At 42.0% G+C, this 72,089-nt stretch overlaps 1 protein-coding gene across 1 annotated transcript; it reads left to right on the top strand.

Annotated features, from left to right (window-relative positions):
- Positions 1-32,852: 32,852 nt before the first annotated feature.
- ATP1A1 (ATPase Na+/K+ transporting subunit alpha 1) lies at positions 32,853-70,313 on the top strand. Its single transcript, XM_061638705.1, has 23 exons — positions 32,853-33,645; positions 49,697-49,804; positions 54,184-54,243; positions 55,298-55,501; positions 56,250-56,363; positions 56,495-56,629; positions 56,744-56,861; positions 57,667-57,935; positions 58,092-58,290; positions 60,086-60,195; positions 61,180-61,314; positions 61,546-61,738; positions 62,113-62,288; positions 62,622-62,758; positions 63,156-63,306; positions 65,627-65,795; positions 66,154-66,308; positions 66,814-66,937; positions 67,982-68,127; positions 68,253-68,383; positions 68,889-68,990; positions 69,231-69,322; positions 70,014-70,313. The coding sequence occupies exons 1-23, from the start codon at positions 33,634-33,636 to the stop codon at positions 70,040-70,042; spliced, it is 3,069 nt and encodes a 1,022-aa protein (XP_061494689.1). The 5' UTR covers positions 32,853-33,633; the 3' UTR covers positions 70,043-70,313.
- The last annotated feature ends 1,776 nt before the right edge of the window (positions 70,314-72,089 follow it).

Genomic DNA, 72,089 nt, shown 5'->3' with positions numbered 1-72,089 from the left:
TGGAGGCACTATTGTTGTTAAGGTTGCTTAGCTACTTAATCACTGTAGTTATGCTATCAGAAGGTACTTCCTGTATCTTCCCTACTTCCAACAGGGGCAGCTTGCAGTGAGAAGGACAGGTAACAGAATAAAATGAATTGGCATTCTGTCTGTCAGATGTCTTATTGTGTGTGACTCTTTTGGATGCTAAACTTCAGCACAGCAGCTTATAAAATTCTGAATGCTGATTTTTTATTTTTGCCAGGAATGAGAAAGCTCATTTGCATGAACTTGAACTCGGCTAGTTCATTTTTAAAAGGATAAACTTTAACTGGAATTTAGTTCCTTATTGGAAAGGATGAATGTGAGCTAGAGCTATTTCCTTTTTAAAATGAACTTTCCAAGTACTGAGGACAACCCAAAAAGGAAAACTGCTGCAGATGGTAGGTCAACTCCTTAGCCAGTGGGGGCTGTTAGGAGCCAAGGGGGGGGGGCAGATGCCAATCAAAATCCCTCCACTGCTACCCATTCACTGGCAGATAGCAATCTGGTCGGCATTCCACCAAGTACTTCAAGTACTTTGATGAATTTCCTGACATTTCTAAATTAAAAGAATACAACAAATGCTGCATATCTGTCATTGGGAGCCAGACCTGACAGCACATGGCATAGATGACAGGCTAAAAGGCCACAGAGGGATAGCTACAGTGTTTTGCTTCTCCCACAATAGACACTGCTCTGTTCAAAAATATGTGTGATAATGGTAAAACAAGAGCTTTGCTGCTTGTGAGATTACAGACTATCAGATAACAGAATGTGGAAAACAAAACAGAATATATATATGAAAAAGCCAGCAGTCATTTGGAGGTCTGCCCATTCAGTTGGTCACAGAGACACAATAACTGTCTGGTCCCCCTCATCAGCAGTCTCCACACATCCAATTCATTGCTTACTGTGATTATCAGGCTCCTGGCAAGCTGCACTAAACTGTCTAGACCAGCAATGATTTTAATAGGCTGAGTCAGATCCAGCTGCTCAACCCCACTCCTTTGCCTTAGAGGACAATACCAAAGAAGACCAAGGTTGAGGGCAGGAAAAATGGAATTGGCTGCCTTCAAGTCGATCCTGACTTATGGCGACCCTGTGAATAGGGTTTTCATGGTAAGTGGTATTCAGAGGGGGTTTACCATTGCCTTCCTCTGAAATGCCTCCTAAATATTCCTGACGCCACAGGGACATTTCTACTCCTGAAACCAGACTCAGATATAATTTTTATTGTGATAATTTTTGTAAGCCGCTTTGAGAGCCTCTTAGGCTATAAAGCAGAATATAAGCATTATAAATAAATAATAAATAAATATAGTAACATCCGAAAAAATACCCCCAAAGAAAATTATTTAATAATTTAAATATTTTATCTCACTCGACCACACAGAAAAATAATTTGTGGTGGGCAGTTTGCTTGAAAACTTCAGCAAATATGTATGAATGTAAGGGGTGATGTAACGACTGTGAGCTCTCGGAACTAGAGGACTTCATAATCCCACCTTATATGTTAGGCCTTGCTGGTACAGTAGGATTTGCCCATGCCTGGGGTCTTCCATATCCCTAATAACAATATTCCTAACAATATTCCTTACCATTTATATAGTGTTTTTGAGTGTTCAAAGCATTCCAAGTACATTATCTCATAATCTGTACAAAATCCTGTGAAGCAGGTCACTATTATTATTGATGGGAAGGGACAGAGTGAGGGTAAAAGTGACTTGAGTTTAGAGCAGAGGCAGCATCTATACTGAGTTTTCTGGTTTGCAGCTCAGTCTCATAGCTGCTACACATTTACGTGGCATTATGGGGCCGAGTGGAATGGCAGCATGCCAACCTCTCCACTGCCTCACCCCTTTTGCTTACTGGCAGTGACCTCCACACTGGGAAGCTAAGTAAGCAATGCCGCCCCACCCTGCCACATGCTATAGCTACTATAATATTCCAGTTCACACAAATTAATGGAAATTATATCATTTATTTTCAGGTTTTCAAAACATGCATCCCTTCCTCCTGATCATTATGGTTGCAATTGCAAAATTAGCCACAATCCTTGAATATTTAAATTAGAAAACAAAAATTATCTTGAGCAATTTGATTAGTAAAAGAAACTTCAAACTTTTTACTGTGTATCTGTAATATTAACCAAGTGACAGAGTGATAGGCTGTTGACAGCTGTTCCTCTGCAGGGACACAATTGTTCACATGAATGATATTGCAAAATCTATCTTTGTTTGATCATATTTCTACCTCTTATGTGGAAATAGGATAGTGCTAATTGGCTGCAACCCTCCAACTCATGGGATGTTCTTCTTGAGACTCTTGTGGCGTCACAAAGTGACTATCTCTATGATAGAGTTATTAATACTTATACCATCTATGCTATGAAAAGAAACCAATTGTTTCTTCTATGTGATTCCAACCCCCAAGCCCTGCATATGGGAAAATGTCTGCTGGTATGTGTGTGTTTTAAGGTTGCTTTAATAAAGATAAAGCACAGCTCAAGGTTATGATTAGGGTGACACATTAATAACATGAAACCCCCTTCCATTGTTCCAGGAATTGTTTCACTTTACTCTCATGAGCTACTGGCATTCAGATCACTGATAATTTCACTGCTCAAGCACTTGTGCATGTAGATTTGTAATGGAATATTATCTTACACTGGGCTTTAACTAAAAGGAGAGTTGGCTTTACGAAACTATCCAGACAACATAAAATTGGCTGCTGGCCTTATCTGGAAAGGATAGGAGGGTGAGATTCAGTTTTGTAACATTCCTTTTTCCTCTCCCAGAACATTTTTTTTAACATCCCAATACCCTTCCTCCCAACTTTTGTATCTCAAACTAGCGCTGCACAAAATGAGGACAGATAGTTGTTATTTGCATGACAGATGCATCTAGATCATGGTAATATGCAAATACTGTATTCAATACGGCAAACTTTAAAAAATACTAAAAATACTATGTATATTTGTGCTGTGTGGAGATAGAATGCGCTCATCTCACCATGCAGTGGCCAACTGTCTGTCATATAAAAGCCAGTACTCAACCTTCTGTCCAGTCTAGTGTGACCAAGAAACAGAAATGTGAAGGGGGTCAGACTGTTTATTGTGTCTCAGTAAGCTGGATCCCTCAGAAGTAACAAACATCAATGTTTGAAGCTTTTGAAAGTCAAACACTGGAATCTTTTAGTGTCTCCAGTTCCATACAGGCTTACATCACAGTGTACACCTGGTTCTTCTGTGCCCTCTGTCCCACTTGTCCAGTAGACATCCGGGAATGGACTACTAGCCTGCAATCAGCATTACTTGGAATCTTTGCTAGGATTAAGGACATTTATCTATTATTATTTATTAAATTTATATCCCCTCTTTTCTCCCAAAGGACCATAATACACATTAGTTACACTACAATAGGAGTCACGTTGACTCTTAATGCTTAGTGTTACAAGGAGCCAAGAGCACAGTACACACCTCAGTGGTCTTCTCCCTTGTATTCCTTTTCTTTCTCTAGTATAAGGTTTGTATTCATTGTAGCACTAAGTAGATTGTTCCATCAGTGCAAGGATTTTTCCTTAAGCAATGGAACTATCTCCCCCTTTCCTCCCCCCCATGCGCTCCCGAAAACTGTTCTGGGGTTTTCCCCAAGCCTCCAAAACAAATTTGGGGATGGCACAGGGCACATGCAGGGAGAGAAGGGGAAAACTTAAGTTAGTTGAATATCACCCAAAGTTAATAGTTGCCATTGACTCCTGGCAGGTCAAGTTCAGCACTGCTCTTGGGGACGCTATTGCAGCAAAGGCAATATCTGCCCTCCTTCCTCAAAACTGTGTGGCCTAACCCACACTGGCAGGCAGGATCCTGTGTACTTGCATGCTAAGTACACAGAGATGCACAGCACAAACCTCCACAGTGGTCCCTTGAAACACACAGTTCTTCCTTCATAAATGCACTACCCATCATAATGATGGGCATTTTGATATACATGTTGAATACCACTAATGGAAACCATTTCTGTTTGTAATGCTACCAACTTCTGTCAACCCAGAGTAGTTCTTGTCATTGAAAGAAGCCAAAAACAGAGTTTGCCACCCTTTAATGCAAACAATACTTTGAATAGATTGCCTCTGTTTTCAGTAGTTGTGTGGCAGAGCACACAGGGGTGGCTTTTCTTCAGGTAGTCATAGAAGAAGCTACTCTTATGGAGGTAGCTTTTTCCATGACTACCTAAGAACTTTTCTCTCCCATACAGCTTGTAAAGTAGACAAGTATGTGAGGCCAAGAAGTATTTCAAAAGAAGTGGTGGGCAGAGAAACCAGCAAAACAGAGAGGGAGAAGAGAAGATTGATGACGAACAGAGGGACCTCTTTTGTTTCCCCCAATGGATATTTTTGTAAGGACCTTGGCTATGAAACCTTTTAAGGCACCAACTGCTGCTGCAAAGATAATATTAAATAAATAATAGAAAGTAAAATAATACAAAATTATTTCCTCCTCTTTTAAGGATGTGAATACACTTTACAAACAACTATTTAAACTGGCAAGCACGCTACAAGAAAGAGGAGTCCTCCTATCCCCACAGTTCACAAAATTCATCCAGAGGGTGAGCTGAGCACCGTGATTGCTGCATTACTATGGATTTTCACTTGCTAGATCATGCTGCCTTCTTTTCATTCAGAAAGTAATTTCAGGTATTTCAATTTCCTTCTTATAAATTGGTTGATCTGAAAGTGATTAAATTACCAAAATGTCAGGTCATGAGGCCTCCTGTGTTCTTGTGACAACACATGTTTCTGCAGCAACAGTTCACTTTCTTCTGTGACACAAACAAGCCTTCTTTCTATAAAAGAAATGCATACTTTGTAGTCAAATAGTGCATCTACACAGTTGCCCTGTTACTGGGACACCCACATACAGGATGGTTTGCAAACCACATTCAGAAACTTAATAATGAGTGAAATAATTTTATGCAGTTGTATACATACATGGAATTGAAATAAACTTTCCACAACTTTTGAGACTGTTAAAACAGCTTTAAGGGGGATAGGGAGCATTGGTACTTCTCGGTGGTGGCCCCTGAACTGTGGAATAGCCTCCCCGATGAGGTGCGCTTGGCGCCGACTTTGCTATCTTTTCGGCGCCAAGTTAAAACCTTCCTCTTTTCTAAGGCATTTTAATCTAATTTTTAATCTTAATTTAGTTTTAAACTTGTTATAACTGATTTTAGATTTTCATTTTTTTTCGTATGTGTTCTTGTTTTATTATGATGGGGTTTTATTGTATGTATTTGTATTTTTGCTGTACACCGTCCAGAGAGCTATGCTAGTCGGGCGGTATAAAAATCGAATAAATAAATAAATAAATAAATTCTATTTTTTTCTGTCTGACTGTAGGTAAAAATACCAGAGGCAAGAGAGAAAGTGCATGACTCAAAAGTACATGGCAGTAATAAGAACGCTCTCTACTTGGTAGGTTGATTATTTCCCAGTTCTCTCTTTAATCCTACAAAACTCAATCCCAGATTTAATTTGTGCCTTTTAAAAAGTATCATTCTTTTCCCTTTCTCCCAGAGCTGAGAGTATAGAATAGTTTATTATTACAGTCAAAGACCCAAATGTGAAAGAAAAAAAAAAACATAAAGAAGATTATAGCAGAATAGAGGGAATCGACATATAATACAAAACAAAACAGAATTCATAATACAAACATTAGGGGGAAGCACGTATTGATTGGGCGGCAAATACGAATTTGGCTACTTGTATAGTGATGTCTTTATCAGAACCTGAGAGGAGCAAAGCAATCGTTTCATCGGGGGAAGAATTTTTAAATTTCTGGTCCATCAGAATGGGTTTAAGGAATTTAATCCGGATTTGTGAATAAAACGGGCAGTCCAAGATGGAATGGTGGAGGGTTTCAATCTGTTCATATCCACAAGGGCATAAACGATGTTCATAGGGGACTCGTCGAAATCTCCCTTCCATTATCGCTGAATTTAAAACATTGAATCTGGCTTTTGTAAAAGCTAAACGTAATTTGGGGAAAGTAAGAAAATATAGATAGGGGACGAGTTTACCAGATTCAAAAGATAAATTTAGAGACAATGGGGAACATATTTTTGAAGCGTTGGAAATTGAATTTTGATAATCAATATCTATGAGCCGAGAACGAATCTGTGAAAGTGCATCATTAGGGGACTGAGTGGCCAGGTAGTCTTTGGAAAGGCCAATCTTCAGCAGTTTGGCTTCTATATTTGTGAGCCAAGAAGAGGGATAGAAATCATTCCAGAATAAAGCTAGAAGGCCTTTGGGAGGATTAAACGAAATTTTCGCCCAGAAGTTAAGAGTCATGATCCATGCTCGGCAGTCCAAGGAGGTCAGCCCGCACTCGAGTCTTAAGGCCGCTGAGGGGACACATTGAGACACAGCTAAAAGGCAGCGAAGGAAAATGGAAAGTGTGGTTTCAACAGAGGAACCTAGAGAATGGATCCAAATGGGGGCACCGTATAAAAGTTGGGGGATAATCTTATACGAGAATAGTTTAATAAGGACTGGGACAAAGCGGCCACCTTTATGGTGAAAGAAACGAAGTAGATTCTTTATGGAGTACCTTGCTTTCATTACTGCCGTTCGTATGTGGGTAGACCAACTCAGGGAGGCGTGAAAAATTATGCCTAAATATCTATAGTGGGCAACTTGTGCAATATGGTGTCCATTTATAGACCAAACAGGAAGAGATTTGCTATTGGAAAAGACTAAAATTTTAGTCTTTTCAAAATTAATGACTAGTTGGTTGTCATTACAATAGGACATAAACGCCTTTATCATGCGAGTAAGGCCAATCTTCGTGAAAGACAGAAGCACAGCGTCGTCTGCATATAATAGTAATGGACAGCATGCAGAGGCAATTTTGGGAATATGGAAGTCGTTGGAAAGGCACTGTTCTGACAGGTCGTTTAAGTATAAATTAAAAAGGAGAGGAGCTAAAATGCAGCCTTGTCTCACCCCTGTAAACGTATGTATGGGGTTTGACAGGCCACCATCTTTGCCACAGCAGACTCGGAGGGAAGTATTTTGATGTAATTTGTAAATCAAGAAAATAAGTCTTTTATCAATAGTGGTTTTCATTAATTTAAGCCAAAGTTTATCCCGTGGTATGGAGTCAAATGCGGCCTTTAAGTCTATAAAGGCAGCATGAAGACCTGGACTATTATGTTTGTTATATTTTTCAGCAAGATGCTGCAGGATTATACAATGGTTCAAAGTAGAGCAACCCTTTCGAAATCCTGCTTGCTCTAAGCCCAGAATGTTTTGGTCATCAAGCCATGACTGAAGTTTTATTTTCAGATAAGAGGCGTACAGTTTTCCAATAGTGGAAAGGAGACTAATAGGGCGATAGTTGGACAGAGCTGAGAGTATTTTGAGAGGCCTTCTCCCAGGCTAGATCAGGAAAACTGCTACAACGGAGAGACCACCAATTGTTTATAACAGCTCAAGGGATACACTGTTTTTATTTTAATTTAATATCAGCAGGGATCAGTCGGGGCAAATGGCATCCCAGTTGCTGAGAGAATAGTCTTGCAGTTTAGAAGGTAGATATCCTCACCATCACCTCCTCCTCTTCTGCTAGAGCATCTAGGGAAGTAGTGTACCAGGACACTAGAGTTCCACAAGAAAAATGTTAGTGTGCCATCAGAAATTAATTAAACAGTTAAACGCTGTTGTGAGTCCAAACCAAAATAACTACACGGAGATGCTGCCCACTGCAACTCCTCATGAATCACCACTCAGGCTTTTCCCCCCTTCCCAATTCAGAGAATCAGCAGAATTACCCATTGCCAAAGGAGGTTGCTGTTCGGTCTCTGCATGAGTCAGTGCTGTGGGCTATCTAGGGGCCCACCCAGAACAAGCAGAAACACAAAGCTGGGCTTTTTTGGGAGCAGGGGATTCCTACTCTTTCATACTCTAAAAAGTAAAACATTTGAGGTACGAAGAGTGACTTGTGTCTCCAGGTTTAATTTGGGGAAGGGGCACGTCTCAGTTATCTGAAGTTTGGGAAAAGTTAGGTTAGGTCCACAGATGGGAAAAGGTAATGAACTTTCAGCTTTAAAACATTTCTTTCCTCATGATCTGCAGACCATAATAATTTTGCAAATTATAGTGCTGTTGGCACCTTGAATCTATGATTCAGCACAGGACGCTAGTACTTTACTTAATTAGAGATGATCAAGACAGAATTTATTATTATTTAGTCAGAGGGGATTGCACACTAAAATAGAATAAACCTAATCCATAAACACCAGTGGGAGCAACAGATTTGCTCCACCAGTGCGCCTGTACTGCCATGACATCATCCCCATCCCTGCCCCTACACCATCCTGAAAAATGGCAGTGATGCAGTTTCTGGGAAGTTGGCTCTACAGCTGCCCCACCAGCTTTCTTGCCATGACAGCCCAGCTGGCAACAATAATTGTAGAAAAAGGACAAGGACAGTTGCTGCCAGCAGAAGCAGGACAATTGTTACGCATGGCAGGAGCAGATGGCGGACCACCACCACAAAACTGGCCTCCCAGCACTGATATCACTTCCACTTACCAGGGCAGAGTAGGGATTGGCCAGAGCTATGTAGGTGCACAGGTAGGAGCACCTGATTGGCTCCACCAGTGCACCTGTGCCACTAGCCCTCACTGCCAACCTGTCCTACTCCTGTCTTATCCTGGTAAGTAGCAGTGATGTTGCTGCTAGGAAGCTGACTCTATGACAGTGCCCCACTGGCCACTCCTTTCATGAGAGCCCTACTAGCAACAATAATTTTAGAAAAAGAAAAGCAAGCAGGCCTAGAATCAAAATGTCTACAAAGCAAAGCAACAAATGAGCCTTTTGTAGTTTTCCCAGGACCCAGCCTATACCCTTATATTTATTTATTTTATTTTATTTTATTACATTTTTAGACTGCCCTATAGCAACAAGCTCTCAGGGTGGTGTACAACAGGGTAAAAACAGATTAAAATACATGTGGGTATGAGTACAATACAATAGAAAACATTTTTAAAAACAAAATTAAGACAAAAGATTAAAATTAAAATAAATGAAAATTAAATTTAAAATGCCTGGGCAAAGAGGTAGGTCTTTACCTGGCGCCGAAAAGATAACAAAGAAGGCCCCAGGCGTATCTCGTCAGGGAGGGCGTTCCATAATTCAGGGGCCACCACTGACAAGGCCCTAGCTCTAGTTATTGCTCTCCGGGCCTCCCTATGCGTTGGAACCCGGAGAAGGGCCTTCGACGTTGAGCGCAGTGACCGGGTAGGTACATAGCGGAAGAGGCGTTCCGCCAGGTATTGCGGTCCGATGCCGTTAAGGGGTTTATAGGTAAGAACCAACACTTTAAATCTGGCCCGGAAACATATTGGTAGCCAGTGCAGCTGGGCCAGGACAGGTGTTATATGATCAGATTTTTTAGTCCAAGTAAGAACTCTGGCCGCAGCATTCTGCACCAGCTGAAGTTTCCGAACCGTCTTCAAAGGTAACCCCACGTAGAGTGCATTACAGTAGTCCAATCTAGAGGTTACCAGAGAATGGATAACTGTGGCGAGGTTCTCCCTCTCCAGATAGGGTCGTAGTTGGGCTACCAGCCGAAGCTGGTAGAACACATTCCGTGCCACCGAGGCTACTTGAGCCTCCAGTGACAGGAGCGGATCTAGTAAGACCCCCAAACTACGGACCTGCTCCTTTAGGGGGAGTGTAACCCCATCTAGGGCAGGTCGGAAATCACCCATCTGGGCAGAGAGCCCCCCCACCAACAGCATCTCAGTCTTGTCAGGATTGAGTCTCAGTTTATTAGCTCTCATCCAGTCCATTATCGCGGCCAGGCAGCGGTTTAGTACATTAACCGCCTCACCTGAAGAAGATGAAAAGGAGAAGTAGAGCTGTGTATCATCAGCATATTGCTGGAAACGCACTCCAAATCTCCTAATGACCTCACCCAGCGGCTTCATATAGATATTAAAGAGCATGGGGGACAAAACTGAACCCTGTGGGACCCCATATTGGAGTACCCAGGGACTCAAGTAATGCTCCCCAAGCACCAGCTTCTGGAGACGATTCTCGAGGTAGGAGCACAGCCACTGCCAAGCAATGCCTCCAACTCCTAAATCCACAAGTCGCCCCAGAAGGATACCATGGTCAATGGTATCAAAAGCCGCTGAGAGATCAAGGAAAACCAACAGAGTTACACTCCTTCTGTCTTTCTCCCGACAGAGGTCATCATACAGGGTGACCAAGGCTGTTTCTGTACCAAACCCCGGCCGAAAGCCCGATTGAAATGGATCCAGATAATCAGTTTCATCCAATAGAGCCTGGAGCTGGCGAGCGACCACACGCTCTAAAACCTTGCCCAGGAATGGAACATTTGCCACCGGTCTATAGTTGTCAAGGTTTTCAGGGTCTAAGGAGGGGTTTTTAGGAGCGGTCTCACCACTGCCTGTTTCATATCCCCCCTCCACCTTCATTTTAATACCTTAAATTTCAGCAGAGGTATTGCCATTATAATAAAACAGAATGTTAAATGCCTGGCTTCAGTCTGGCTATTTATTTGAATTAATTTCTAACTCTCTTCACACAACAAAGCTTCCTAAGCAATTTAATAAAATATAATGACAATTACAGTATATGCTGCCATACAAAACAGTGACAGCAACCTGGATCCAGCTAGATATGTTGGCAGTGAACAAAAAAGAAAGATGAAAGACACAAAAAATGTGCATTTCCTGACATGCCAGTGTTTGTGAATTGCTTTGAATAGAGAAAATTCAAGTCATGTGAGCCCCCACCTACAGGTTGAAGAAGTATAATCAAACCACAGGTTTACCACTTTAGTGAGTGCAAGACCCAGGCATGCCACTGTGAGAACTAGTGGCTCCATGAGGGTGATGTACACATGGCCATCCTGATTCTTGTGAGCAACAGCAGTTTTGAACTGTTGTCAGAACTGATATATCTCAGGGAAATAGTGATGTCACTGCCAACACTGGTGATTTAAACTAGGCCTTCACTCCCTATCCTGCAATAAAAACAACAAAACATCACTAAAATTTAAAACAAAATGGAACTTAAATAGCACTAAAATTGCTTTTGAACTCTCAAGGGTGCATGAGCAGCATAATGTTCTATGTTAGAGCTCTGTCAACACATGGTGGCAGAGCCGGCCCCAGGCAAGCCAGGGCCCTTGGGCACCACGCTGCCCCAGGCCCCGGCACTCCCCTTCTGTGATTCGCAGCAGGATTGCTGCTGCGGATTGCAGAAGGGGAGCACAGGGGCCCTCGGCCAGTGCCCCACCTGGCCGCCCTTTAGAACCAGCCCTGCATGGTGGACCTGGAGGACAAGAGCTGCCTTCCCAATTTATGAATAAGAGGTATGCAGAAATTGGTAGCAGATCGGAACTTAGATCTGATCACCTGATTTAATAGAACATACCTGACTTCCGGGAAGGGTGACTTAGCCTGTGCCTGCTTTTGAGACGGGCTCCTGCCTCAAAAGAAGCTTATTCAGATATATCAGTCAGTTTTTTCTTTTTTTTTTTGACTGATTAAACTTCTCCCGGGTAGGGAGAAACGAAGAGATTAACCTCAAAGCCTATTTTTGTTGGGACGACCAGATCTCATTAATTTATGGGACGAGGTCCAGCCGACGAAGGTGGGACGGATTTTTAACAGCAAGCTCTATCTGATAAAGCGAACGTTCACCTTATCTTCTAAGAGAGAACGCACTAACAGGCAAGCACCCTTCTTTCTATATTTTTCTTTTACTTGACTTAAATTGTTGCTGTTTAAAAGAGATTTGCCAGATTGATCAGTTTTTGACATCTCACTGGGGAGCCATAACTTCTCTCTGCTACGCACTAATTAATAGCTTATCTCTGTTTTTGTTGCAAAAAGCTGTCCTGGATTTGCATTCTAAAGATATACACAGAAGAGGGATTTCTATTCCAGATTTTTATTTTGAAAAATATTATACTGTTTTGAGACTACTCTCTTTTTGGTCTATTTTATTTTGACGAATCTGTTTCTTGACGATTGCCATTAATTGTTTCGATCCTGGGAACTGCATTTTGTTTACTTAACTATTGGAGAGATAAGGCTGTCTGCTCTGTTTATACTGTGATGTCACCAAGTTTGGAGTATTAACCCAATTGTTGCTGAAATAAGAAGTGGTTTTCCTATATTTTTCTTTTAAAATGGCAATTAAGAAAGTGGCTGAAAATCTGGAAATAACTATGTTTCAGAAAATAATGGATGAGATTGAGATAATGAAAATTGAATTGAGTAAAATGAAGCAGGAGATTAAAGATATAAGGGTCCCTGTGAGAGAGGTGACCCTGGAAGGGGTCCCTGTGAGAGAGGAGACCCCGGAGATTGGAACAGGGGTCCCTGTGAGAGAGGTGACCCTGGAGACTGGAATAGGGGTCCCTGTGAGAGAGGAGATCCCGGAGATTGGAACCAACGTGGAACAGGAACAAGATTTGGAGTCTATGGACTTTAGAAATAAAATCTATTGTTTGGAACTCAATGTTATCTCTGAAGAAATGAATGAAGATTCTAGAGATAAAGTTATCAATGGCATGGATAATCTTCTGGACTGGAATGATGTGATGGAGCCCAATATAGAGAAAATCTATGGAATTAACTGCAGCCATGTGACAATGGAAAAACTTTTAAGAGATGACCCAGTGTATTTTGAAAAAAAGAACAGAGATATGATTTTACAGCAGTATTTCAGCAACCTATTCAGAATGGATGGCAAGAAAATATTTGGGATAGAGGTAATCCCCATCAGACTCTTACTATATGACTATGGCTTTGACAGCAAGATTATTATGGAATACTGATAATGGAAGATTGGATATTGAAATTACTGGACTTAACAAGACTACTGAAGATGGAAGATGGAAAATGGAACTAATAGAGATAATAGAACAATGGCTACTGAAATTATTGAACCTAACAGATTCTGATGTGATGGATTAATTGAAATGTTTATTTTGACTATGGTTATGACAATAAGATTATCATAATTAGTAATGAGATGGATTAATCGATATGCTTATCTGGAAAAAAAAATTGATAGATATATTTCTTAAAGAATTGAAACCTCTCTTTGACTTTTTGTGGAAAGAATAAAGTAATGTTTATGAGATTTGATGATTAAGTAAGATAACTACTGGAGGAAAGTGATTTTATAATATGACTTAAGAGACAGGATTGTTATATATTATAGACTTATAACTGATTTGATCTTTGACAAATGGGAAGTCAATATTTTACTCTTTATTTTTTATTTTTGTTTTTTTTTTCTTTTTTTCTTTTTGTTTAACTATTTTTGATTTTGTTTTTTGTCTTTGAATGTTTTATGATTTTGTCTTGTATGTTTTATGAAAATCTGAATAAAAATTATTGAAAAAAAAAAAAAAAAGATTTAATAGAACATACCTGATTGTGGCAGTGAGCAACAGAGATACAGAAATGGCACTGTGATGTACTCAAGGGATGCTTAAGACAGTTCTTAGATTCTCTGTACCCTGGGAGTGGTCACTAGGAAGACCAATTTAACTGCATCTATGCGCTCACTTTTATTGCTAGGATTAAATCCATAATAGAACAGCGCAACGGATCGTTAGCTGCAACCACTTACTGAATACAGAGCAGTAGCTTGACTAAAAGGCCCAAAGCAAGGATACAGGGTGATAAACTAGAGACTGTTCAGAATCCCCTTGGATCAAAACACACAGCTGTACTTTAACCTTTTATTATGTAAATTGACTGCAATACCAGGTTTTGTGTATTTTGTTAATAAATCAAGTTACACTGGGGTCTTGGCACGCAACAACTTAAACAGTGCTATCATATCTACCCTCAGTCTTCTCTTCTCAAGGCTACACATGCCCAGTTCTTTCAGTCTCTCCTCATAGGGCTTGGTTTCCAGTCCTCTGATCATCCTTGCTGCCCTCCTCTGAACCTGTTCCAGTTTGTCTGCATCCTTCTTAAACTGCAGTGTCCAGCACTGGACACAGTACTCAAGATAAGGCCTAACCAGTGCTGAATAGAAAGGAAGTAATACTTCATGTGATTTGGAAACTATACTTCTTAATGCAGCCTAAAATACCATTTGCCTTTTTTGCAGCCACATCACACTGTTGGCTCATATTCAGCTTGTGATCAACAACAATCCCAAGATCCTTCTCGCATGTAGTATTTCTGAGCCAAGTATCCCCCATCACATAACTGTGTAGGTTTCTTTTTCCTAGGTGAAGAATTTTGCACTTATCCCTGTTAAATTTCATTCTGTTGGTCTCAGCCCAATGCTCCAGCCTATCAAGATCCCTTTGAATGTTGTTTCTGTCTTCCAGAGTAGTAGCTATCCCTCCCAATTTTGTATCATCCACAAATCTGATAAGCATTTTCTGCACCACCTCATCCAAGTCAATAAAAATGTTGAAGAGCACTGGATGCAGGACTGAGCCCTACCCTACTTGTTACCTCCCTCCAGTTTGAAAATGAACCATTGATAAGCAGTCTTCAAGTATGATTCTGTAGCCAATTGTCGATCTACCTGATAGTTGTTCCATCCAGCCCATATTTAGCTAGCTTGCTAATCAGAATATCTGGGGCACTTTGTCAAAAGCATTGCTGAAGTCAAGATATATTATGTCCACGGCCTTCCCACAGTCTACCAGGGAAGTTACCCAATCATAAAATTAGTCTGGCAGGATTTGTTCTTGATAAATCCAGTTGGCTTATAGTAATCACTGCATTGTTTTCAAGGTACTTACAGACCAATCACTTTATAATCTGTTGCAGAATTTTCCCAGAGATTGATGTCAGGCTGACTGGTCTGTAGTTCCTAGTTTCCTCCCTTTTGCCCTGTTTGAAGATAGGGACATTAGTCCTCCTCCAGTCATCCAGCAGTTCATCCATCCTCCATGATTTCACAAAGATAATAGATAATGGTTCTGAGAGTTCTTCATCCAGTTCCTTCAACACTCTAGGATGCAGTTCATCAGGCCCTGCAGATAGGAACTCCTTCAAAGTGATTAGGTATTCGTTGACCATTTGTCCATCAATTTTAAGCTGCAATCCTGCCCCTTCAACTTCACATTTCCCAAGTCGCCCATAGACCATCACCCAGCTATCTGTCTGCCTGTGCTCACAAGGCAGTCTCAGGCTTGGTCTTAAGGATTCCCAGGATGATGGTCCTGGAGCTGCCTCTGGTCAGTTGTGAAGCAAGGCTTGCCATCTGGCTTATTTAAAAAAAACAACCCTCAGCCTGGCCTGCTCCTGAATCTCTAACAGTTCTTCCAAAATCATTAAGTTAAGGATAAGCTTTTCCTGGCATGGAGTCAAACCATGCTGCTAATTATCATCTGCTAATTCTAATAGGACAGCTATGTGGGTTGATTCAGTAGCTGGCAGCCTAACTTTAATAGTGGGGTGCTATTCTGAAACTACATGATGTTTTCCACAAACTTTATACCTATTTGTTCTTACCCCTTTCACTACTGCACATTTCTTTTGTTTTCCCTCATGGTTTCATATTGCTTTGAAACAGTATGACAGTATAGCTTCCCTTTAATGGAATCAGAGGCTTATCTCTTCAGGTGATCTCATTAAAACCACAAGACAAGCCAGCAGAAGATATGAGAGGCATAATTACAGTTGGAAGATCAATGGCAATCCAGTTACGCAAAATCACTTTTGTGTTCCCTGTGTCCTCCATAAGCAAACTGTAAACAACACAAATCTTTTTAACCTAATTAAAAATCCTAATCTAACCTTTGAACCTAATTTATGTAGGTTATACAGTGGATCTCATTTCAGCTTCAGAATCTCTACTGATTTGGGTGCAACACAGAGTTTTATACTATGAAGATCTTCAAGAAGAAGAGTGAAGCAACAGGGAGAATGTTTCTGGACCATCTCTATTCCTTTGTTTTTCTTGTTTGCTGGGAACCTCAGAATCTGATGGCCTGTGACCTAACATACGATAGAGATTGAGGCAATATATGTATATGGAAGTCTCATATATCATTTAGCATTAAATTCACATATCTGAGAAAATATTTATTTCTTATTTTCTTACACAAAGGCTCCAGTTAGCTAATGATTTCTTTTTTATTTCTTCAATATATTTATATTCTATATAAAATATTCAAAGCAGTCTTGGGCATTTTTTAATGTTTGGTTTACTAAATCAATCTATTTAACAAAGCAACCATAAACATTATTTATAGAACATATATTGTCTCACTGCACTATAAAAAAACCACAATAAAACATATTGATATTATACAGAGAAGGAAACAAGTGGCAGCAGCCTAAGATAATATGGTACTAATGATGTTGAATGAAGACATCAGTGGCCCATCCGATATTAATTGTTATTGTTATTTGCCGTCATCGCTCTCCTGCAGGTAACAGCCAAAGCACAAAATCTTGCCACCTTGGCTGTCACCTGCTGGTTCCTATTGGAGAGTAAATATTCTAAATAAAATGTGTCAGACTTCCTTGGGATTTTTTTGGAGAATTGGGTTGATAAGATCGAATCAGGAGTCTCGATAAAACGGACAATACAGCAATACATGTGCAGCGGTTTCCACACTTCCTGTATCACAGGGGCATAAACGCTCCTGTACTGGCACCTTGCCAAATCTACCTTCTAAAAGCACAGAAGGTAAGACATTAAGTCTAGCAAGTGTGAAAGCTTTTCTGTGCTTAGCGGTCGACAAATTTCTCATATAATTTGTTGTCGTAAACTTTCTCGCATAATCTCCATAGTTGGAATAGGGTGCAGCCAGACTCAAATGGGTTTGTAAATCAATGTCCATGATTTGCTGAGAGACAGCCTTTTTGGCTTGAACATAGCCTAATCCCATAATAGTGGGGATAGAAAAACCCAAATGCGACAATTTCATTGATTGTCTCACTGCTTGTAATCTCCCCTGCCGATCTGGGGAAAAAGTCTTCCATTTAATGAAGTGGACTCCAGTTCACATATGCCATAGCAAATCTGTAAGTCTTTTAAGTTACTAAAAGGCTCTTTATTGTTTTTGTGGCAAATGCCTACAGCTCTGGAAAAAGACACTTTGGTTGGTTTTGCTCTAACAGAATATCATATCTACCAAGAGGGACTGGCCAACTTGAGCATGCCTCTTCTCTTCATGAATCCTGTGGTCTTCATCAGGGGCTCTTCTCCATGTGCCTCATCTGAGGGAGAGATGGACGGTGGCTACACAATAATGGTCTTTTTCAGTGATGCCCCCCCTTTGTGGAATGAACCCAGAGAAATGCACCTGGTGCCATCGTTGTCAGCTTTTAGACACTAGGCTAGGACATTTTTATTTACCCAGGCATTTGGTAGTTAAGTTAGCCTCTACTGTGGTTCTCATAATAGCATAGAGTAGGACTTTTCCTTATTGTGATGTTAGAAAAACATTTTGGAAATTTTGTGTTGTGTTTTGTGTTGTGTTTATGTTTGGTTTGCTAAATCAATCTGATTTAACAAAGCAACTATAAACATTATTTATAAAACATATTGCTCTCACTGCTTATAATTAGCTTTTAACTGATTTTATCTGTTTGTACTGTTAAGTTGCTTTGAGACTTTTTTGTATTTAACTACTAACAAATACAGTAAAAAATGTCAGGTGGGCATAACGGCCTTATGGGTCATATAGGGAGGGCTGGCAGATCTAATCCGGTCTGTGGGCCAGAGGTTCTACACCACTGACCTGCTGTGACTCCTGGCTCCATCTACGGTTTGCTGCTGTCAGCTATCTGTATGTACACTTACAGAATTTGTTCATATTTAAGGTTCTTAATTAAATTGTTTTGCTATACCTTACAGTAAAAAGAAGGCAAGATGTCTGCATAAGACACTCACAAGTTGCTGCTATCCTTAAAACCAAAGTCTATCCTGTAAGCTCTGCCATGACAGAATCATACTTTTTAATTGAATAATTTTATAAACAGAAAACCTTTTGGTTTAAGAGTTTTCCATGTATTAAGAACTTTCCATGTTCACTCAAGCTCCAAAATGTCAGGAAATGTCAGGAAATGTCAGGAAACTGTAGCTGTGAAGGGACATACGCAACACATGTTTAAAGCTTCTTATACCACTTTAACAGTCACGGCTTCCCTGAAAGAATCCTAGGAACTGTACCATGTGAAAAATGCTGAGAACTGTAGTTCCATGAGGGGGTCTCCTAATCATTCTCATCACTCTTAACAAACTACAGTTCCCAGGATTCTTAGGGTGAAGTAATGACTGTTAAAGTGCTTTCAATGTATGGTGTAGATGTGACCGACATTTAGGAAATATTGATATGGTATGATATCCTATCCTATGCTGGGGATAAGCTTCACAACTACCATTGAGCTGGATGGCTATCAAGTGTGCCAGAGGGATGGAAGTCCCAGATTTGTCTGTTCATTGGAACAGACACATGGAGTCTGCAACCGAAGATTTTCTGCCTGGACATTCACCACATGTTTATGGATGCATCAGGCAGAAATACTTAGCTATGTACATACCAATTGTGTTGGGAAGCTGCATCTGTAGAATTACAAGTTACTTATTAAATATTATTATAGTTTATTTATACCCCGCCTTTTGGCCAAAGGCCCTCAAGGCAGCTTACAAGAAAAATAAACACAGGTATAAAAATATAATAATATACAATATAAGCAATACAATATACAAAAACTACATTAAATAGAAATAACATTATCATTATCTGCACCACCAGAAAGAGGAGGTGGTGTTAGCGGGGGTGGCAGTTCTCGAGAACTGTTATAGAGGAGGAATCAACCTCAGAAGGGCTTGAAATTAGTACATCCAGCCCTGAGATATGGATTCTGCCTGGAATACATTGAGCAATGTGTCCTGCGTTACAGGCATGAGAGAGACAGCCATGCCATGTAGCCTTACATGAACCTGTTGGAGTCTACAAGGGATGTTCCCACCCAGAAGTCCTATCTGTCTGTCTCTGTGGATAAGCATTTGAGAGTTCCTCTTTGGAGTCAGGGGTCTGGGTTCTACATCCTACAATCTGCTAAAGCAAATCTACTGCCTGTGTGCTTCCCCAATCATATATGAAAACCATATACAGTATATGCATTGCCTGGACCACCCTAACTGTCTTCAGCTCTGGGATTGTGGTGGTGTGTTGGTGCTTTTCCTAGGCCCCTAGGCAGCCAGAATGGGAAGTTGCTAGATACAACATTGTGTCTGTGGAGCTTGTTGCACTATTATTTTAAACATGAGGGTATGGGGGTTTTTTGTGTGTTCATGTGTTACCTGGAGTGCATGTTGCATTGTATGTTATTTTTGCCTTGTTACCAAGTCTATAAATGTCTGCCAGTTGAACACAGGATGCCACCCAGTTAGCTGCTGGCAGGCTCAGTTTGTACTAGTGCTATCTTATTGGGTAGCAGGAAACTCGAATCAGTAAACAGGGCCAGGCCAGATCAGTCCTAGGAACAAATAAATAAAATGGAACAATAAGAAGTATCACACCAGTACATCCCAAATGACAGGTTTTGGTCAAATACAGACATTAGATGTTGGAGGTATTCTAATGCCCCATTTTAGAAAGAATTTGCTGATTTAGGGGCTCTAAATATCTCCCCACTACCACTTATCAAACTGTTTTTATCATATCCTGTAACTTCTCCCATTTGCCTTTTGCACTTAACTTGTATCTTATCCCTTCTCCCTGAACGGCCACTTTCTATAATCATATCCATTTCAGTTTATTTATTTTTAAACTACCTTTTATCCCACTTTCTGATTTCCTTCTCTGGCCCTTTTCCATCAGAGGAGGAAAACCTCCATTCCCTTCCCCAAACTTCTCTGACTCTCAGCCACATTTACTCACCATGCAGGGAGTTGTAGGTACCGGCACTGAATTCAACTGAATGGAAAGCTGACCAAGGAGGCTGGTTTGCCTTAAAGCTGTTGCTAGGCAACACTGGTTCATACTGAACAGGTGCACAAATTTCCTTATTGCCCCCATAGGCTAAACCTGGCCAGAAAAAAATGCCTTTTTAATAAAAACGACAAACATGTTACACTACTACTAGTTAATAACACATACTAGACATTTCTTTTAACCTATCTCAACAAACTGTTTTCAGAAAGATGCAGTACAGAGAAGGGGGGAAATCCACAATACCTGCCAAAATGTTTTAACCCATTCGAAACAAGCCATTCTTTCTGCCCAAAATCAACACAGATCATCCTCAAACATCTCTCTCCTACACTGCCAGGTTACAAATCAACCTGTTGAAGCATTTTTAAACTATAAGCCAAAAGCCTGCTCTTCCCAATCCCCCATCCCATGTCTCATTATAATGACAATACAATTCAGCCAACTTACCCTTGACAACAGGGCCACAAGAACAAACTTTGACTACAGATTGTGGTTAAAGAGGAGGAAGCTTAATCATGATCCCACATTTGGACAAGATGCTAAACCAAACCTTGATTTAGCTGTCATGCAAACTAAAAAGACCATGGAGGAACAAAGTGGCTTCACCATGACAGTACTCTCTCTAATTTTGTTATGCCATGCCCCCATTGCAGCCATTTTGTGTTATGCTACATCCACACATACAGCAGCCATTTTGTGTTATGCTACACACACACACACACAGCAAGCCTGGCACCCACAGGATCATCTCAGAATTAAAAATGTGTCCTCTGGTCCAAAAAGGTTGGTGATCCCTAAAATATCAAGAGTTGGTAAATATTTTAATTTTAAAAGACTAGGCATTTCGAAGAAATCGAAATATCTTGAAGAAGTTTGCTTGAAAGACTGGTTTAAAAGAAAGCTGAAATTTAAGAAGCTGTATTATTTTTGCTACAACAGAGTTTTAGCAAAAGCAATTCAAGGGAGCGCTTCTTGGTGCTTTTCCACTGACTGAGGACCTTCAGGGAAATAAAGGCCTGTACACATGTGCACCCCCAGCTTTTTGTTGATTCTGGAGGCATAATAGACATCTCTTTACTTTGAATCCCTTAATAGTTAATACAGCAATCACTTTTCATGGTGGATCTCTTAATAGAAAGAAATGTACAAATCTCCTGTCCAAATGAGGCTTTATCAGAATCACTCAAAAAACTGTCAAGTATTGTTCTAGCCATACTGGTAGCTACATCAGTAATACATGTACAAAGGGCTGGTGGCTGACGTTTTTATCAAGATTTCATTACCCAACTTTAAGAACAAGATGAGACTCCTCATTCTAATATTTGAGAACATCAAAAAGAGGTGTCTGATGTCAAAAGAAGAGTTCAAAAGTTTAAGTGCTGCCATACTAAAAGATCGTCTTCTTACAACTATTCCATATTGTGTGGCACTGTAACAGTGCCAGTTCCTCAGATCGAAGCAGTCGAGTGAGCATGTATGGGGTAAGGTGATCCTGCAAGCTGGTAAAAATATATAGTACTTTATAATTATTTCAAGAAGCTTGTAATCATGGCTCATTTGCAACCAGAAAAAAATTGAGCTTCAATTCCAGTGTGGTGTAGTGGTTAAGGTGTTAGACTACGACCTGCGAGACCAGGGTTTGAATCCCCACATAGCCATGAAGCTCACTGGGTGACCTTGGGCCAGTCACTGCCTCTCAGCCTCATGAAAACCCTATTCATAAGGTCACCATGTCGGAATCAACTTGAAGGCAGTACATTTACATTTTTAATTCCACATATTCCATAGGTGCAGCCTGTGTGGATTAAAAACTCCCGTTTCACTTTTGCTTGCTATTTTCATTTACATTTGTGCACATTTGGTATAAAATGCTTATTTTCCCTTCATTGACAGTTCAACTGCACTTGAATTGCCATAACAATCTATCCTGCACTTTGCACAGATGCAAATGAAGCCATGATTCAAGAAAGCACAGAACTGCATTCTCAAGCTAGTTGATATTGTTATGAGCATGGGGGTTGGGATGGATGATTCCTGTGGGTCCCCTTCCAATCTCTGATTTGGAATCCTATGCCTTGGGGACAGAAACTCACTCTGCTGGTCAGATGAGTCTCTCCTTTGTTAACCAAATAAATTGGCCAGGTAAGATAATGGGCCGATCAGTTGCCTAGCAACAGTGAATGGGCCAGGGAGACCCTTTTGTCACTGAAACTCTTCAGGAGAGCACCCCCCCTCCTAGAGCCCAGCAAAGGTTTGTAGTTTGAGTTGTGTCTAGAGAATTGCTGGGAACTGGAAGGCAGGCAGAGAGACTGGCTCTCTGCACCATGGCCTTTGGGGTGCCTCCTGCAACCCAGATGGAAAAGCTGGATATTGGAGTGCTGATGGCCTTGAACTCATCTTGCGCTCAGGTTGGAATGTGTGTAAATAAACAACCCATATTTCATAAAGACACCACAGTCTCCGCTGACCTTCTTCCCAAAGGAAACCAAACCCTGTAGGAGCGCAGGGACCCCTGAGATCTCGCTGCTCGGAGATTGGGGGAGGTGCGCAACAATATGTATTCATCCAGAACACAGATATTTCTTTACAAAGAAAAGGCTTGCAAACCTGATGAGTTGATACTGCTGCAGTAATAAATTAAATGTAATAAAACAATAACTTATAAAGTCCTCCTCTAGGATGCACACCTTAATGTGGTGAGGGGGGTTGAGAGTGTCAAAGAAGCTGACAGCAATGCTGTCAGGAGTCTAGACCCAAGGCGGAATGGTCAAAGCTGAGACACCAGACTAAGATGCATCCAAACTTGGAGGAAGGCAATGGTAAACCACCTCTGAATATCTCTTAACATGAATACCCTATGAATAGACTATCCAAAATGCAACACGAGATAGTGCTAGAAGATGAGACCCCCAGGTCAGAAGGCACTTACTGAGCTACTGGTGAAGAACAAGGGACAAGTACGAGTAGCGCTGTGACTAATAATGCAGCTGGGTCAAAGCCAAAAGGAAGGCCAGAGGCTGATGTGCAGATGCAAAAGGAGAGTCTGGAGTTGTACAAAGTACATAACAGGAACATGGAATATGAGAAGCATGACCCAGGGAAAGTTAGAAATTGTCAAACAAGAAAGGGAAGGTATCAACATTACAATACTTGGCGTGAGTGAATTAAAATGGGCAGGAATGGGACATTTTCAATCAGGCAACTACAAAATATTTTATGCAGGAAATGAAAAATTAAGAAGAAACGGGGTTGCTTTAATAGGGAGAAGTGATGTAGCAAAAGCAAATAGGAGCTATAACGCAAGGTCTGAGCGAGTGATATCAGTGAGATTTAACGGGAAACCTATTAACATAACCACCATCTAAGTCTGCTCCAACGGCAAACGCAAAAGAAGAGGAATTGGTAAGATTTTACACAGAAGTACAAGAAGAAATTGATCACACACTAAAACAAGATATGCTGATAATCATGGGGGACTGGAGAGAAGGAAAGCAAAACCAAAGGAGATAGAAACATGGACAGAACCCTAAAAGCAACTATACAGAGACTAGTGCGTAGGGACAAAGAGAACTACCGTATATTCCGGCGTATAAGACAACTTTTTAACCCAGGAAAATCTTCTCAAAAGTCGGGGGTCGTCTTATACGCCGGGTGCTGAAAAAGCGTGGGAAAATTAAGTAAAAAACAAAGCTGCAGCGGGAGTGGAAGCAGTCACAGCCGCCGTCCAGAGAGACCGTCGCAGCGAGGAAGGCAACGCAGCGAGGCTCAAGAAGTTACTGCCCTGAGGAGGGAAGCCTCGGCAGAGCCTGAGATGAAATTGACTCGAAACGGTGTTACTGCCGTGAGGAGGGAAGCCTCGGCAGAGCCTGAGACGAATTGACTCGAAACGGCCAGATACAGGAGGGAGAAGCCACAAAAGGCTCCTGGGGAGAACTTGGGCAAACGGGGGTTAACGGCGGGAGCTGCAGCCGCAAGCTCCCGCTGGGAATAGAGAGAACCACAGCCGCGGTCTCTCTGATGGCCGTTAGACGAAAAACAGGAAAAATTAGCGACCCGGGTCAGGAAGAATCCCCCCCCCAAGGGAGTTCCCCAGGAATAACAACGACGTTAGAAACAAGACAGAGGGAAGGGAAAAAACTTGGTAAACGCACAAGTAACAAATCCTCCACACCCTGTCAGACAAATACACACAAAATACACACAGAGAGTTAGCTAAGCTACGCTATAGGATCTCAATCTTGTTCTTCCGAAGGCAAGAATGAACTGGAGAGTGGGAGGGGCCTGACGCCCCTAGTCTTGACTTCAAAGACATTCTTGCCTTCGCACGATAGGCTTTGTATACAACAACCAGTCAATCGCTGGTAAGGTACATCGCTTGCATGTCATAAGCAGGGGTAGTCTTATACAGCAAGTATATCCCAAACTCTATATTTTAACTGGAAAAGTTGGGGGTCGTCTTATACGCCCAGTTGTCTTATACGCCGGAATATACGGTATTACAATAGTTATTGTATAGAAATAGAAGAGGACAACAAAAAGGGAAGAACAAGAGCCCTGTTCCAAAAGATTAGAGAAATGAAAGGGAAATTTAAACCAAGAGTCGGGATGTTGAATAATCAACAGGAGAGCGTACTGACTGACCAAGATAAAAGAAAAGGAAGATGGAAGCAATACAATGAAGAACTCTATAAAAGAGATGCAAGGATGACAGATTCATTCATGGAAGAACCGTATGATGAAGAACCAGAAATTTTAGAATGTGATGTGAAAACTGCTCTTAAACTACTTGGAAGAAACAAATTACCAGGAACAGATGGCATACCAATAGAGTTGCTACAGACTACTGAGACTGAATCTGTCCAAATTTTGACAAAAAGTTGCAAACAAATATAGAAAACAATGGCCCACAGACTGGAAGTGTTCCATATACATCCCAATTCCAAAGAAAGGGAATTCCAGGGAATGCAGTAATTATCGAACTATTGACTTAATATCCCATGCAAATAAAGTAATGCTCAGGATTCTACCACAAAGGCTCTTACCATATATGGGGCGAGAAGTGCCATACGTCCAAGCTAGATTTTGAAAGGAAAGATGTAGCAGAGATCATATCGCAAACATACATTGGATAATGGAAAGGACCAAGGGATTTCAGAAGGAAATCACCCTGTGCTTTATACATTACAGCAAAGCATTTGACTGCGTAGATCATGAAAAACTATGGAATGCCTTAAAAGAAATGGGGGTGTCACAGCATCTGATTGTCCTGATGCGCAACCTATACTCTGGACAAGAGGCTACTGTAAGGACAGAATATGGAGAAACCGATTGGTTCCCAATCGGAAAGGGTGTAAGATGGGGGTGAATTTTATCACCCTATTTGTTTAATCTATATGCAGAACATACAATATGGAAAGTGGGATTTGACCAAGATGAAGAAGGTATGAAAACTGGAGGGAGAAATATCAATAATTTAAGATACGCAGATGATACCATACTACTAGCAGAAACCAGTAATGATTTGAAACGAATGCTGATGAAAGTTAAAGAGGAAAGCACAAAAGCAGGACTACAGCTGAACGTCAAGAAGGCTAAAGTAATGACAACAGAAGATCAACCTAACTTTAAAGTTGACGAGGACACTGAATTCGTCAAGGATTATTAATACCTCGGCGCAGTCATTAACCAAAATGGAGACATTAGTCAAGAAATCAGAAGAAGGCTAGGACTGGGGAGGGCAGCTGAGAGAACTAGAAAAGGTCCTCAAATGCAAAGATGTATCACTGAACGCTAAAGTCAGGATCATTCAGACCATGGTATTCTCTATGTATGAATGTGAAAGTGGAAAAAGTGGGTAAGAGAAAAGCCAACTCATTTGAAATGTGGTGTTGGAGGAGAGCTTTGCGCATACCATGAATGCGAAAAAGACAAATAATTGGGTGTTAGAACAAATTAAACCAGAACTATCACTAGAAGCTAATATGATGAAACTGAGGTTATCATACTTTGGACACATAATGAGAAGACATGATTCACTAGAAAAGATAATAATGCTTGGAAAAGGGAGTAGAAAAAGAGGGAGGCCAAACAAGAGATGGATTGATTCCACAAAGGAAGCCACAGACCTAAACTTACAAGATCTGAACAGGCTGGTTTATAACAGATACTATTAGAGGTCACTGATTCCTAGGGTCGCCATAAGTCGTAATCGACTTGAGGGGATATAACAACAAAAACTTATAAAGTAGAATTGGTAACTATTAAGGGTCTTTTTTCATGTTCCTTTAAAGCTTAAAGCTCTGGCTGCTGTCATGAACATTTTTTCACATGAAAGGAGAATATATGAACTAAAGTGAGGGATGAGTGAGAATTTCAATTTGATCTGTATTTCAGTCTGAATCTATCAAATCCACACTTTCTAAAGCAATACGAGAACCAAACATAGCCATCCTTCTAAATTCGCACTTCATCAAATTTTGCAATGCAGTTCACCAACAAATGTTTACAAAAATGAGTATCTGGGGAAAGTGTGCATAAAAATGAATATATGAGTGAAAATAACATATAAAAATGTACATGTTAGTCAAAGCTGCCTACAAAAATGTGTTTATTATGAGAAATCCACATTAAACTGCTGGAGAATTTTCATGAGCGTTTTTTTTTAAATTGCCAATTACTGCGGAAATATGGAGAACTTAATATAAGATTGGGAAAATTAGAAAAATTAGAAACTGAGATAATCAAAATGGTCAGATTTTTCCATCCCTAATTACATTGTTGTAGAATTTCTTCTACATTCACTTATGTATAGGAAACAAAAAGGCAGGCTAAAATGGCACATATATACAATGAAATAAAATAAATTCTTGAGTTTGAATAATGATTAGAGGAGTGCAGTAAGGTCTGTAAGAAAAAATGGGAACATCTGAAAATTATCTTTTTTTTTTTTTTTTCAATAATTTTTATTCAGATTTTCATAAAACATACAAGACAAAATCATAAAACATTCAAAGACAAAAAACAAAATCAAAAATAGTTAAACAAAAAGAAAAAAAGAAAAAAAAAAACAAAAATAAAAAATAAAGAGTAAAATATTGACTTCCCATTTGTCAAAGATCAAATCAGTTATAAGTCTATAATATATAACAATCCTGTCTCTTAAGTCATATTATAAAATCACTTTCCTCCAGTAGTTATCTTACTTAATCATCAAATCTCATAAACATTACTTTATTCTTTCCACAAAAAGTCAAAGAGAGGTTTCAATTCTTTAAGAAATATATCTATCAATTTTTTTTTCCAGATAAGCATATCGATTAATCCATCTCATTACTAATTATGATAATCTTATTGTCATAACCATAGTCAAAATAAACATTTCAATTAATCCATCACATCAGAATCTGTTAGGTTCAATAATTTCAGTAGCCATTGTTCTATTATCTCTATTAGTTCCATTTTCCATCTTCCATCTTCAGTAGTCTTGTTAAGTCCAGTAATTTCAATATCCAATCTTCCATTATCAGTATTCCATAATAATCTTGCTGTCAAAGCCATAGTCATATAGTAAGAGTCTGATGGGGATTACCTCTATCCCAAATATTTTCTTGCCATCCATTCTGAATAGGTTGCTGAAATACTGCTGTAAAATCATATCTCTGTTCTTTTTTTCAAAATACACTGGGTCATCTCTTAAAAGTTTTTCCATTGTCACATGGCTGCAGTTAATTCCATAGATTTTCTCTATATTGGGCTCCATCACATCATTCCAGTCCAGAAGATTATCCATGCCATTGATAACTTTATCTCTAGAATCTTCATTCATTTCTTCAGAGATAACATTGAGTTCCAAACAATAGATTTTATTTCTAAAGTCCATAGACTCCAAATCTTGTTCCTGTTCCACGTTGGTTCCAATCTCCGGGATCTCCTCTCTCACAGGTACCCCTATTCCAGTCTCCAGGGTCACCTCTCTCACAGGGACCCCTGTTCCAATCTCCGGGGTCTCCTCTCTCACAGGGACCCCTTCCAGGGTCACCTCTCTCACAGGGACCCTTATATCTTTAATCTCCTGCTTCATTTTACTCAATTCAATTTTCATTATCTCAATCTCATCCATTATTTTCTGAAACATAGTTATTTCCAGATTTTCAGCCACTTTCTTAATTGCCATTTTAAAAGAAAAATATAGGAAAACCACTTCTTATTTCAGCAACAATTGGGTTAATACTCCAAACTTGGTGACATCACAGTATAAACAGAGCAGACAGCCTTATCTCTCCAATAGTTAAGTAAACAAAATGCAGTTCCCAGGATCGAAACAATTAATGGCAATCGTCAAGAAACAGATTCGTCAAAATAAAATAGACCAAAAAGAGAGTAGTCTCAAAACAGTATAATATTTTTCAAAATAAAAATCTGGAATAGAAATCCCTCTTCTGTGTATATCTTTAGAATGCAAATCCAGGACAGCTTTTTGCAACAAAAACAGAGATAAGCTATTAATTAGTGCGTAGCAGAGAGAAGTTATGGCTCCCCAGTGAGATGTCAAAAACTGATCAATCTGGCAAATCTCTTTTAAACAGCAACAATTTAAGTCAAGTAAAAGAAAAATATAGAAAGAAGGGTGCTTGCCTGTTAGTGCGTTCTCTCTTAGAAGATAAGATGAACGTTCGCTTTAACAGATAGAGCTTGCTGTTGAAAAACCGTCCCACCTTCGTCGGCTGGACCTCGTCCCATAAATTAATGAGATCTGGTCGTCCCAACAAAAATAGGCTTTGAGGTTAATCTCTTCGTTTCTCCCTACCCGGGAGAAGTTTAATCAGTCAAAAAAAAAAGAAAAAACTGACTGATATATCTGAATAAGCTTCTTTTGAGGCAGGAGCCCGTCTCAAAAGCAGGCACAGGCTAAGTCACCCTTCCCGGAAGTCCGGAACATCTGAAAATTATTGATGGTTTTGGCAGACCACTTAATGGTTTTTTTGCCTCTTGTAGCAATTACAATGCACTATGCTGAATGCTGTATGAATTTTAATGAATTGTATTTTTACTGCTTGTTTTATATTTTATTGCGTGACAATGTGCATTCCAGAGTGCAATCTATTATACAATAACAGACATAAAACAAGCAATAAAATACAATTAGAAATAATATATTAAATGCAGACATGCTACAAATTACCTGAATAAAGCTTGCAGATCAGAGTTTGGGAACTCCTAATTTAGAGAATAGGCAAAATGCTGTCCTTATAAGAGTCTGACTGGGAGCAATTCAGAGCAGAAACAGGGATATGCCGCTTTCCCACATGTTGCAGGCCTGACACAACATTAAAGCGAAGCCTCCAGTTCAGGAGAGGGGGCATGCTTTTGCATCTTCATTATCTCAGCCTGGGGACATGCATGGTTGTTTGTGTAGATACTCCTTACTTCCCATGAGTTTATGACCCAATGAAGGGGCGGTTTTTACCTTCCTTCAACATTCCATGGCAGAAAGTCTCTGATCCAGTGAAAATGGAAATGGACTGCCTTCAAGTCGATCCCGACTTATGACTACCCCATGAATAGGGATTTCATGGTAAGCGGTATTCAGAGGAGGTTTACCATTGCCTCCCTCTGAGGCTAGTCCTCCCCAGCTGGCTAGGGCCTTCTCACTTGCCACAGCTGCACAAGCCAGCCCCTTCCTTGTCCGCAACTGCCAGCTGGGGGGCAACTGGGCTCCTTGGGACTATGCCGCTTGCCCACGGCTACACAGGTGGCAGGGCACGTGACCCCTGAGCCACTCACTGTGGGGGTGATCTTTAGCTGGCTTTAGAAGACACAAGCGTGGATTTGAACTCACAGACTCTGGACTCCCAGCCAGGCTCTCCTCCCCATTGTGCTATACCAGCTTATCTGATCCATTGAGGGGTAGGTAAAAACATTACCTCGTTTCATGATTGAAATGACATTGGGATGCAAGATTTATTGGAGGATTATATGCTAGTACAGTCCAGAGACTTGAATTCAGTGAAAGTATGAGGTCATTATATGCAGCCCAACACACTAGCTGTTACAGGCAGTACATGGGAAGAGTAGACCAAAGTTGACAGATGAACGTTGTAAAGACGGATATAAAACTGAGGGTAGATGCAGGGTCGGCCCTATAATATATTATTGCTTTATTTTTACTCCCAGAAAGAGGTGCTTGTGGAATTTTTCTGCCTTAGGTGTCAAAATAACGTGACCAGCCTCAGGTATCATGCACTATGATTTGAGGTGGGGTGGAAGGGACATTTGCTGCACCAACTCAGGCAGCAAAATGTCTTGGCCTTGGGTAGATGGGCATTGGGGCAAGCAACACACATCAGCAAAAGAAAGGAGAAGAGCAGGTTCATGAGTATAATATAGGATTGGCCAGTTCAACAGGTTGGCTCTGTCAAAAATGAAGGAATTAAATCTTTAAAAATTTCAAGCACAGCACGTCTGATAATGCTTCATAAGTTACTTTATTAGTTATGATTTTGCTTTAAAATGTATTTATTACATTCAGAGTACAGAGGACTCCCAAGAGGACTCTCATTCAGTCACTGAGCATACCTAGATCCCACTTTGGGATAATTTTATATTGAAAAGTGGGTAACAAATTTTTATAAATAAATAAAATGCACCCGCTTCATCAGTACTGCTGCCTCATATGCGTTCAGGCCATGCCATGGATATGGAAATTTCTCCAGGTTTGCAGCATAAGATAACCTTTGCAAAGGGCTGGCTGTCAAAATTAGAAGTTCCATATTTAAAAGCATCTTATTAAAAATTGACCCTTTCCTGCATGTTCTCGTCACTAGGCAGCATTTCCTAATCGTTTGATCCTATCAGTATCATCCTCTCCCCACAACCACTGTCTGTCCATTACCTACCGGGCCAAGTTCAAGTTTCTGGTTTTGGTGTACAAAGCCCTATGCAGCTTGGGATGGGGATACCTGAAAGATCATCTTACCCCTTATATACCCAAGTCGATCAATGCACTCTGCAGGTGAGGCCTCCTGCAGATACCATCTTCTCAGGAGGTCTGTTCTGCACAACGTAGGAAGCGGACCTTTAATGTTGTGGCATCAACATTTTGGAATTCTCTCCCCTTAAATATTAGACAGGCACCATCTCTGTTATCTTTTCAGTGCCTCCTAAAGACCTTCCTCTTTCAAAAGCCTTTTATGTAGAGACCTTATCCTAGTTTGCATCTGTGCTGGACTTACTTTTTTAGATGTTTTTAAAGCTTTTTAAAAAATATTTGTAAAAGTGTTTTGTTTTAATATGCTTTAAAGTATTTTATTTTTAGGATGTTTTAGAGTGTTTTTAGTGGCCACTCTGGGCTCCTTCTAGGAGGAAGAACGGGATATAAATTTTAAAAATAAATAAAGAATGAAACCATTTCTCTCCCTCCCCCCTTTAGGAAGATTCCTGTGTCCCAATTAGCACACTCCCTCTGCTCTGGCCATCTGCTGAGCTACTGGCCTCAAAATGCAGAAGAGGGTTAGAGCTGAAAGACAAAAGAAAAGTTTGTGTATATGGAGATGGGAAGTTGTAAGCAAGCATATTTTAATAGTGGAAGGTGTTTACTGGTTGCAAGTTGCAGAAGTTAAAGTGGGTGTCTCAAATTCTGATTTCCATTTTTTATGCATGAAAGAATGTAAGTGCCTTAATTCTTATCTTAAACTGGTTTCCACTGCTGCAGCCTACTCAGCCTGGCATGGCCATTTTTCTTTTGGGTATCAGACTCCATTCTGGAAGATTCAATCTGCTTATAAGCCATGTCCTACATTTGCCAGCACTTCCCTCCCCATTTTTGCCCTCATACTTGATATACGTTGCATAACTTTTAAAAATTATAACAATGTCCACGACAGCTTATGCCATAATAAATTTGTTAAGATGCAGCAAATTTGGTGTATGTTTTAAATTGGGCGGTTTATAATTATAAATCCTCAATGTAGGAATGCAGCACTTAACCTTGGTGGGTTTTAAACATAACCTAAACGAGGAAGAAATTGAAGGTATATTTTGGGTGAACATAAAAATAGTTGAACACATTTTTGAGACAAACATCTACTCTTCAAAGCAAAATATTTAAACTGCTATAATCCGGTTGAGAACCAGTGTGATGTAGTGGTTAAGGTGCTCGACTACAACCTGGGATATCAGGGTTCGAATCTCTACAGCCATGAAGCTCACTGGGTGACTTTGGGCCAGTCATTGCCTCTCAGCCTCACAGGAAGGCAATGGTAAATCCCCTCTGAATACCACTTACCATGAAAACCCTATTCATAGGGTCACCATAAATTGGAATCGACTTGAAGGCGGTCAATTTCCATTTATAATCTGGTCATTCTTCATGGGGTTAATTTTTTAATCGGCCAAATCATAACCCTCACCACCTAAGAGCCTCCAATCAAGTTTCACACGAATAGGCTTTATGATGAATCAAACGTTCAGGTTTTGTAACAGTAGAACAAATAAAAAACCAGCTGCTGACTATACAGTTACTCCTGCTGCTGTACAATACGAGTAACATGTGAGCATACACTTACGCAGAAATCCTAACCATGCATTCAAAAGAACATATATGGCATACATCCTGCCCGCTCCACCCCCCAAAGCTGCTCTTGTTCAGCGGGAACGTCTGAAAAGACCTTCTAAACTCTTTCCGTTGAATGTCTTTCCGTGAAAAGGCCTCTAGGTGCGTTCACCCAAATGGGCTTGTATATAAGGCCCCTTTACGCCTTACTGCTCCATGCGGGAAGGTCCGAGCAAACCGGCTCACGTGCGGACGCTGTGGGAGGGCCCATTTCTCCTACCCGCTTTGCTCACGCTCGTTCTTTCGGACACGAAATGAGCAAGAGAATGGTCTTGCGTGTAAACCTATACTGGGAATAGCCCCTATTTATATTCACGCGAACAAACGTTCGTCTTTTGTCAACAGGGTCACTTGTTTGAACTTATGTGCAAAAAACAGTAGTTCACCTACAAGAAAACGTGCGTTGCTATGGCAGAGTAAATAATTTAAGGCTGCCCACCCATACACAAATTTGGGAGCGAGTTCCATGAAAGCTTAATATTATATATATTTAATACCTCGGTTGACAAAGACGAAAGTTGCTGTATACAGGTCAAAATTGCGGTCAGTTGGGGAGCTGATGTACAGCGACTGGAGATTACGAAGGGCGGGCGCAAACAACATCCTGTCCACAAGGCAAGGGTTTTTGCTTCAGGGGATTCTGAAGAGAATTCACCCCACCACTGCGCAAATAAAATGGGGCGCTTCGGCGTGCGACGAAGAAAGGCCCTTCTGGTTCGCTGAAGCCAACATTACCAGACGTTTTTCCTTCTCCCCGCCCTTTCTCGACTAGGTGGAGCCATTGTTCCTTAGGGCGGGGCGGACGAGCCTGAGCCAGCTAGGTTTATGCAGCGCGCAGGAGGACTGGCTCGGCCACTTTGACTCTGCTCCGCTAGCGCGCAGGCAAGCAGCCGGCACGGAAGAGGGGCCCCCCGAAGAGCATTCAACAGCCGGCCCTTTCGTTCGCTTGCAGCGCTTACACGTGGCAGTCGCTTCACCGCAGAGACCCAAGACCAGCTTCGGAAAGAAGGACGTCGGCACTATGGGCAAAGGGGTGAGGAAGGGAAGGGACAGGGAAGTCCCAGCGCGGCCCGCTAAGCGTCTGCGAGGGTGGGAGGTCGCGCCTCGCCGGCGCCTGCCCATCTTAGGCTGCTTTTTCTGCCTTCGCTTTGATCCTGCCGGCTGCGGGGAGATGGTAGCAGCGGCTGGTTGTAAAGCAAGGCTTCTTTAGTCCTTAGCCCGCCGATGGTGCAGTGGGTCCCCTGCTCCGGTGTCGCCCTCGGCTCTTGCATGGGTGGCTCCACCTAAGGCTGTCGGCTGCTGTTTGGGACGGGTGGGGCGCCGCTGAGGTTCTTGCCTTTCGGCTATGTGCTCTCAGGCGGTAGTTGGCCTCCTGGGATTGGAGGGGAGGGAAATCTGGCCGTCAGGAGGTAGTGGAATCTGGACCGGGGTACTTTCCCCGCGGGGGAAAGGCGGAAAGGCAAAGGCTTCCTCAGGGAGGCGGAAGCAGATCGCGCCGCAAGGCGGGTATTTCCTCCCCTGGCATAGTGTGAACGAGCTCTTGGAGGAGCAGGCAGCACCAAAGTCAATGGTGGGTGTGGGTTTGCACGTCCGTCTGCGGTGATAACATCGTTACTTGGTATCCTTTTAACTTACGGAAATGCTCACGAGTGTGTGATTCAGAGTGGCACATGGAGGCTTATTAAATTCACCAGAGACGATTGGCAGACGGGAGGATCACCATTTCAACGCTGCCCGACGTTGAAAAAACACCCTGCATGTAATAAACTAATACACTAGGTTGTATCCCTTTCTCCGATGCATTCCAAATATGACCCTTCCCCTGTACTCTGAAGTGGCCTAGTTCAAAATTCTGCTATCCGGTGATGTGTAGATTGGTTCTGGTCATTTCAGAATGCTTGTGGGTGAGGCTGCTCTGGATATGCAGGTGTGTGTGGTGAGCCCTGTAGTGTTTTCCCCAGGGAAAGTCTGTTCAGTTCTAACCCTACTTTATTCTCTGGTTTTGCTTTTGTATCCTATGTATGAAGTATTAACCTCAGCTGATATAGCAGTAAGTGGGTATCACAGGTAGTTTTACTTGAAACCAACATGAGCAAGATTTTGGATTCAGTGGAGTTGGTCACCTGCTTTTCAATAGGGAGCTTCGCCAAAAAGGCCACGTATTTCCATGCACCGTTGCATTGCCTTTAGGAGAAGGGAGCTATTTTCTTAGCCCATTTCGTAACCTTGTTATTGCTACCACAGGTTCTGGTGAAAATGACTGGTATGATTTCAGACATAATGATACCTGATACTTTAGCTTGTACATGGCTACTTCCAAGGCAACTTAGAGCAGATTGTAGAAAGGGAATTGCCATTGGACATTTAATAATGGTAGGGGACTACTACTGACTGGGTTTTTAAATATTAGGTAACAACTTTTGTGCATGATGTCCAGACACTCTACCAGCAGAGTGGAAGTTGCTTGTGCTTCTGGCTGCTGGTACATCTTGTTGCCTACCGCTCCCTCTAGCATTTCTGTTCTGTGCGCTGCTCTGCTGGCCAGGTGAAAGTATTTAATTTTCCCAGAGTGCTTTCCCATTTTTAGCTTAATGGCTGAATAGTAATTTCAGCTTGGATCACCCCAGTCCTAATGTGACATTCTAACCACTATACTACCTTGTCTTAAGCTGCAATGGAAACGAGTGGTTGTTCTATATAATATTAAAGTACCTTTCAAGAGTTCCATTTGAACGCAGAGCAGCTTTCCTTAATTGTATTTATGTAGAGGCCTCGGGGCTCAAGTTCTGTATGATGATTAATTAAAATTGCTCATTAAGCAAGACAGGTGGAAACAGGAGAAACTGTTGCCTAATTGAGGAAATACCTATATTGATTCCTTTTTATCTAGCAGTATGATTGGTTTTAATATTGGATGTAGTTTAATTTCATTTTAATGTAGATTCTGTATGTTTTAATTATATGTGCTTTTATCTGGAAGCTGCTGCGAGTTCCAGTATTGGAAGGATGGCTGGATATAAATAAAGAATAACTAACTATATTCTAAGATCCTACAGTTTGATGCAATGTAATAATATTTGCTTAGATCTGGATACCTGTGTAGTATACTGTTACCTTGCCATTTGTGATGTTAGCTTCAGGACACAAGACAACTGTACCATTCATGAAGTTGAACCCCCCCTCCCTAGGATCTTCCTTTTTCTTGCCAGATGTAGCACATGATTGCATCACTTGGCTTTGCGTTGGCCTTTTTTTTGTGCAGGGAGAGAATATTTTTGGTTGCTTTTCATATAACTGCAGCTTATAGCAACTGAGGGAGCCTCTGTATTTAGTATTTGATTGCCGCTTCAGGCCTCTTCCCCTTCCCAGTACAACCCTGTTTAACTCAGAAGTAAGACTTAAAGAATTCAGTAAGATTTACTGCCTCATAAGTGCGCTTAAGACTGCTGCCTTTGTTTTATCCTGTGGCCCGCAGCAGTCCTGCCCTCTTGAAGTATGTTAACTGTCATGGCTGAGAAGGTGAGCAGATCTGACAATGCTCCTGTTTGCTTGTTGCAAAGGCAACTGAGGGTAAATGAATAGAAAGATCACAATGCAGAGGGTTGTCTGTAAAATTCATAGCACAGTCATAAGTTGTTCTATGGCTAGCTGTACACTTCAGGGCGCATGTTAGCAGTTTCCCAACAAAAGCTAGTTTAAGATGGGGGTGCTGGTGGTGAATATCAGTTTGAACTGGCTTTTACCAGTAACAACTAGTTTAATTCAATGCCATTTGCAGCCATGGAGTTGTAGACTTAATTACAAAAAGAAGAAGCTTTGATTGAACATTGTCTGTTATTGCCTTGGCCATGTTAAAACAAACAAAGCTGAGATTCTGCAGTCTGGGAATTCTCCTTGTTAGCACTGGCTTCGTTAAGCAAACCACAGAGGGATCTCAGATTCAGAAGAGCCAGTTTGAGTTTGAAGTTAAAAAAACAACACCCTGCCACACTGCCTACAGTGACTCAGATGAACACATTTGGACAGGAAAAAAACGGAAAATTACTTGAACCTGTTTTGTGGCTCTTTGAGCAAGTTAGACCTTTGAATTTGGTGTTTATGTAACCAGAGTTTTGAGTATAGCTGCAAGACATAACCTGCTCATGCTAGAGTATGAACTCTAATAGGACCTCTCTGTTCCACTTGTGGTTGTGTCTATTGGCCTGTTAACATTTTCTTCCTCAGGATGCCATTTTCAGGTTAAGAACTGTATAAAGTAGGAATGTTTTGGTTCCTTCCCAGGATAGCCATTGCTGGGTGTACACATATATGAACCATCCTGTACTGGCGTAACTGCAGTTGCTTTTTACTAATGTATACCTTTATCCACTTCAAACAGTGATATCCCAGAATAATTTGGATTTTTATTTGTTATTTATGGCATTTTGCTGAAAACAGTCTATGCACAGAATGTAAATTTCAGAGTACAATAGTGACAAACAATTTTGTCACTATCCACAGTGTCCATTTCCTTTGACCTTTCAGAACTTTTCAATTCTCCCCCCACCCCCAAACACAAGTGCAAAAGGGGACAGCTGCATAAATGGAGGTCAAAGCCTCCTGTGGTATCCATATTACATAGGTAGGTTCTGCCAGGAGGAGATGGTAAAATTTTCCACTGCTCCACAAAGGCTGCTGCCTTCATCTGAGAAACCTTTCTTCTATATAGTAGTCTAAAAAGGCTTTTGACTGGTGTTGTTTTTTACCAGTAGTTTTATTTATCTTTATTTGAGATTAAAGCTGGGAGTTTGTGACATATAGAAGGTATTGTTACAGAATAAAGTTAGCTGTTTAGCAGGGCTGTGGAGTCGGAGTCGTGAGCGATTTTGGGTGGAGTCAGAGTCGGTAGAAATGTACAGACTCCGATTCTGACTCGGACTCGGACTCCTTCATAAATGGCAAATGTAACTAGTAATGACACATTTACTGTTGTAAAATGGTAGCACAAGCCATTTCATCATCACCACGTGAATCCAGAGCTTGGAAACGTTACTTTTTTGAACTACAACTCCCATCAGCCCCAGGGATTGGGCTCGTGGGAGTTGTAGTTCAAAAAAGTAACTTTTCCAAGCTCTGGATTCACGTAGTGGTGACGAAATGCCTTGTGCTACCATTTTCCTCCCCATTTCTGGGAAGTTACAAAATTGTTCTTTTCCCTTGGAAATGCCTTACTTAGAAAACAGTCCACAGTTGGGGGCCCTTTTACAGGGGTAGCAAAAGGTGGGGGAAATGATTTGAGCACCCACAATAACTGATCTCTTTGTGATCCTAGATCATTTTGGATTCTGAGCTTAGGCTATTTTGGAATTGGAGTTTTTGGTTCATATCATACTTTATTTTCTTGCAGGAACCTGAACAGTAGGGGCAAAATGTATATGTCTTTAAAACTTTTTTTGTTCTAAATAAAATGAAAATGATTATGATAAGTGCATTTAGGTTTCACAAGAAAGCATTCATATACTTGCCATTTTATTCCGAATCCAGTGCTGCAGCATAATTGTTCCCTTGTATAGTAACATGCGGTTGTTTTCCATTTCCGCATAAAGAAAGAAATATAACTATAGGTGGGGTGTGCCACCAATTGCAATCCAGTACACGCTTACTTGGGCCAAGTCCATTGAACCCAATGGAACTTACTTCTGAGTAGACATGTGGTGGATTGCAGCCTAACTCTTGCTCTGTGTAGATGCTTATGGCCGGTGGCTGTGTATCCATAGCTGTGATCTCAGGAGCCCCTCTTGACTTGGCTTCTTAGGGCACTGCTCACCACTTTTCTCCAAGTCCGCTGTGCCTGCCAGAGAACGTTTGAGGACAGGAGAGGATGTCTTTCATCATGCTGCAGCCTGGAATAGGCAAAAGCAGTGAGTTTCTTGCACACCTTCTGTGTGCTCCAAAGTTCAGAGTGATAAGAGTGAGGAGAGGGAAGGAGGCTCTTGGGATGTGCTTCTGAGAGGAGCCCTTTTCACAGATAGTGCCCCTTGGTGAGCTAGTGAGTTGTCTTGTCAATGCCTGTCATGTAAGAAACTTCCAATGGAAAGAAATAATATGATTGATTCACAAGAAACAGCGTGTAAGACCTTTGAGGAAAAAAGGGGTGATCTGCCTGTATCCTCAATTCCAGGACTAAACGTGTCACCGTGAGCTTCTCAACTAGTGGCAGATTTCTCCCCCCCCCTCCTTTTCCCCCAATTCAAACCCACTCCTACTTTCAGTACTACTTGCAATATGCCAGACTGAAGGGAGGGCTTGGCTGGTTAGTCAGCCTGAGTTTGGGATGGAATTCACAGGAAAAGGAAGGTGATCGTGCCATTAGTTTAATTTTATTTTAATCTAGACTCTGTATGTTTTAATTATATGTGTTTTTATCTGGAAGCCACCGCGAGTTCCAGTTTTGGAAGGATGGCGGGGTATAAATAAAGACAATAATAATAATATGCACATGTGGTTTGCTTCATGTTTTCTATCTAGGGTGAGGGAACAAGCAAGACTATAGGGGGAGTGGTATAGCTGTCCAAGTCAGCCAGTGCAGAATTGTCACATCCTCCTACTCCTGTCTCTGCTAATGAAATCAAGCCAATCTTGTTAGCTGTATGCTGCTCCTTGGAGAAGTCCATCCTGTGCTTTGGAAATATACAGCACATAGGCTTGATTTATACCAGCAATAATTCCAGTTCTTGGGAAGGGTTGCTGTGGCCCCATATAAGGAATGAGAGAAGAGAAGCTGATCTAGCTAGCCAGTCTTTCCCTGAAATGGTCAATTGAGAGAGGCAGTTACTGCCTGACTCTTTTTCCAGACCCAATTCCGGAACTCCTTGAATTAATTTACAGAAATAGAAAAGCAGTCCTGTGTTTATACTACTGGCCTTGTTGCTGCCAACACCCTCATATCTGAAAAGGCCGTAAAGGGCAGCACTGCATAGTGGTGGGCAAAGAAAACAATATTGGGACCAACTAACAATTATAAAATAGTGAGCTAATGTTTGAGTTTTCACATAACTCTTCTATAGGTTGAACATTAAATTGGTGGTGGGAGGTTTGAAGGGAGAGAAGGATTATGGTGGAAGTCCTGTGTGCAGTGTGGCAGTCTTGAGATGGTGATTCAGGAAGCTGTTTGTAGACTAAGTTTGTGCCTAGCACAATAGAAATTGGATTTGGAGACAAAGATGCAATGACAAGTCTCTGAAATATAAAAGCCAGCATTTATTCAGATCTGTTTGTAGCACTAATGAAGATTTTGATGATCTGCAAGGTAGACATCAGAAGTAAAGCAAAATGTGGTAGGTCTTTCATTAGCAAAGTTTGAGATCAATTTTAAGTGTGCATTAGGCAGAGACAGTAGTCAAATTGAGTAGGCTGATCTAGTGTTTGGAGGGCATACTGCTTCTCAAATATAGGTATTTATTTAAGGTATTATATACTGATTTCTCATGTCGACCTCCCAAAGAGGTTTACAAAGACTAGTACAACAGTAAGCATTGATTTTTTAAAAGTTACAATATATGGAAAATACAATTTGCTTAGAAGAAGCAGTTACTGCTTCTTCTCACTATCTACAGGGCAAGATAGTCCTTTAGAAGCCCTTGTGGAGGCAGTTGGTAGGGGAGGCTTTCTGTGAGCTGGATGGTGGCAGTTCCATTGCTGGGTGGCAGAACATTTTCATCCAGTTCTGATATTCCTCTCTTGGATGGCTGAAGCATTCAGGTTGGTTGACCTGGATTTCATAGAAGGCACCTATTGTCTTGTTTGTAGAGTTCTAGTCCCAGTTCAGAGTTTCAATCCATAAAGCTCAAACTGAAGCGAGTAGCAACATTCCCTTAGTGCTGGCTGAATAGTAGGTGAATAGTAGCTCAAAAGTTGCTAGGCCTCTCAGACTCTAACTGTGAGGTCACCTCTAAACAACTTTATACAGACACAAAATGATGTAAAGTAAAGGGTTTGTAAATCAAAACCAGTTCCTTGAATTGTGCTCAAAAGGCCCTAGGGAGTCAATGCAGATGGTGACACGTTTAAGCAGTGGGCTCACCCCTGTTGACAAGCTGCAGCCTCCACTTTCCAATCTAGACAATAAAAATAGGAAGCACTGGAGCTCATGTTAGGAGCCTTGTCTCCCTCTGCTGAAGAAGTTGTTCTCTCCTTTGAAACACCTTGCCAGGGGCTGGGGGTTAGCAACAAAAACCAAGTAAATAATCATTGGGGTGGGAGTTGGGGCATGTGTGCTTAATCTTGGCCATAAAAACTCCCAAAGAAGAAAGTAGATGGCAGGTGGCCTGAATGAAAGAAAGGACCCCTTTTTCTTCACAGATTCCCAGTAGCCAGTTGTTCCTCTGCACCCATTGAGTAACCTTTCTCAGATTATAGATTGGACACTGGCATTGCAGCTAGCTCTAGAAGCCAGTTTTGGCTTCTCGAGCAGGCAGCATGCTGCTTGCCCTGTAGGGGTACGTTGATTGTCTCAGTTGGGCAGTGGTGGTGGGAACAGTTTCCATAGGAAGATAACCATTGTGCTGCATCTGTTGCCGCGGCCACAGAACAGTAGCAGCTCCAGCTGTCCTTGAGATGCTGTTTTAATGATGTCACTATAATAGCAGAGCAGATTCCCAGGCACTTTGTTTTATGTACTCTGGCTTTTATCTCATCCAGATTGAAAAGAGCAACACTCCTACTTGTCTAACCCTCAGCTTTGTCTTACATTTGAAATATATCACAAGCAGTGCTAATTGTGCAAATTCCTAAAATATGGAGGAGCTCTTGGCATTTTTACAGAGGGTGGGAGAAAGAGAAATGTTGGTTTCTAAAAGTAGCAACATACCCTTATTTTCCATTAAGATTCTTAATAATTCTTATGCCAACCCATGACATTGGGTCAGTATTATCCCCATACTGCAGATGAGAGACTGAGGCTGAGAAATCTTAGCTATCCCCACTTCAGTTTCCTTCATATCTAAGCACAACATTCTTTATTATAACCAGGGCTGTAGAGTTGGAGTCAGAGTCAGGAGCAATTTTGGGTGGAGTCGGAGTCGGTAGAAATGTACCAACTCTGACTCCTTCATAAATGGCAAATGTATATTAACTAGTAATTACACATTTACTGTAGTAAAATGGTAGCACAAGGCATTTCATCACCACCACGTGAATCCAGAGCTTGGAAAAGTTACTTTTTTGAACTACAACTCCCACTAGCCCAATCCCTGGGGCTGATGGGAGTTGTAGTTCAAAAAAGTAACTTTTCCAAGCTCTGGATTCACGTGGTGGTGATGAAATGCCTTGTGCTACCATTTTACTACAGTAAATTTGTTATTACCAGTTAATATACATTTGCCATTTATGAAGGAGTCAGAGTCAGACAGTAGAAAAATAGAGGAGTCGAAGGTCTGGCGTACCAACTCCACATCCCTGATTATAACCTTCTGTACATTTGGCCACCCCATGATTTACAGTGTAATCCTCTACATGTCTACTTGGAAGTAATCCCATTGAATTAATTGAGGCTTGCACTCTGATAAAGATTGCAGCAACTGAACTTTGAATGTTTTGACAATATTTAGCTTTTTTTAAAAAAAAAAAAAGGTAAACAGTTTAGTATTGCTTTGAATGAGTTATTAGCACATTATATGGCAGAGATACCTGTTCTTTCTACAGAGTAGACTCATTGAAGTTAATAGATATGACTAACTTAGGTTAATTAATGTCATTCCACCTATTCTGAGTGGGACTTGATTAAAGACAACACTGTGTGTGTACTGTATAGCAGAACTTTTCCTTTTAGTTCACAAATCAACTATGAATAAGTACATCCTTACTGCTTACCATGAAATCCCTATTCATAGGGTTGCCATAAGTCGGGATCGACTTGAAGGCAGTCCAGTTCCGTTTTCAGTATCTGAGGGCTTGAATTATCCTTACTGAAATAGTGATTCTGCCCTGGGATATTGAAATTCTACAATTTTGGCTTTTTTTACAATAATTTTTATTCAAATTTTCATAAAACATACAAAACAAAATCATAAAACATTCAAAGACAAAAAACAAAACAAAAATGATTAAACAAAAAAATAAAATGTTGACTTCCCATTTGTCGCAGATCAAATCAGTTGTAGGTCTACAATATATAACAATCCTGTCTCTTAAATTATATTATAAAATCACTTTCCTCCAGTAGTTATCTTAATTAATCATCAAATCTCATAAACATTACTTTATTCTTTCCACAAAAAGTCAAAGAGAGGTTTCAGTTCTTTAAGAAATATATCTATCAATTTTTCTCCAAATAAACATGTCGATTAATCCATCTCGTTAATAATAATAATAATCTTATTGTCATAACCATAGTCCAAATAAACATGTCGATTAATCCATCTCATCAAAATCTGTTAGGTCCAATAATTTCAATAGCCATTATTCCATTATCCCTATTAATTCCATCTTCAATAGTCCTGTTAAGTCCAGTAATTTCAGTGTCCAATCTTCCATTATCAGTATTCCATAATAATCTTGCTGTCATAGCCATAGTCATATAATAAGAGTCTGATGGGAATTTCCTCTATCCCAAATATTTTCTTGCCATCAATTCTGAATAAGTTGCTGAAATATTGTTGTAAAGTCATATCTGTGTTCTTCTTTTTTACAAAATGCACTGGCTCATCTCTTGAGAGTTTTTCCATTGTCACATGGCTGCAGTTAATTCCATAGATTTTCTCTATATCAAGCTCCATCATGTCATTCCAGTCCAGAAGATTATCCAAGCCATTGATAACTTTATCTCTAATATCTTCATTAATTTCTTCAGAGATAACGTTAAATTCCAAACAGTAGATTTTATTTCTAATATCCATAAACTCCAGATCTTTTTCCAATTCCACATTTGTTCCAATCTCCAGGGCTTGTATCTTCCCTTTATTTTTTCTTTTCTCATCTCTGATCTCATTCTCCTCTCTCACAGGATCCCCTATTTCTTTAAGCTCCTGCGTCATTTTGCTCAGTTCAATTTTCAGCTCCTTACTGCCCTGTCGCAGGGTTTGTTTCGTTATCTCAATCTCATCCATTATTTTCTGAAACATAATTACTTCCAGATTCTCAGCCACTTTCTTGATTGCCATTTTTAAAACCACCAAAACAAAACAAAAATAAAGAAGAACCACTTCTTATTTCAGCAACAATTGGGTTAATATTCCAGGCTTGATGACATCACAGTATAAACAGAGCAGCCTGCCTTATCTCTCTATGTTCAAGAATACAAAACAAATTTAGTTCCCAGCATCAAAACAGTTAGTGGCGTTGTGAAGAAGCAGATTCGTCAAAATAAAATAGACCAAAAAGAGAATAGTCCCAGACAATATAATGTTCCTCGGAATAGAAATCCCTCTTCTGTTTATATCTTTAGAATGCACTTCCAGGACAGCTTTTTGCAATAGAAACAGAGATAAGCTGTTAATTTCGTGAATAACAGAGAAGAGTTATAGCTCACCCAGAAGCTCTTTAAAGCTGATTCATTTGACAAATCTCTTTTTGCTGCAACAATTTAAACCAAGTAAAAAAAAGAATAGAAAGAAGGGTGCTTGCCTGTTAGTCCGTTTTCTCTTTGAAGAAAAGATAAACGTATCGCATTAATCAGATAGAGCTTGTTCGGAAGTCCGTCCGGCATTGCTGGCTGGACCTTTTCTCATAAATTAATGAAATCCAGTCCTCCCAACAAAAACAGGCTTTTGAGGTTGATCTCTACGTTTCTCCCTGCCCGGGAGAAATTTCATCAGTCAAAAAAAAATGTTCTGACTGATTTATATCTGAATAAGCTTCTTTTGAGGCGGGAGCCCGTCTCAAAAGCAGGCACAAGCGAAGTCACCCTTCCCGGAAGTCATTTTTGTTTTGTTTTGTTTTTTGTCTTTGAATGTTTTATGATTTTGTTTTTATGAAAATTTGAATAAAAATTATTGTAAAAAAAAAAGAAGAAGAAATTCTACAATTTTGGCCATGCTGGTGTTTGGAAAGATGCTTTACAATGGTTAAAACATTTATTGCATTACAAATAGAAACATTGTTTGCATTATGGTTTTGTTTTCCCTAAAATAGATATCTAAATAACTTCAGCAGATACTTGTTTTATGCTCAGCCTCCCTTTCTCACCTGCAATCATAGATAACTGTCTTCATCTTGCTCTAGAGCTCACAGAAATGCACAGCCAAGAGAAGGACCCTCTTTCTTCCCCAGATGGGTCCTGGTTCTCCTGCTCCTTAAAGGAGCTGAACCACCCTGTCCTGCAAGGAGGTGGTGTAAGTGGTGGCAGTGGAGCAGAGCTCTTGCCACATTCACCCTTACCTGAGCATATGAACCTGAGCACTGCATAACATGTTAAATGACCATAAGAAATGAAAATGTATATAAAGAAATATAAAAGGGCATGAGAGCCAAGGGAGATGGGAATGGGTGGGGAGAGGGAACAAAGGATTGGATTGTTTAATTGTAATAATGTTAAAATCCTAATAAACTATACATTAAAAAAAAGTTGTTGATTCATCTTACTGTGCCCACTGCTCCAGCCACACACTCATTGGAGTGTGTGGTGAGGAAGCAAGTTGGTGTTGTCTAAATGCTGACAGCACCATGCTACATCTAAACCAAGCATCCATTAAAACCAGAAAGCATGTTCTGCTGTTCTCATCTCTGTTTCCAACTGAGGCTGACAGAATGAATTGGCTGTCTGTGACGTGTAATCTGCAGAACACTTTTAAGTACACTTCAGTAATTCACAAAGAAATGTGGTGTGTGGGAGGAGAGTCCAGAATTTTCCAGGCATGTGAACTGGATTGTAGGGGGAGGGCATAACTGAAATGTGCAAATCACCTTTGAAATGAGGACATGGAAATAATAAAGTAGGGTTTATGTTCAGCTACCCTCTTTACGATTTTATAAGCTTTACTTCCATCTGAGCTGGAAACGGGAGGGACAGTGAAAGTTTTCTCTGGTATGGCTTATCTGGTGTTAATCTAAGATTTCTTGCATTTCAGTTCTATTTAAAGCAAGAGACTGGAAGAGCTGAAGAGGGGGGTGGTTTCTCACAGTGGTTGGTTCTATCTTTTATTTTCTTCCTAACATGACCTCTTTTTTTGAAAAAAAGGGAAAGGTAGGAACAATGAAAAGAGGACATGTAGAACACTGAGCATTTTCAGCTCAGCTTCACCTCCTGCACAGATAAAGCGCCATTCCATTTATTAAAAACAGCCTGTCATTTTCTTCCAAATGCAACACAGTCCTGAGTGCACTGCAAAAGTATGAGGCACATAAATATTCTTCTTTGTAGGATTTTAGGTGCTTTATGAAAGAAATAGCTAAAAATCAATATGCTAAGCTCGTAATTCTGTCCAAAACCAACTGGCCTCTGCTTGCTTATAACTATTCCTCAGTAACAATGCATTCTATTCATGCACTGTTGTATGAACTCCAACGACGTCGTGGTAAAAACAAAAAACTTCCAGTGTTAAATTAATATGATCAACAGATACACCTCAATTAATGTGGTTATCATTAATTCTTGTCAGCTTGATTACAAAACTTGGCCTGGTTTGTCCAGGCAGACAGCAAGCATAGCATCTACTATTTATTTATATGAGAATTTCCAACCTTCTAATGCATACGGATAATTCAGGGTGGCTTAAAACAATTTAAATTACAATATTGCACCACACTGTCAGTGAAATCCTATACATGAATACTTGAAAGTAAGTCCCATTTGTGAAATGAGATTCTCTATGAGGACATCCTAGGGTCCCAAAGTAGATGGAAGAGGATAGGGGGGTCTCTATCATTGGTCAAGATGATTGGTAATTGAAATGACCTTGTTCCTAAACATGCTTTTGTGCAAAAGTTCTGCATGCATGCTAAATTATACTGGTGAGGAATATTTTGAGTACAATATTTTGGTTCATGGGGGGGGCAGTGGAGAATCATATTAGCTTCCCACTTAACTAACATAAGAAGCCTCCAACCTACAGGGTTGCATTGGCACTTTGCCTCTGAACCTAGCGCCTCCCCCTCATCAAGTGGCCACTTTGTGGACAAAAGCAGAAGGCTTTTGTTGGCTTACTTTATCCAGAGTTTGTTGTTGACTTACAAATCCTGCTTGGTTTGGAAGTAATAACATGGCAGTGGTGGCGGCAGCAAAGAGATCATATTTCTTGGCCTGTATTGCGTCTTTAGTGGATCACCCAGTAGAGCTGTTTAAGAACGGTGAACTGATTGGTTAAGACCAGTGTAGTATCATTGACAATGGACCACTCAATAGCCTGCTGTGAGAGATTTGTGAATCACTTTGATGACAAAGTTATTTGGATCAATGCTGAACTTGATGCCAAAATTAGTTCAGGACCATTGAGGTCCCTGGAGCATCACTGAATTACACCTTGTGGGATCGCTTTCAGTTGCAGCCTGAGGATGTAGACAGGATGCTTGTGGCAGTGTAGCCAACTACATGTTGTATTGATCCCTGCCCATCATGGCAGGTAGAATCTAGAGGCAGGACTTGACTGGATAGGTCCAGGGAGTAGTTAATGCCTCTTTACAGGAGGGAGTTATGACCACCGCCTTGAAACATGGCGGTATTGCTGCACCTCCCTGGATCCCGATAAAACTACCATCCACTCTCTAATACTCCTTTTCTGGGCAAGGTGATTCAGAGGGTGGTGGCCAGCCAGCTGCAGATGTGCCTAGAGGAAGCAAACTATCTAGATCGATTCCAGTCTGGTTCTAGGCCTGCTTTTGACACTGAAACACCCTTGGTTATCTATTGGGAGAGAGATAGGGAGTGCAACCCAGTTGGCTGTCCTTGACATCTCAGCGGCTTTTGACACTATTGACCATAGTATCCTTCTGGAACAACTCAGGGGGATGGGAGCTGGAGGCCCCGTATTACAGTGGTTGTGCTCCTATCTGCAGGGTCTCTACGAGAAAGCAATACTAGCAGGCTGTTGCTTGGCATGGTGGCTTTTGAGCTGTGGGGTCCCACAAGGGACCATTCTGCCTCCTGTAGTATTTAACATCATAGTAAACCATTGGGAACTGTCATCTGAGGATATGGAGGATGATGTCATCAGTATGCTGATGACATGGAGCTTATCCCTCCATTCCAGAATGTAGCTGGTAAGTGGGGCAGCCCAATGGAACCATGCACCACCTGTTATGAGATTACTGCACTGGCTACCAGTGAGCTAGTGGGCTCAACTCAAGGTGTTAGTATTAGCATACAAACCCCTAAACATCTTGGGACCCAAGTGTCTAAAAGAGTGCCTTCCCTAATATCAGTCTCAGACCCTAGAATCGCCAGGGGAGGCACTGTTGGTGATGATGACCCATGACAGGGCCTTCTCAGGTGGTGGTTTCCTGTTTATGGAATGCCCTCCCTAGTGAGGTGTATTTGTCTCCGTCATTAGCTTTTAGTTTCTGGCAACTGTGAAATTATAAACTGTCAGAGTAGGTAATTGTTTTTTGGAAGTTTTTAACTATTTTTGGAAGTTTTAATGGCATTATATTTTTGACTTGTTTGCTGCCCTAGACTCCTTTGGGAGGAAGGGTGAGAAATAAATTTAGTGAATAATAAACCAGAATCCTGGATTAGGGCATCATGCTAAGGGACCGCTTCCTGGTTTGTTTTTAATCCTGCCTTATTGTTATATGCAAACATGGTTAGATTATTTTTTCCCATGGTCCACCTCATAAATCTTTGGAAAAGGTTTTATAACTGTTCCGTGATATAGCAGCACAAAATGGATCAGTTGTGCTAATCTTGTGATAAGACTTGTATGGAATGTTCTTGGAAACGATGACATTCTTAACCAGAATTAGGAATGCAGAATGTCTGTTTCTGAAGGAATTGTTTTATGCACAGACACTTCTCTTTAATACAAATCTAAATAGTTTTTGGGTTGCTGCCTGAATTATTGACAGAGCACGTGCACATATCTGCAGGGTGCTTGCTGCAGTGTGGAAAAAAAAAGAATCATGCTCATGTTGGCTCAATTCAGGCATCTCATGTAAACTGTGGTTTTGTACTACCCATAATTCTGAACATAAACCATGGTTTGAGTTTCCAAACAAGCAGCTGCTGATTGAGCTAAAATAAATGGTTTTAGAGTGCTTGTCAGCTTTTGTTTTCCCTCATAGTAGTTTCCTTCATGAGTTCATTCCCATATGAAGGGTGCAGCAGCCATTGGAGGCAAATTGATTGCTATAACTATGGCTTATCGATTCTGACATAAACCAGATCATAATTAGTGCAGATCCACTTCAAACCACCTGGACTAAGCCATTGAATCCTAGCCTCCTCTAAAGAGGAGGTTTTTTTGAGTTCACAGGATGTTCACGTGAGGGTGATGCATTGAGCATTGACCAAGGGTTTGACTGGGCCTTCTCCGTACCCCCTTTGGTAAATAATATCTGCCCAGTGACATTTGCTTGCTACCCTTTTAAAATTCCATTAAATTTGGTTTTTAGATAGAATCTTAGGCTTTTATTCCTTTCCCTTATCATGTGTTTAAAATTTGTAAATGGCTTTTTATTATACCTAATTGTGAATCATGCAAAGTCTTGTTTTGGAGCAAGCAAATATACTGCACTGCTATGAACGTCTTTACAATCCTGGCCCTGTGACTGTTGCTTTGGTGTTGTCTGCAGTCTGCAATTCTGTTTAGTCAGAAATAAATTCAACGATGTTAATACCCCTTGGTGCTTGGGGGAATTCAGGTCTCCCAGAAAGATTGCTTCTAATACTCTTGCAGAGAAGTGTGAATTTCTCCATGTTCAGGTGCTGCCACTTAAGGCTGCAATCCAGGGCATACTTACCTGGGAGTAAGTCCCATTGAACCCATGGGAGCTTACTTCTGAGTAGACATGTACTGGATTGCAGCCTAACTCTCCAGTTAAACTCTGGTAGCAAGATGGGGAAGGACCACTGCCCAAGACTGGGGAACTGCTGCCAGTTTGAATTTGACGGGATGGGCTGATGACCTGTTTCATTGCAAGGCAGCTTCTTATAACAATCTCTGGTGTTCTTATAGGCTGGACGTGACAAGTATGAGCCTGCAGCAACATCTGAGCATGGAGCCAAGAAGAAAAAGGGGAAGAAAGAAAAGGATATGGACGAACTGAAAAAGGAAGTTTCACTGGTAAGAAGGACTTCTGACCTGCAGAGGTGGGGGTGATTCAACTCATGAAGTAAGAGTTGTCTAATGTTTTTCCTTTGAGACTTTCCAAACATTATTTCCTAAATTTCATCTACACACCCAGTTCCCTCCTGTGATCGTCAAGCTTTGTTCAGGTTACTGAGCTTTCTTGACTACCTGTCATTTTTTAAGGACTATATGGAACAAGCTTGCCATAAAACTAGTGTGAGGCGCAAAATTGCCTTGTCTCTGCAGTGCCATAACCTTCAATAACTTACCTACTTGCCTAAATTCCAGTGTCTCATTACTCTCTGCAAGTTGCACTCTGTCTCTTTATCCTAGGTGGCATTTTTGGTCTGTGACAGTTGTGTTGGCATTGAGATGCAGTGTGTGTGCGCGCATGTGCACATGTGCAGGAGAATAACTCTTTGTTGACAATAGCCTAATATGGTTAAAGAGGCTTTCTTGCATATTACAAGAATATGAGAAGCACACACTGGCCTCAACCACTGGAAAACTGCCTCCTTGGAAGAATGTCATAACAAGGGAAAGACCAGCCTGGCACTGTCCATCAGAGTGAGACAGAGCAGTTGCAGTGAGCTTGCTTTGCCCCTATGCACGAGCAAGAGCAGTTTGCGCCCTTGGACTGCAGAGCTGAAAGGGAAGCACACTGAGACCCCATCCAACAGCCAGAGGACTAAAGGGTGGTGGTTGGAGAGAAAGAGTGAGTGTGTTTGGAAGATTATGTGGTTGAAAGGTGGGGTATAAATCTTAAATAAGCAAATGCATTAAGTATTGTACTGCATTTATTTATTTAAAATCTTTCTATATTCTTCAGCAAAATTGATCCCAGAGCAGTTTACACAATTAATGTCAAAACAGTAAAACACTTAATAAAGCAACTGGCAGATAAAAACCCTAAAAGGCCAGGTCTGAAAAATTTAAGGGCTTTCTCCAGTCCCCAAAAGGGAGGGCATTCCATAAACAGGGTGCCACAAGTGAAAAGGCACTCTCTTGATTGTCGCCTGCTTTGGGCCTCAGCTGATGATCTAAGAGCATGGATGGGACGGTACAGAAAAAGGAGCTCTTTCATACACCTGGGTCCCCCCAAAAATTAACAGGACTGCACTCCCATCTTTCTCCCAACGGAGGTCATATCAGGATGACCAGAGACGTTTCGGTACCATAACCAGGCCTGAAAACGGACTGAAGTGGGTTTCAGCAGTCTGAATTACCCAAGATATCCTGGAGTTCAACAGTGCTCTGGCCTTGAACTGCAGCCATCCACTCAAGCATCTAGCCCAAAAAGAGATATTAGTGACTGGGCAACAGTTAGTAGATTTATCTGGGACTAAAGTTTTTTTTAAGGAGATGACCCTCCATTGCTTCCTTAAAGGCTGTTGGGGACTGTTCCTTTTTTTCTGCAAGACATTGATTGCCTCCTGGATACAGAGTCACTCCTCTTCTGCTGGATTTAATTAGCCATAGACAAAGACCAAGTACACAAGAAGTCAGCTGAACCCCCTCCCAAGGGCTTTATCTATAACCTCGGGCAACAGCAACTGAAAGTCATGCCCCCAAATTAGACACAGTGCTTTAATAACATCACCGGATGCTGTTAGAAATTAGGCACTGAGGTCTGATCATCCAGGAGTGATTTTATCTTCAAAATGTCTGGCAAGCTTGTCACAGCAGGCCTCTGAGGGTTCTGGGACCACTCCCTGGGGGCCTACTTGGAGCAAGCACTGAACTGTAGGAAAAGCTTTGATGAGCAGCTTTCTAAAGAGTCAGTAATAGTGAAGGATTGTTGTTTTGCCACCATCATCACCAATAGCTATCTCCTACTTGTGTTTGAGATCCTCCGTGGCGCAGAGTGGTAAGCAGTGGTAACGCAGCCAAAGATCTGCTCACGGCCAGAGTTCAATTCCAACAGAAGGAGGAAGTCGAATCTCCGGTAAAAGGGGTCGAGGTCCACTCAGCCTTCCATCCATCCGTGGTCAGTAAAATGAGTACCCGGCATATGCTGGGGGGGGGGGTAAAGAAAGGCTGGGGACGGAACTGGCAATCCCACCCCATATATACGGTCTGCCTAGTAAACGTCGCAAGACGTCACCCTAAGAGTCAGAAACAACTCGCACTGTAAGTGCGGGGACACCTTTACCTTTTTTTTTAACTTGTGTTTGATCGCCACTAGCCTTACACTTTAGAAACATTTTGGAGAGCTGGAATGTTGCATAGCTGTATTCTCAAATGGACACAGCTGGCTATTACAGGGGTGCCACCCTTTTTAGGAAGAGTGCAGCCATTGCTGATTTTCCACCACCACCCTTTCCAAGAAATACTTAGGTTTACCATGGGAAGTCAGCTATGTCCTGGGGTCCCCATTGTAAAGATAGCACTGTGAAAGGCACAAGAACCCTGTTGTCCCCAGTACCAATCCTAAACAAAAGCATAGGCTATCATCCTGTATCAACCTACCTGGGAGTAAGCCCCATTCAATACAGAGAGACTTACTTCTAAAGTGGGCATGCATACTGTGAGTTCAGTGTACAGTGAATTCTACTGAATGCCTGGACGGTGGCAGGACACATGCCTGAGCCTCTTTGCAAAGTTCACATTTTGCTTTTGTCATTGGAGGAGGGGATGCGTAACATCCACCCACACTTAATTGTCTATTATTATTATTATTATTATTTATACCCCACCTTTCAGCCAAAGGCCCTCAAGGTGGCATACAAAAAACACACACATAAAAACACAATATAAAATACATCAATAAAACAATACAATTTACAAAATACAATTTACAAAAGTTAAATAACTGCTCTTAGGCTAACAATATAAAATGCACGACACATGAGGGAAAAGGGACAGGGAAGAACAAGGAAAAAAGCACGCTCAGGCACCAGTTCTTAAATTACACTTCTTATCATGACCAGCTGGAATGGAAGCAGGTAGCCTGATAGCATGGTGGCTCCTGGAGAGGGCAAGGGCAGCTAGTCGCTCAGCAGAGGCAATGAAACAGCTCACGGATGGATCAGCTTTGGCATAAGAACAAAACACATCTTTGCTGCTGAAGTCACGAGGCATCCTGGCGAGCACGTTGCGCGGCGCCCTCCTCTCCTGCACTCTGCCCCTCTCGTCCACTCCTTGCTTGGGTTCCTTAGCCGCCATGAGGCTACAGAGGCGCTGGATATGCTTGGGGTCAGCGAGGGCCGGTCGGCTCGACTCCAGGTACACGACCCGGCAGAGTGCCTGCTGCGCCCAGGGGTCCCTCGCTGACGGCCCGAAGCGTGGCGCAGGAAACTCTCATTCTCGGCCAGGTTGTTGAGGCAGGGCGCGGCTAGCAGTATTTGCAGAAAATAACTTCTGTGGAGTACCTTATCTCAGACAAACCCACTACAGAAAAGATGCATCCTGCTTGCTAAGGAAAAAAGGAAGGGCAAACTACAGAGATTCCAGGGACTACTAGAAAATAGGACAAAAGCAGAAAAAGTGCACTAAAGGGGAGGGAAAAATAAATCCGGGGTGGTTTTTTTTTAGTCTAGAATATTCCCCCCCCCCCCAGCAAAAAATCTAAGCTAGATACCATTACCACCATTCTTGGGGTAATACGCTTTTCATAAACATTGTATGTATCCCAGAATCTTGGATTAGGTGTTACCTGAATAAAGGCACAAGTGTTCGCTATTATCTGTTGCTCTTGCTGTGCTTGTAATGCCTTAAGGGGCTGATTCATGCAGCAGTCAGATGTCCCTGAAGAGTACACAGATCACATTGGTGAAGGTGGTATTTAAAATGTGTTCCATGCATAGCTTTGGGGAAAACAGCATGCAAGCCCAGGTCTGACTTCCACATGAGGAAACTACATGCCCAGTGTCTATTTGCTCTTTCTGTTCTTTATCCTTGTCACTACCCTGTGAAATAGTCAATCATTGTATAAGGGACTGAAGGAGAGTGAATGCATGAAGATTGTGGGTGAAATAATTGTTTGGGTCAAGTCTTATACCCTCCCACCCATAGTTTGCAGCAGAATGTTCAGGCCAGATCCCAATCAATACACTGCCCTGTATTGCACTGTGCAATACCCTGGGACTTCACTGGTTCTCTGACAGAAATCTGAGAAGGGCATACATTACAATGGGTTCTTTAGGGCAGAGTACAATAAGTGTGCATGTTCAGCAAGGATACAACAAATGAAGCTGGGATCTAGCAGCAGAACCCACAATGATACTAAACTGCTCAGATATTCTGGTAAAATTGAGAAAGTCTATGAGTTCTGGAACTGTTTTCGTCTAGAGTCACTGTTGAGCATCATTGCTATTTTGACAACACACTCCAATGGATCTTGGTTTACTAATCTTCTTGACTTGGCTTTGCAGGATGATCACAAACTCACTCTTGATGAACTTCATCGGAAATATGGAACAGACCTCAGCCGGGTAAGGTGTCTACCAATAAGGCATGACTGTTCTGGTTTTTGCAAGAATGGAGAACCTGGTAAAGATCCCTCATTTTGCATAAGAAGTCTCTTCATGCTTAATATTTTGTCCCCAGTTGGAATGGAATGTCCCACTCAAAAGTCATTACTCCCTTACCTGATTGGCTTCTGAGTTTTGGCGGGGGTGGTGGTTATGTCTTTGCTGTGATTTACGCTCTTCTATAAATTATTATAAAGCCATGGGCTATTTTGAATGATGCTGGAAAAATGTGCTGGGCCTGTCACATGCTTGAAAGAAATAAAATAATGCAAGCTTGATTAAACGGCTGCAGACTTTAATCTCTTTAAATATAGTTTCATTTTAAAAAAATTTGTAATGCACTAAAAATCCATATTCAATTAATCAGACTTTCTTAAAAGTTAATAATTTTGGATTGTATCACAGTAAACCCATTGAACTTAAGTTAGTACAACTAATTTTAAATCCATTGGTTTCAGTGGGCCTACTTTAAGTATGATGTAGTTTGTTACAACCCTTCTAGTATAAGTGATTATTAAAAACTGGGGGTTGCAGGCGCCATCTTGGAAAAGGCATCTCCCTTCAGTCTTACACGAATGCCTGTTTTAAGATACTACCTGCTGCAACAGACACTGGGGTTAGCCATTGTGGGGCCTTCCAGAAGTTGTTGTAATGGTCAGGGATGTTGGGGGTTGTGGTGCCTTCCAGATACCTTTGAACTGCTTTGGCTACTCCTGAAATTATACATACATAATTTAAAGGCAAACTATGCTTTCCCCCCCTCTTCAGTTGCTTTGTCATATGCAAATTTATACAGTGTTATCTGATAAAGTGACAGCTCTACTTGAAAGTCTCTTAAAATGGAACACATTTTTCACAAACAAGGGACCAAGCTTTTTAGGAAAGACCAGTAAGAGAGAACTCACACTTTTTTGGTTGCTTACATAACCAATTCTCTGAATGGAGAACATGCCTTGACATTCCTTAAGCACAATGCTATAATAAGTCTTGTCTTTCTTCATTTCTATGTGTTCAGGGTCTGACTCCTGCACGGGCCACGGAGATCTTGGCTCGTGATGGCCCCAACGCTCTCACCCCCCCTCCCACAACCCCAGAATGGGTTAAATTTTGTCGGCAGCTATTTGGGGGCTTCTCCCTTCTGCTGTGGATTGGAGCTATTCTTTGTTTCCTGGCATATGGTATTCAAGCTGCAACAGGGGAGGAGGCAAATAATGACAATGTAAGTTAATAAATATATTTTGTGTGTGAGAGAGAGAGAAAGAGAAGGGGGCTGAGAAATGGGTAAGTTTTAACATGGTATTAAGCTGCATGGGATTTTATGACTTGTATCTAAACTGTATGGCCCAGTTCAGGCATAACAGGATGTGAATGAACTGTGGTAAGCTGGTATATTCTCACTTTTGCATTCTAGAGGCACAGATTGGAAGAGTTTGCTTCCAGTTTTAGACTAACCACAATTCCCCATGATGTCCAAGATTAGAACTGTGGCTTCTTTAAACTTTATTTAGTGTGATCAAACAGGATCTGAAGCCATCATGTTTTTACATTATATCTGAACTGCCTTTCATAATTTCAGTGTATCATCTAACATCTTAACCTGTGTTATGGCCTACCATCACCACAGGTTACTAATGGGCAATGATGCTTCTAGTGTACTTTGGGTGCCATCTCAGAATGGGCCCACTTCTCCTCCAATGGGATCCACCAATGGCAATCTGTCTCACTTTGTTGGTCCTTTCTTCCTGTGATCTGGAAAAACCTTTATTCCTTTTCTCTCTCTTCTTTGTTTGTTATTCCTCCATCACCATTTTATTTGGAGGGAGGCGCTACTGCTGGCAGAGTGACTGTTCCCACCACCACTACTGCATACAACTAACTTGACGACACTGGATCCACTATTTGAGAATTGGTGCATTTGTTGCTCAAAAAGACTTCTTGCTTAATGAAACGTATACATCTACTTGCAGTTGTATCTGGGTGTTGTGCTTGCTGCTGTCGTCATCATAACCGGCTGTTTCTCTTACTACCAAGAAGCAAAGAGTTCAAAGATCATGGAGTCCTTCAAAAACATGGTGCCTCAGGTATGCAAGTGCTGCTTGTTCAACTATTTTGTTTCTAGTTCCTATCTCAAGGCACAGGTAGGTGAAAGGGCTGATCAAACGCTTGGGTGTTTTGAAAATGTCAGCTTAAAAGTTGTTTTTTCCTCTTGCAGCAAGCTTTGGTGATCCGAAATGGGGAGAAGATGAGCATCAATGCTGAAGGGGTGGCTGTTGGAGACCTAGTGGAGGTGAAAGGAGGTGACAGAATCCCAGCTGATCTGAGAATTATTTCAGCTCATGGTTGTAAGGTGTGTATGTGCCCACAGTGATGCTTAAAAGACCTAAATGCACCCTGCAAAATAACTAGGCCTACCACAATGTCACACAATGTGCATTTTCCTCCAACATGTTTTCTCACACAGGTGGATAACTCTTCACTCACTGGTGAATCGGAACCTCAGACTAGATCTCCAGACTTCACAAATGAGAATCCACTGGAGACAAGAAATATTGCTTTCTTCTCTACCAACTGTGTTGAAGGTAAAGCCCATTTAGAATATTTGATCAAATGGGATGGTAGAGTACTGAAGTGCTGAGTTCTATAAGTGATGAGTATTTCAGGGCAAGGGAAGCTCTTGATTAGATGCCTTTCCTGTCAGCACATGGAGCTAGCATGGCAAAAACATGCAGTTGCTTGTGTTTGTATCCTCTGTCAGCAATGATCATGTTCAGACAAAGGTGCTTGGTTGGCTTGGGAAGCTCAGTTCCAGCCATAGCTCAGCCAGAACTGGAGAACGAACACATTTCTGCTCCAACAGCCCTCACCATTTTGTAGCCCAGCCTTTCCCAACCAGTGTGCCTCCAGATGTTGTTGGACCACAACTCCCATCTTTCCTGACCATTGGCAATGCTGGCTGAGGCTGATGGGAGTTGTGGTCCAACAACATCTGGAGGCACACTGGTTGGGAAAGGCTGTTGTAGCCACACCTACTTTGTGATCAGCCTGTCAAGAAGGTGTGGTATCTTGTCCTTCAGGTGTGTGTGGGGGGGAGGCAAAGGCTATCTGGCTATCTGTCAGCTGCTTTCTGAAGCAATTGGCGTGAGGTCTCCCATACACTGCTCTTTCTAAGATTGTGATGAAAACCTGTATGCTGCCATTCTTGATAAGAGAGGGAATATATTTGACCTGCTTGACTTGGAGGTGTCTAAAGGCATTACTTGCTTATATCAAAGTACAGTGCCACCTTAAAATGAAGAACTTAGTTCACACTTAGCAGGAAAATACAATTTTTTTGCCTCTCACCCCCCCCCATCTTGCCTGCTAAATCTTTGTCACTGTTTCCAGGCACAGCCCGCGGCATAGTCATTAACACTGGCGATCGTACTGTAATGGGCCGCATTGCCACATTGGCCTCTGGACTGGAAGGGGGGCGGACGCCCATTGCCATGGAGATTGAGCACTTTATCCACATCATTACTGGCGTGGCTGTGTTCCTTGGAGTTTCCTTCTTCGTCCTTTCACTGATCCTTGAGTACACGTGGCTGGAGGCTGTTATCTTTCTTATTGGGATCATTGTTGCCAATGTCCCCGAGGGTTTGCTTGCTACAGTCACAGTAAGTTGGTGCCGATATCCCATGTTTGAGAGGCTGCAGTGATGGCTGGCACACACACCTTTCAGAAACAAATGTTCTTGCTACTTTTAAGAAAAGGTGTGTGGAGACAAGATAGTAGTGAATACAAATGTGGCTTACACTTTTCTCATTCTCTAGGTATGTCTAACACTAACTGCCAAGCGCATGGCTCGTAAAAATTGTCTCGTGAAGAATTTGGAAGCTGTGGAAACTCTGGGCTCTACATCTACAATCTGCTCTGACAAAACTGGCACCCTGACTCAGAACCGCATGACAGTTGCTCACATGTGGTTTGATAACCAAATCCATGAAGCTGATACTACAGAAAACCAAAGTGGTAAGCTTGGCTGCTCTGTCTGTTTCAATAAATAAGCAATGTGGTATGGCTGCCTCTGACTGATAGTCAAAATACATCATCCAGCATGGCCCCAAAAAGTGTTAATAAAGATCTGCAACAGAGGCTTTTCCTGTTGCATAAAATCATTGCTGTGTTCCTGGTGTGGCCAAGGAAAAATGCATTCATAGTTCTTCAAAACTTGACTGGAGCATTGTTGGCTGTGTAATCACAAAAAAAGGTTCAGCTACTATTTTTAGAAAGCCACCTGGAACAATAAAAGTAGTTAGTTCTCTTTCCCAGGGACAAAGCTATGACTGTAAGTCAGTGACCATAATGAGGTCATATCGGTCACCATAAGGGTTGAAACCCTAAGAAAAAAGTTCAAAATTTGACCTTATATGCGAGTATTTTAAAAACCATATGGCCAGTGTGATGGGGCAGAGTTGGACTGGTGAGGGGGAGGGATTAAGCCTTTGCATCTGTTGTGGTCCTGATTAGAATTGGACCTCTGCCCTGCACACTTCATAACAGGAAGAAAGCCCTCATTTAGACTACCAAACGAATTTTGTGTGTGTGTCAGATTCTGATTAGGACTCTGACAGGGGCAAAGGCTTAACCCTCCCCCCTCACTTCCCCCACACCGTGGTCCTGAATACCCCACACATGCACACTCTGGCTAAAAAAATGTAGCATAACTCATAAGTTGTTTCAAAGCTTGCACTGATTCCTCACACTCTGGGCCTCCTTGTGGTCCAGCACCTCTGTATAGTGCATCTCCACAGGGCACATAGCAGAAGAGGAGGAAAGAGTTGCTGTCCACATTTGTTTTTTCACACATAGATGTACATCCATTTCCCCACTCCTCTCTCTTGTAACAGAGACTTCATTCCATGGGGGGCGAGAATGGTCTGCCCCCATTCACCATCACCCTAAACACATACACACTGGCACAAATGAGTACATAATTAATTATGTGGAATCAACCCACTGTCCCTCTGTCTGAGAGAAATGGTCACTAAATGTCTTGTCCTTTTGATTGGCCAATTAAAAAAAAGAAAAGACAGGATAACTTGGGTGGTGTCTTCTAGTTGTGCAATATTTGTATTACTTTGAAAGAAATAGGGCTATAATAAAAAGCTTATGCGGAGCTTTACAGAACTTCTCTGTTACCTTGGTATATTAAAATCAACACAGTGGCCAGGGCACAGCATTCAGTTTAATTCTTGGGACAAGCATTAAGGAGCTAGCTTCCCACATTTTTTTGAAAGCCCATCCTCAGGCTGGATGTTAGATAAGCATAAGGGCTGGGTGGAGAAGAGAGAGAGGTTGCTGGTAGAAGGCAACGAGAAGGCCCATCAGTTAGATGTGGCAGTCCTAAGATGGTGACCGAGGAAGCAGACATTTAGTTTGTGCTCAGTCCAAAAAGATCAAAGATTATCTCCATGCATGCTGTGACATGGAAGTAATGGCCATGCTCCCCTTGAAAAAAATAAAAATAAGCAGTTATTCAGCACTCTGTATATATACAATATATCAGAAGTCTTGAAGTTCGCTCTTTAGTTACTGGTGTGAACCAAGCTGGGCCTAAGCTGCCACTTTAGTACTGTGTGGACAGCCCATAATTGCCAACATGCATTGGATTATTTGAGAGTGAATTTTGCACAATTGTGTGCATGAATTCATATTTCATGTCCAGCTGAGTTGGGGATGGAAGAAAGGAAGCTAATCTGGTTTTGAGTTTGAGAATGGACCTAAGTGGAATCTCTCTATTGCTTCCCCTCTCCCTCCTCCCCAGGTGCCTCTTTTGACAAGACATCTCCCTCTTGGACCGCTTTAGCTAGGATCGCAGGACTGTGCAACCGTGCTGTGTTTCAGGCCAACCAAGAAAATGTTCCTATTCTGAAGGTGAGTTGACCCCTGGCTTAACCACAGTTGCTGCTCATGTCTTGGCCAGTGTGAAAATATCATAAAAGAGGATGCAGGTTGGCGAATAAAAGGCTTCTGCTAGTGGCAAAGGCAGCTTAGCAGCATCTCCACTATCAGAGTAGCAGTCGTCAGTGAACATCTTCATGCATTCTTCAAATATAGGTTAGAGTCACTGGGTCCCTGTAACAACAAAGCAAACAGGAGGAGGACTTTACTACCTCAGGAAAAAATGTAATACTGTAGTGCAAAAGTGTGATTTTAGTAGACCTGTACACTCTGTGCCTGAAAAACTGAACACAGTCCACCGGACTTATGTTGTGGTCTGCAAAGCATTCAACAGCCCCTTTTTTTTTTTGCAATTCTAGGCAAGCTGCAAAACCAGGAACTTTATCAAACTGCTGTATTAACTTTGGTGGATCAAAACCCTGCGCAGGCCTGGTTTTGAGTGCAGGTGCTCTTAGTAGGAAGAATGTAACCTACAGTACTTATTTCTGAGTACATTCAGTTTATTCCTCTGGGGAAGGGCAGCTGTGCTCAGTATGTTGTCTCATTGCATCATGGTTGCAGACATATTTATTCACCCTTTGTGAGTTTCCATTGAAAAAAGTTCTACCCCTTTTAAAGAGAGAAGCCTGACCAAAGGCTATAGGTCAGTAGTGCGGCATATGCTTTGCATGCAGAAGGCCCCACGTTTGATCCCCAGCATTGCCAGATAGGGCTGGGAAAGACTTTTGTCTGAAAACCCTGGAGTGGAGAGCCACTTCCAGTCAATGTAGACAGTCCTGATCTAGATAGTCGACTGTTCTAACTCAGTGGAAGGCAACTTTCTGTGTTCCAATCATTGGGTTACTGCAAAGAACAAGTGTCTCACATGTAAAGAAGTGGTATTTATTTATCTGGAAGGAGGGAGGATCGCCTTCAAGGCTTCAGATATTGACTGTGAACCACTGTATTGTTTGCTAGAGGTCAGTGGCCGGCGATGCTTCTGAATCTGCACTCCTCAAATGCATTGAACTGTGCTGTGGGTCTGTCAGGGACCTGAGAGAGAAGAACTCCAAGGTGGTGGAGATTCCATTTAACTCGACCAACAAATACCAAGTAAGAAATGCCTACCACATTTCACTTAAACAGTAGGCATTATGACGCATAGGCTCTTTCTTGTTGGGCTAAATTGGTTCTACCTTTAACCCCAATGGGGTTGCATTACATGCCAGTCAGATTGCAGCTTTGTCAGAGCTTTGGGGATGTTAGAGGCTGAGTGCATTCCAAGCCAGTCTTATAGAAACACTGTCCCCAAAATACACTTTCTAACATTGTTCAAAAATGCAGCTTTCAATCCACAAGAACGCAAACCCATCAGAGTCACGGTACCTGCTTGTGATGAAAGGAGCTCCAGAGAGAATCCTGGACCGTTGCAGCACCATCCTGATCCATGGGAAAGAGCAGCCCTTAGACGAAGAGGCTAAAGATGCGTTTCAGAATGCCTACCTTGAGTTAGGAGGCCTGGGGGAGAGAGTACTGGGTAAGATGTTCTGGTGGACTCTTCTTAGGTCTGTCCTAGAATAATGTACATGCTCACTTGCTTTAGTACAGCCAAGAAATTGCTTGATGTTCTTGCAGATTGTTTGGGGAGAGACAGAGTATGCTGGGATCCGTATCTTTTCATAGATTACAACTTACAGAAAATGTTGGAAGCCAGTTAAAGTCTCACATAGGAGAGAGAATCTGGTTCTTTCTGAATAATACTTTCCATACGTTTCCCAGAAGCCCAAATGCCAAATTCTCCAAGGGCTTCTCGGTTGTTGTCGGGCCACTTAAGCAATCAAACTAGCCATGCTGAGCACCTGCTCCCTAATATATAGGCATGTGAAATCATTTAAACTGGATTTGTTGCAGGCTTTTGTCACCTCGCCCTGCCCGATGAGCAGTTCCCTGAAGGTTTCCAGTTTGACACAGATGAAGTGAACTTCCCCGTAGAGAAGCTCTGTTTTGTTGGGTTGATTTCTATGATTGATCCACCTCGGGCAGCTGTGCCTGATGCTGTTGGTAAATGCAGAAGTGCTGGAATAAAGGTAAAACTGTGTTACCTCTTCATCCCTCCAAATAAGACCACAACACCTAATAACACAGAAAAAGGGGCTTTATTTGAGAGAGGTTTATTTGCAGGGAAGGAGAGAGGTTGGCTTGCAAAGGAAGGTACAGTCTAGGAAAATCTGTAAACTGTTTTTCCATCTCAAAAGGAAGCCATAAAAACGGCTGCTGCTTACGCTTCCGCCTCTCTTGAATAAACCACAGAAACACAAGCCTCTTTGTCACTGCTCAGGGGCAAGTGGCATTTTTGAAAGGACATGTTTCTATCTAGTGTTTGCTGCCCCAGACTGATGTTGCCTTGTTTTGCCTTTCAGGTTATCATGGTGACAGGAGACCATCCGATCACAGCTAAAGCTATTGCCAAGGGCGTTGGCATAATCTCTGAAGGCAATGAGACAGTGGAAGACATTGCTCTCCGTCTCAACATTCCAGTCAGCCAGGTCAACCCCAGGTACTAGCTGGAAAGGAGATGGCAGAGCTTGTCTCGGGGAGGGTGTGGGGAGCCAGCCAGTTGTCTTTGAAATCCCAACATTTAATAGCAAGTATCTGTGTAAGGGAGATGTGAAGAAAACTGGTAAACAAAATTGGAGCCAAAGCTGGGTAAACAGTGCATCTGCTGCTTCTCATGCTTGAGCTGACTTTATCCATTTGCTTGCTTATTCTTCAAGTAGACTGTTTACCAAGATTCTGTACCTTTTAGGCAGCCTTGTCTGGTTGAAAGTCTGGAAGTAAAGTAGACACTCCATCCATATTGCCATATTGGAGGAGGAAAGGGTCCTTCATGGGCACCTTAGGGCAGATTTGGAGTAATATTTCGAGTTCTCAACCAGCCTTCTTATAAATTCCAGAGATGCCAAAGCCTGTGTAATTCATGGCTCTGATTTGAAAGACATGACCAGTGAGCAGCTAGATGGAATTCTGAGACATCATACAGAAATAGTTTTCGCCAGAACTTCACCTCAGCAGAAGCTTATCATTGTGGAAGGCTGCCAACGGCAGGTAAGTAGACGGGATCCCTGTAATGTGGTTTGTTGCCTTCATGTTCTCACGTGTACACACACACGTGCTGTTCTCTAGCTGCGGTCTACTCCTGCATGATTTCTCCTTGATCCCAGTACTGTCGACTCAACCAGCTCCACCTCTCCGGGCAGAAGGTCCTTCCCAGCCCTGGAAGATTCTTTCAGCTGAAGATGCTGGGGAACCTGCACCTTCTGAATGCAAACTGAATGTTGGCCCCTCCTCCTAATGGCAGGGATGGGAACCTTTCTTGCTGCGGGGGGGGCAGATCTTTATCTGCCCCTACCCTGCAAGCCAGTCTTTAACAGGTGGACAAGACAATACACCTCTCAGTCACATCATGTCACTGTGACGTCACGTGATTGAAAAGTGCATTGTCTCACTCACCTGTCAAAATCCCTTGAGCTTGCAAAGCCTGCCCCATGCCCCTTTGTTTAAGCTAGACCTTGAAAGGAAGTGGAGGAGGCTTGAAAACCTTTGAAAAGATTCAGCATGCAGTGGACTTTCCAAAGCAATCAGACCCAGAGTTTTTTTTCTTCATCACTGCGTAACAGAGCAGTCCCTGCCGAAGCCAATGCCTGCTTCCAGATGACTGATCTGGCAGGGACTGCACTATCATGCAGAGAGGAAGAAACAGGTGCTTGTCTTGCAGCTCTGTTTGAAGTGGTCTCTTCTCCTGCAATTTTTTAAGGGGTTGAGACTGCTTCAAACACTGCTTGCTTGGATCACATGCTGCTTGCATCAGCAGATGCGGGAAGGGGGGGACCTGCTTTGTGCTGAGTTCGGGTGTGCGAAAGAGCTCCCTGCAGGTTGCTGTATGGCACACCAGGACCAAGCAGGATCGCTTTCCCTTTGCATCAACCAATGCAGGAGCTCTCTGGCACACCCAGACAGGACTTTATTCCCCACTCAGCTGGTTTGACTTCTGCTGCCTTCCCCCTTTTTTCCTTAACGGAATTGTTTGCTCTTGTGCCTTTAGGATTTCCTCTTTTAGAAACTCCCACCCATCTTGGACTCCTTTTCTCATTAGGGTCGCTTGCCTCGGAACCTTATTTACCATTGTTCTGAGTTTATTAAAATTGGCATTCTTGAAGTCCAGGTTACCCGTATGGCTACTGTCAGCCTTTGCTTCCTTTAAAATCAAGAACTCAAGTATAGTGTGGTCACTTTCCCCCGGAGTTCCTGTTAACTGCCACTTCATCCACCAAGTCATCTCTGTTGGTTAGAATCAAGTCAAGGATAGCTGATCCTCTAGTTGCTTCCTCCACTTTCTTTACGAGAAAGTTATCTCCAACACCTCAGGAATTCCTTGGAGGGGCTGTGTTTGCCAGCATTTGTCCCCCAACAGGTATTGGGGTAATTGAAGTCCCCCATTACTATTACATCATGCCTCCTCGAAACATCGCCAGTTTGCTTTGCAAAGTTTCATCCTCATCTTCTCCTTGATTGGGTGGTTGGTAGTAGACTCCAACTACGATGTTCCTTTTATTCCTTGCCCCATTTATTTTTTATTTATTTCATTTTATTTATTATTTGATTTATATCCTGCCCTTTCTCCCAGTAGGATTTATTTAATCCAGATACTCTTGGTGGAGCTACCAAGCTCATCCTCCTGTATTTCTGTGCAGGGATATATATTTTTAACATATAGTGCAACTCTGCCTCCCTTTCTATCGCTTCCTTTTGAACAAGTTACATCCTTCAGTTTCTATATTCCACTCATGGGAATCATCCCACCAAGCTTCAGTTAGACCTATCAAGTCATATTTACTCTCCTGTATTTCGTCCTGTTTCCCATACTTGGGGCATTAGTGTATAGCCATTGAAGACCATGTGATTTACAGCCTGGCTTCCATCCTACATTTTTATGAAGACTATTATTGGGCCCCATTAGAGCAGTTCCCTCAGTTCCAGTTACTGTGTACAAGCTTTTGTTGTTGCCGCCACGTTTACATCTCCCTCCCCCTTTGGATTCAGTTTAAAGCATTCCTGATACATTTCTCCATACTGTGGCCAAATACATTCTTCCCAGCCCGTGTGAGGTGCAGCCCATCACTTGCCATGATTGGCCTGGAGGCCTGAGGTTCCCTACCCCTCTCCTCTGAAGTATAGTGGAGGGCACTGGAACACCTTGAAATGTGTAGACATTGTCCTGGTTTCTGGAGTAGATTTTAAAGCTAATGGTGGTGAACAGTAGGGTTTAACGTTAGTGGGAGAAGGAAAAGGGCTGCTTCACCTTGATGTAACTTGCATAAATTGGTCTGGGAACTGAAGCTCCTTTTTCTTCTGCTTCTCCTTCCAGGGTGCCATTGTAGCTGTTACAGGTGATGGTGTGAACGATTCCCCTGCTTTGAAGAAAGCAGACATTGGTGTTGCTATGGGTATTGCTGGGTCTGATGTCTCTAAGCAGGCAGCTGACATGATTCTGCTGGATGACAACTTTGCCTCTATTGTCACTGGAGTTGAAGAGGGTGAGTTCCTAATTCCTGCTGGGCACTTTGGTGTTTCCAATGCGAGGAGCAGAACACTTCTGTTTCCTACTCCCCTCCCATGCAAAATTTGAGGTGTCCAAGAACTGTGGGGGGAGTGAGAGAGAGAGAGAGTTTAGTCCTTGGAAATGGAGCCAGCTCTTGTTCCTCAAAACTAGGTCATTTTAATTTCCATTTGCTTTCGGTTTAGTGCCTTTCTTTGCCTGTGTACATTAGTGTGAACTGAAACTGTTGTGTATGTGGCTTATTTAGAGTGTGGAGGTTGGCCCTGGGTACGTAGTAGTCTATTCCATGTCAAGGCGATCTTTTTTTTCTTTTAAAAAGTGCTCTTTTCCCTCAGGCCGCCTGATTTTTGATAACCTGAAGAAGTCAATTGCTTACACCTTGACCAGTAACATTCCCGAGATTACTCCATTCCTCATCTTCATCGTTGCCAACATCCCCCTACCACTGGGCACAGTTACCATCCTGTGCATTGACTTGGGCACTGATATGGTTAGTAAGCCAGCTTTTTATTTATTTCTACCATAACTAAGGTTTTGATTCAGACCTATAAAGGCCTAAACAACCTGAGCTCATGTTACTTGAAGGAGTGCCTTCATCCCGATTGCTCTCTTCGAACATTACTAGCAGCTGATGAGGCCCTCTGATAGTGCTGCAGCCTGTAGGGTTCAGTTAGCAGCCAGCAGGGCAAGGGCCTTATTGCCATTGATTTTAATGTGGATGCTTTTAGAATTTGTTGTGCCCTGCCTTGAGACTGACGTGGTAGGCAGTATAGTTTATTACTTACTAAAACATTTCTAGCACATGCGCCCAATAGCCTACAGAACTCCCTGAGGCATTGCACTGGTATTCTGAAATGCTTGCTTTGGGTGACTTTTTCTCTCTCTTTTCCCACCCCATTTTTTTCTTTAGTACAGGTAATACAGATTCATGTAGGAAATGAAACCCGTGAAGTGATATTCAATACTGTAACATTTTTTTCTTTTTCACTGTAAAGGTTCCTGCAATCTCTCTGGCATACGAGCAAGCTGAAAGTGACATCATGAAGAGACAGCCCAGAAACCCCAAGACAGACAAACTGGTAAACGAACGGTTGATCAGCATGGCTTATGGTCAGATTGGTAAGCATGGTCACTCCTCTCTTTCTGATGAATGGAGGTGGGTGTGTTGTGACTATGACCAGGCAGAGAAGGGCCACAGCTCAGGGGAGTGGTAGACCAAATGCTTTGCACACAGAAGGTGCCAGGTCCAACTCCCAGCATCTCCAGATAGGACTGTGAATGTCCTCTCTCTGACTAGGCGTAGTTCTCCAGGGTTTCAGGGTACACAGTACTGAGCTAGATGGACCAATGGTATTGTTTGGAACAAGGCAGGAGCGGGGAACCTTTTTCATCCCAAGGGCCACATTTCCTTCTGGGCAACCTTTCAAGGGCCACCTACAGGTGGTGGGCAGGGGATGAGAGGGAAATGTGGGCTGAACAACAAATGTGAATTTCACCTTTGTACAGTAGACTGATTTCTACACACACACCTTGCTAGGCAAACAAGGCACATTATCTGAGTTCACAAATACATTCCAACCAGGCAAAAACATTTGAGTTGCAAAGGAGGGCAGTGAGGGGTGTGGCCTGGGGAAAAGGAGATATGGCCTGGGGAAAGTTTCGAGGGCCAGGTGAAGAGGCATGGAGGACTGCATTTGCCCCCGAGCCCGAGGCAGTTGTGGAACAGTGGCTGGCATAGAGGTTGACTAATCACAGCTTGCATACTGTGGAATTTCTGAGCCTCAGTATTGTCACTGTAGCTTTGTAGGGGCCTTATTAGGTCTGTAATACATGTTCAAGTGTAGGGGATGATGAAGGTAGAGATGGCCAGAATTCGGAAGATATACGTTCTTGTGCAACAGAGCTGGTGGATCACAGAGAAGCCTCAGTTGAGAAAGGGGAATAGTTGATTATGTGCTTTTGATGTGCTGTGGTACAAGATTATCAGAAAATAATCTCAGTACGAATCTAACTACAACTTCTCTAGCACAGACATGTGTTCAGCCTCTTACCTTGAAGAGTGGCTAAAAAGAGGCCTCTTACATCTGTGTCCATGTGTTTTTATTCATAAAATGCTTCTAGCAGTTGCCCAAAGTGAACTAATGCTTTTTCGCACTTGCTTAGGAATGATCCAAGCATTGGGAGGCTTCTTCACCTATTTCGTGATCCTTGCTGAGAATGGCTTCTTGCCATCTACCTTGTTGGGGATTAGAGTGTTATGGGATGACCGATGGGTTAATGATGTGGAGGACAGTTATGGACAGCAATGGGTGAGTTTTCTAATAGCTTAAGAAGGCTATTACGAGGAATGTTATTTGTACTCTTGATGCCCGTGGGTAAGAAAAATGAAGTTTGAAAACAAAATCTTCCAACCTCCTCTTTTTAATTCCCTCAGACTTATGAGCAACGGAAAATTGTGGAATTTACTTGTCACACAGCTTTCTTTGTCAGCATTGTGGTGGTGCAGTGGGCAGACTTGGTTATCTGTAAGACCAGAAGGAATTCTGTTTTCCAGCAAGGAATGAAGTGAGTAGCCGGTTATCAGCCCCTTCCTCGGTGGCATCAGAAGCCAGTTTTTGTGTAGCTTTTGAGCCTTCAGAATAGACCAACATAGCTTGAAATAGAAATGGGAATGGTTTGGTGTTGTAGATGCTGAAGGCAATGTGTGTCAGATTTCATGTGAAATAGAAACCATGTTGCAAACAGACCTAATGTGGTGTAGTGGCTAGAGTGTCAAACTGGGACCCGGGAGACCAGGGTTCAAATCCCTGCTCAGCCATGAAGCTCACTGGGTGAGACCAATCACTGTCTCTCAGCCTAACCTACCTCTCAGGATTTGTTGTTATAAAATGGAGAGGGGGAGAACCATGTGTTCCACCTTGAGCTCCTTGTAGGAAAGCTGAGATAGAAATGTAAAATCACTTTGGGAAATACTGGAGTCCTGCAGTTATGCTTATTCCCACTCAGAAACCAGGGTTGAGAAGGAAGATTGACTCCTTCCAGGGGTTAACTTCCCTTCATGCTTTCACAGGAACAAGATCTTAATATTTGGTCTCTTTGAAGAGACTGCCTTGGCTGCCTTCCTCTCTTACTGCCCTGGAATGGATGTTGCCTTGAGGATGTATCCTCTCAAGTAAGTAGTAAATCAGTTGACTTGAAGGTGATCATTATCTAAACTTTCTGTCGGTTACTGTTGCTGTGGCTAGTCTTGGCATAAATCCTACCGCTCTTAATCCCTTGAACAAGTCATTACACAGAATGGGTCTGGGCTTATCCTAAATTGTCGGTGCTTGTTTTTGAAGACTGTGGGCTCTTGCTAAACCCAAGTCAGATCATACAAGTGTGTACTACAACTGGATTTCTTACTTTGCAGACCAACATGGTGGTTCTGTGCCTTCCCCTACTCTCTCCTCATCTTTGTGTACGATGAAGTGAGAAAACTCATTATCAGACGCAGCCCTGGAGGTAAGAGTCTGCTGTCTTACAACACTCTTGCGTGGTGCACATGTGAGATGGTGGTGGTCTGGCAGGTGCCTTCCAATCCAGGGCTCTGTTACATGGGGGTACATGTAATTTAGCATTACCTTGAACTCAGCCAGTAGTGCAGGGCCATGGATACTGCCAGCATCTTGCTTTACATTTTTGGAGGGGTTCATTGGGTGGCCATATGAATCCTGCTACCGAAGCTCTGCTCATGGCCGGAGTTCGATTCCAATGGAAGGAGGAAGTCGAATCTCCGGTAAAAGGGGTCAAGGTCCACTCAGCCTTCCATCCATCTGTGGTCGGTAGAATGAGTACCCGGCATATGCTGGGGGGTAAAGAAAGGCCAGGGAAGGAACTGGCAATCCCACCCCATATATACGGTCTGCCTAGCAAACGTCGCAAGACGTCACCCTAAGAGTCGGAAACGACTCGCATTATAAGTGCAGGGACCTTACTTTGTAGCTCTACCAAGATGGAGGAGAACCCTCAAGTAAGGTTCTGTGGCATGCATCTTATGCATGTTCATAACGATTAACATTGGCCAGAGGCATGAGACTGAAGGAATAAGTTGACTTTTTGTATCTGATATTGGGGGCTTGCAGCTCACTTGAGAGAGAAACCCAACTTGATGTGGGTCTTTTTTTTCTTCTGTCTCCATCTATCCCTCACCTAGGCTGGGTGGAAAAGGAAACCTACTACTAAAGTAATACTGGACCAGATGTGGCTGCCCTCCAACGCTTCGCTGCTGTGTGAGCTTCTAGAATTGCAGGCAGATGGAACCCTCGAAGGACGGAAGCAAGTGGCGGGTGACGGCTGGAAGAATCACGGAGCAGGGAGGGATGGGGGGGGCAAATGCAGTCCAGGGCGAGGGCAGAAGATGGGAGTAGTTTTTAATGTGCCTTTTTGTTTTTGTAAGAAACACAATAAGATTTTATATCTGGACTTTTACAAATAAAGATGGATCATAAGAAGATACATGTGTCTTTGCTCATGGAGACTGGGAAGGGGGTGTGTGCGTGCATGCGCCAAACTGATGCTGTGGTATGTTCCCATGGAGGAGCAGTTTGCAGGAACTTGTTATAGAGGGTGCCTCAGCAAGATGATGGCAACCAAAGTGGGCTGCAGTTGTTACCAGCTGAGGCGTCCACCAGTCATGCATAATGGCAGCTAATGGCCTGGCCAGAAACCGATGCAGCATAGCCTGTTTGAGTGTCATCAGCTGCATAACAGTACAGACATTTTAGAAACAAGCCATATTGCCCATATCATCAATTTGTGGCTGCCTAAGTACAGTCTATTGCCTGTTTAGCCTTTCCGCTTGCCTGAAGGCGTCCCTTGAGCTCCTGGTGCCCTGTCTTCTTGAAAATCCTAGTGAGGTTGGCTTTTCTACCTTATTAAAAGAAAATCCCACTTTCTTCATTGACAGGGCCCATGTATGACATCACATGTCGGATAGGTGGGTGTGGTGTGCCTAAAACCATCTGGTGGTCCAAGTTTGACCCATGACCTAGAAGCCCCCCCCCCACTTAAGAGCATCACATATGGAGGGAACAGCTTTTTTTTTTTGCTTGCGATTTGTGTTCATGTATTCACAGTGTAATGGTGATATAATGCAGTAATATTCTCCACTCCAGTTGTAGTAAAAATGGACCACAATGAATGTATTATACATTTATCCATACTTTCATTGTAATGTTGTTGCATGAAATGAAATGTTAGGCCTGACTTGCTTTCATACATTTAAGAGTCCCCAAACTACTCTCTTTCCCAGGGCCCTCAAAACCCTAGGGCCACCACTGGGAAGAGGGAATTGGTCTTCACAAGCCCATAGCAGCTTATAGGAACATCTGCAATTAGTGCCAGAAAAAGTAACAACACCCCCTGATGCTATTTGCATTTTTTTAAAAACACTAGCACATTAAATGTAAAGTTATTGTTAATATCACATGTGGTTTGACCCTGGTTTTTCACACAACACAGAAGCGAAATGTGTAAAAGAGTGAGATGAGCACCTTGAGATAAATTCCTCTTCCTGCAGTACATGAGGAGCCCTTTAGTACTTTAATAGCATAGTGAAGGAAAAGTTCAGAAGAGTGGGATAGAGTAACAATGTTCCTTCCTCCCCAAATGTCCTGTTCCTCCTACATATCCTCAACAGCACTAGGATTCCACTTCCAGCCTCACTGGATCCCTGAACAGGATCACTCCTATTAGTAGCTGGGGATATATACTTGGCAACATTTGATTGTAAGCTTCCACTTAGTTCCTTTAATACCAAATGTGGGTGTCAGTTTAGAAACAAGCTAGGGCACTCAAAAATAAGGTAGTGATTCCAGCATAGTTAGGGGACACAAACAAAGCCCTATAGGAAGTATAATAGTTTGTAAATTAAAAAATTAAAATTAAAAAAGAAAAAACCCCACAATGGTCCAAACAAGATCTGTGATGAAAGGGGGTAAAACCAGTGTTGTCATGTTGGAATTCCTAACTGCTTATAGTTAGGAGATGGGGATTAGGTTGGCGGGGGGGGCAGGGAAAGGAATACAAGCCACATAAGGGTACACTGTAGTGGGGGAGGGTTCAGAAGGAGAACTCCCCCCCCATCACTTCTCTTTTCCCCTCTGCTATAGAGTGCTAAATAGTTTTATTTCTATGTATGGCATGAGTGGGGAAATGTTTTTTTTAGTCTGCAGTGTCCTAGTCAGCAACCTTACAGGAGTTTTATGCCAACAATGGGCAGGGCCAGAGG

This window comes from Rhineura floridana, chromosome 1 (assembly GCF_030035675.1).
Source record: "Rhineura floridana isolate rRhiFlo1 chromosome 1, rRhiFlo1.hap2, whole genome shotgun sequence".
NCBI classification, from domain to species: Eukaryota; Metazoa; Chordata; class Lepidosauria; order Squamata; family Rhineuridae; genus Rhineura; species Rhineura floridana.
Note: the sequence above shows the minus strand (reverse complement) of the source record. Positions and strands in the feature narration are given on the sequence as shown.

What these genes read in the sequence shown, in the direction of transcription:
- ATP1A1 (XM_061638705.1), top strand. An exon ending in AGGAGGCAAATAATGACAAT is followed by an intron (nt 55,502 to 56,249) that starts GTAAGTTAATAA and finishes ATCTACTTGCAG; the next exon opens with TTGTATCTGGGTGTTGTGCT. An exon ending in TCAAAAACATGGTGCCTCAG is followed by an intron (nt 56,364 to 56,494) that starts GTATGCAAGTGC and finishes TTCCTCTTGCAG; the next exon opens with CAAGCTTTGGTGATCCGAAA.